Here is a 72,089-nt window from a genome sequence, read left to right on the forward strand (position 1 = left end):
AATTCGTCAGTAGGAAAAGGGAGAGAAGGAAACATAGTAGGTGAATATGGATTGGGGGGAAGGAATGAAAGAGGAAGCCGCCTTGTAGAATTTTGCACAGAGCATAACTTAATCATAGCTAACACTTGGTTCAAGAATCATGAAAGAAGGTTGTATACATGGAAGAATCCTGGAGATACTGACAGGTTTCAGATAGATTATATAATGGTAAGACAGAGATTTAGGAACCAGGTTTTAAATTGTAAGACATTTCCTGGGGTAAATGTGGATTCTGACCACAATCTATTGGTTATGAACTGCAGATTGAAACTAAAGAAACTGCAAAAAGGTGGGAATTTAAGGAGATGGGACCTGGATAAACTGAAAGAACCAGAGGTTGTACAGAGTTTCAGGGAGAGCATAAGGGAACAATTGACAGGAATGGGGGAAAGAAATACAGTAGAAGAAGAATAGGTAGCTCTGAGGGATGAAGTGGTGAAGGCAGCAGACGATCAAGTAGGTAAAAAGACGAGGGCTAATAGAAATCCTTGGGTAACAGAAGAAATATTGAATTTAATTGATGAAAGGAGAAAATATAAAAATGCAGTAAATGAAGCAGGCAAAAAGGAATACAAACGTCTCAAAAATGAGATCGACAGGAAGTGCAAAATGGCTAAGCAGGGATGGTTAGAGGACAAATGTAAGGATGTAGAGGCTTGTCTCACTAGGGGTAAAATAGATGCTGCCTACAGGAAAATTAAAGAGACCTTTGGAGAGAAGAGAACCACTTGTATGAATATCAAGAGCTCAGACGGCAACCCAGTTCTAAGCAAAGAAGGGAAGGCAGAAAGGTGGAAGGAGTATATAGAGGGTTTATACAAGGGCGATGTACTTGAGGACAATATTATGGAAATGGAACGGGATGTAAATGAAGACGAAATGGGAGATAAGATACTGCGTGAAGAGTTTGACACAGCACTGAAAGACCTGAGTCGAAACAAGGCCCCGGGAGTAGACAACATTCCATTAGAACTACTGATGGCCTCGGGAGAGCCAGTCATGACAAAACTCTACCATCTGGTGAGCAAGATGTATGAGACAGGCGAAATACCCTCAGACTTCAAGAAGAATATAATAATTCCAATCCCAAAGAAAGCAGGTGTTGACAGATGTGAAAATTACCGAACTATCAGTTTAATAAGTCACAGCTGCAAAATACTAACGCATCTTCTTTACAGACGAATGGAAAAACTGGTAGAAGCCGACCTCGGGGAAGATCAGTTTGGATTCCGTAGAAATGTTGGAACACGTGAGGCAATACTGACCTTACGACTTATCTTGGACCAAAGATTAAGAAAAGGCAAACCTACGTTTCTAGCATTTGTAGACTTAGAGAAAGCTTTTGACAATGTTGACTGGAATACTCTCTTTCAAATTCTGAAGGTGGCAGGAGTAAAATATAGGGAGCGAAAGGCTATTTACAATTTGTACAGAAACCAGGTGGCAGTTATAAGAGTCGAGGGGCATGAAAGGGAAGCAGTGGTTGGGAAAGGAGTGAGACAGGGTTGTAGCCTCTCCGCGATGTTATTCAATCTGTATATTGAGCAAACAGTGAAGGAAACAAAAGAAAAATTCGGAGTAGGTATTAAAATTCATGGAGAAGAAGTAAAAACTTTGCGGTTTGCCGATGACATTGTAATTCTGTCAGAGACAGCAAAGGACTTGGAAGAGCAGTTGAACGGAATGGACAGTGTCTTGAAAGGAGGATATAAGATGAACATCAACAAAAGCAAAACGAGGATAATGGAATGTAGTCAAATTAAGTCGGGTGATGCTGAGGGAATTAGATTAGGAAATGAGACACTTAAAGTAGTAAAGGAGTTTTGCTATTTAGGGAGTAAAATAACCGATGATGGTCGAAGTAGAGAGGATATAAAATGTAGACTGGCAATGGCAAGGAAAGCGTTTCTCAAGAAGAGAAATTTGTTAACATCGAGTATAGATTTAGGTGTCAGGAAGTCGTTTCTGAAAATATTTGTATGGAAGTGAGACATGGACGATAACTAGTTTGGACAAGAAGAGAATAGAAGCTTTCGAAATGTGGTGCTACAGAAGAATGCTGAAGATTAATGGGTAGATCACATAACTAATGAGGAGGTCTTGAATAGGATTGGGGAGAAGAGAAGTTTGTGGCACAACTTGACTAGAAGAAGGGATCGGTTGGTAGGACATGTTTTGAGGCATCAAGGGATCACAAATTTAGCATTGGAGGGCAGCGTGGAGGGTAAAAATCGTAGAGGGAGACCAAGAGATGAATACACTAAGCAGATTCAGAAGGATGTAGGTTGCAGTAGGTACTGGGAGATGAAGAAGCTTGCACATGATAGAGTAGCATGGAGAGCTGCATCAAACCAGTCTCAGGACTGAAGACCACAACAACAACATCACAAGCGATGCCTGGTGACAACATATTCGCTAATTCTACGTACACGACTAAGTTTTCTCCTTGGCTCTAGAGCAATTTTCCTGTCCATTATACGTCTTCAAAACCATGGAGTGTAAATGCGTTCCAGCTCTTACCGTTCCACGTATTCCGCACGACGCGTGTGATCCACGCGAGCGTAATAAAACAGCATTAGTTAGTTATTTGGCTTCGATAAAGACGTTTTGACGGTACTTCTTTACGATTTCCTTACATGTCTACCGGGAGATTTTTTCACTCAATCGCCTCCTTCTCGGGGGTGTAGCGTAACATCAGCTGGAGGCAGCTGTAACAGAAGGCCATCCATGAATGTGCCGAGTACGAAACAGCACAGTCTGGATGCGTTACAGTGGTACAACTGGCCAGCGACTAGGGCTGTGATTCACACGTGGGAACTGACACACCTACGCGTGTTCTTGCTGTGGGTAGACATGCGTCAAGTAGGGATTCACTCTCATTTCGATGATGAACACTTGCATCTGAATTTTTCTCCCGTTTTCGATTATTTCACACAACCGCCATTAATCGCGGGAGAGTTAAAACTGCAGACATTCCGCGGTGCTGGCAGCAACAATCTGTCTCTGACGCAGCGACAAAGCTCTGTCGGTAGCAGGAGACGGAAAATTAACAGAAAAATAAATCCAGCTTCTACATTACTACTATATGTATTTGTGACTAACGTCTAAATGTGCTGACAATCAGTACAGAGTAATTATGCAGATCTGATGCTGGTTTCGTGATTTTGTGTGTCGCGTGCTGGCTTTCCAGTGACGCGACGCAATACGGGCGGGCGACCGGGGTGGGAGTCATTCAGTGACGTATGTGTAGCGTGCGTAAAAAGTGAACAATTTAAGCAGTGCTGGTTGAGCAGGGTTTCGCCATCCAGCATCGTTATACAGGGTCCGGAGAAACGATTTGACCAAAGGTGTAGGGCGGAAAGACAGTGTGAAACTTAGTAGTTTGAGTACAACAACTCGGGGTCGAAAATTCGTATTTTGGGCGCTACAGGAACGTAATTAAAATGTGACATGTGGAGGTCTTTACTCAAAATGAAAGATAATTCACACAAAATGTAAGTGTAATCACAGCCTATGGACTAACCAGTCTCAGGACGATAACAAGAAAAACTCAAAGCATCACATACACCTGTGTAATACTTAGCCGACGTTCTAGACAACATTTCTTTAGAAATAAAGTCAATCACATGTCCATGTTTTATATTTCAACATGTCTTCAAGAGGACAAAGTAAAGGAAACGTGATCCACCACTTACTTAGCGTTAAGTATGTCGCAGCAAATGTTCAAACTGCCCACCGTTTTCATGCTGGCATAGCGCTGTAAATATTCAACAGCCATTTCTAGTTCCTATACTCGGATTGGTTTTTTAAATGCTGTCTTTCTGCCCTACACTTTGGGTCAGACTGTTTTCTCACACACTGTATATGTGAGACAAGACATGGCAGAATGATGGTCAACTTCTCAGGAGTCCATAGAAAGTGCTGGAAACGGCAAAATGACGGAATGCGTTGGTACCGATATATACCCTTAAAATTTAATAGAAAAAATGCGATATGTTTAACCATGTAGCTAGAATGTAAGATGTAAAATACGTTTCTTGATCACAAAAAGTCCTCAACTGAAGTGGTGAATGTATAAATGTCGTGACAATAGCCTCCGTGACGTTACTATGGAGCAGCATATGAGCCCCTGCAGCATCGGTATTCATGAAACGAGAGACAGTGCGCCGGTGGTCGGTTCCAAAAGCACTGAAAATAAAACACGATTTTTAACTGTGTTGGTCCCATTGCTCCTATCGTCGTAAGTAAAGTATTTTTACAGCTTCTGTGACGTGGAAGTGATGACAGAGACCGATGAATACCGTCATATCAACTCCCCCCACACGTTAACCTATGGAACCAAGTAGCCCTCATTTCTTCTTCTGATCAGAGGCAAACCACATTCAATTTATTTACGTTTTTGACTGTACTCAAACGTGGTGAATTTCGCCTCTAGTCCTCCGTCAAGGTATCTGACACCTGCTGCGATTTTCCATGTTTGTATTCGGCAGTCAAGATGAACGGTACGACAGAGACGACGACTACACGGGAAACAACATTCGGGTGAGGAAAATTTCGGAAACCATTTTTCTCTAATGATGAGGTTGCATGTTAAACATTAATCGGCTTTGATAGGATGAACAAACGTCGATGTCCAGAGCTTCATAATTTTTACACACATCTCTCTGCAATGGAGCTGCCCTTGACGAAGCGAACTTGTCATTTTGTGTAATATGAAGAGGAAACATTAACAAGTAGTGGAGAGTACGGAATCCTGGGAGACGCCAGTGGAGTCGTGATATGGGGGAAGGTGAGGAGCAGATTGCACGTAAAGGGATGTCCAAAAGCCTCGTGCACGGCCACTGAAGCGTACGTAGATGATTTATTAAGCGATCAGGATTACGCTCGTTGCGGAAAGAAGCGCGAGATGGGCACTGCTGCAAACACATTTCACCAAAAAGCGTTTGGCGTTTACGCACGGCGGCAAAACTACTCAAAGACTGGAGACCCATTCAGACCGCTGTGCACAGAGTCAGGGGGTGTCTTGTCTCCGGCCACTGTTTGCTGTGGCCCTCGCCACTGAGCGAGAGGCTGACTGTGGCTATTAGCACATTTCCAGGATCCATATCGCAGTGTTTGCGTGATAAGACAGAACTGCTGTTGGCAGATCGGTTTGCAAATACTGCCCTACGTACTATGTAGTAGCAGTCCTACTATTTGACGGTATATTGATAATTTTTACTTAACGACCGTCTGACAACAACTGAATAAAACACAATTTTAGTGCCATACGCGTTTCGCCCTTATTTTCTGCAAGACATCATCAGTGGCAGGTTGCGTGGACAATTTCTTACATATTACGCTTCTGTTGCATTTTCGGTGTTCTTCTTCTTATGAATGCGAATTTGCGGTTTTTTCCCCACATTCCACAGCACTATGAACTGAACGCTTGTTTCAATGCAATGTTTTGGTTTCTGTTGCCGACTGTCAGACGGTCCATAAGTAAAAATTATCAATATACCGTAATATTACACGCAACTGAGGAAGACAGGACTACAAAAGTTGAAGATGTCTACTATTTGACGTTCACAGAAACGGACTGGGTACCAGATACGCTTCCTAATGTAAGTATATTACGGAGAAATCGAAGATTCGAATACTAGAGAACGATTCTATCATCGCAAATGTCCCGCAGACGTGTTTGTCCCATATTGGGCAATGACTTCGAGAGAGTATCTAGGAATACAAATCGCACAGATGTGTGGTACAGCTTTGCGACGCCGTCTGTTGAAACACGACGAATGGCACGTTTAACAAGAGGGTATAAATAATGACAACTTTTATTTTCGTGGTTTTTCAAAAAACATTGCGGAATTGTTTTAATATATACCAAGAATGTGAAACAGACTACGTTAGAAATTTGAAACCATAAGGAGTATAAGGTTTGCGCTTGTAGCCCCGTGACTTAAACACGATCGGACAGATATCCACCATTTGCACGCTTTCAAACAGGGTCAACACATACACTAGAAAAAAAAGTGTCGTACTAAACGGAAACAATCACCTCTTCAGAAAATCATGCATCAAGGAAAACATGTCAAGCGGTCAGCCCTTACAACACAAGTAAGGCCTGAATAAATACATGTAAGCGACAGAGTTGCAAACGGTTACGTAGTACACACCACTGAGATGTTTCTAGAGTGTACTAAAGCCAGAGACAAACATAAAGTATGCTCTTCAAATTCCTTAACTTCCTAAAACGACGGAACTTTTCGAGTGCTGAATGTCTTTTCTTAGTGTGGCCAATAACAGACCAAGCTGTGTCGGTTCCAGAATACATAATTTCATAGGCAGCTTTCCAGGTAAGCAAATTCGTCTCTGGTTTTACGGTGGTGAGTTTCCTGCTCTGCTAATGGTGCAATTTGCACGACCAACAACACGTGTGAAAACAGAGGGGGTATTACGAAACCTGAATATGCTTTGGACGATAATGCGATAAAACAGTTAGCAATAAATGTAAATATTCGCTGTAGTATTTTAGGTAAAATTAGTTGCGTTATTTATATTGAGGTAAAATCAAGGTACACCAGTTCCGTGGAAAGGCAGGCCGCAGGAGATGGGAACGTAGAGCAGAAACTTGCACCGGCACCGCGACTACCGTCTTTCCTTGAGGGGCTGCAGAGGATTTCCCCGACTTGGTTGCGATTCGAGCATGGAGAGGGGGGGCGGGGGGGGGGGGAAGCAGCGTCGCAGACATCGACGCCTTCTTTGACAGCACGGCTGCAGCCGGCTGGAGCAGAGAGAGGCGATGGAGAGATTCGTCCGAATCTAACGCGCCAAACACGCCGAAAGCATTTGTATCCAGAATGCCGCTGCGAGACACTCCGTTCGCAAACGAAATTTTCGGCGCAGTACTGCTTTCGCGACATTTGAAAAATTCACCTCTTTGTAATTGTTCGTTTATGTACTGCTGAAGAAACGAAAACCTCTGAACTAATTACGATGATGAGTCTACGAAACATTTAGCTTTGGAAAGAGAACGATCATGGAAATTATTGTCGATTATATCAGTTAGTATCATTTCCTGGTGACGAATACGATAGGTTGTTACTTTCCACGTCTGCATACGAGTTTTAGCCGCTGTTTCAGAGCAATAAATCATTGTCTCTCCATGTGAACAAATCGCTGCTCGACACTCACATTATGTATGTGAATGCCAACAAGATAAGTAAGAAGTAAGAAGACGTTGAATCTTTATATCTCGTCCATTACTATCGAACAGAGTGCGTATAGCACACAATAGTTTGCTGTAGGGAGGTGGAAGTGTTATGCAAGCATGACGCCACAAGTGATTACTGGAAGTCAGTAGTATTTTTCATTGAAGAATACGATGCGTAATTTCGATTGGACAGAATGATAACTTTGGCGAGTTTGTGTCTGAAAGGCCTAACTCTAAACGTGGGTTTATATAGATTAAATACAGTCATGTGCGCTCCACCGACGTTATTTATCGCTTAAAGGTTTACTCGCTTCTAACTCCGATGAATGTAAAGTTTGACTGATGGCTGTGCATTTACTATCATTTTTCCGTTTTCATTTTCTGCATCAAACCGCCATTATTCGCGAGAAAGTTAAAACTGCCGACATTGTGGAGCGCCAGCACCAGCAATAGGTACCTGAGGCAACGGCAATGCCCTGTGGGCTGCAGGAGACGCAGAATTAACGGAAAAATAAAAACTTCTATATTTCTACGATCTGCAAGCGCGATTAAAAGTGCTCAACGTCAGTACCGTGTCATAATGCGAATCCGACGCTGCTTTTACGATTTTGTGTAATCCCTTTTGGTAGTCAGTCAGTGATGCGTGTGAGAAAACGCAAATGTAAGCAGCGGCGGTTGTGGGGGGGGGGGGGGGGGGTTCGCCATCCTGCACCGTTGCACATTATCAGAAATGACACGACAAGGGTGCTGACCGCAGTCTCAATTCTTCGATAAAATGAAAGTGCTTAAAAGCGTAAAATGATGGAATGCTGTGGTAGTGTTTTTTTCCTTCGAAATACAGCAAGAAATCCGGCATCGGTGACCATGTTTCGACAGTCGATATGATAGCGTTTACATGACGAACAAGAAGCGGTAGCGGCAGATCGGTTTATGAAAAGAACATTCGTTAGCTGTTTGTAGAACTGTTAAATAACGTTTTATATTTTGTTTGACACAATGAAAGCAATTATTAACACATCGTTACTTTTTCGAAGCGGAAACACAGAGAGTCAAATATTTTATTTTTACGCTAAACATTTCTCCTCCGTTCATTTATAATTTTCTGCAAAAAGATATAAGAATTTCTGTGTCCATTACTATATACAAGGCCCTTGGTCGTTGTGTGACAGAATGGCCCCCGTAGACATTTTTTTCGCGCTGTTTATTCCGATTCAACGTCTTTTACTCCTTATATCAAAGCTTAACACGGGAAGTCGCATGCTGCCATCTGCCGGCCAGCGACTACACTGCGTCCTCTGTAACTCCTTTCGCAGTTACCTTCTTCTGCAACACGGGGCGCCATCAGAACGTCTTTCGATAGCGCTCTTTGGGGTGCGAATCACGCACTTCCAACAAATAAAAACAGAACATTCGTACATAAAAATCTCTTGTAGTGGGCAACGAGGGAGGGCTGTATCCTATTTGTATGAAAGAAGGTAAATTGAGACAAGTGTGAGCCGACAAGACTGCCACATCAGAGAAACAGGCAGTTGCGATTTCAAATCCGCCTCCACACAGCACCAGAGAATATCGTATAACGCAGTCAGGAGCCGTAGAATAAATTTCAGACTGTTTTCGTTCTCGAGCGAAGCGTTGCTCAGCGCTTTCAAATAAATAGTAGCATATTAAAACATGAAATAAGTTTATATTTTGTATTTCTTTTGAAAAGAATGGAAATAAATAAAGTTTTTTTTTTCGTCACGTTCCAACACTACCAGGAACATCTTTTCTTTTTTCCTGAGAGGAAAAAAATTGATTTCAATGTCAGGTGCAAGTATATTCCCTGCGAAGCGTACTTTTCAACTATTTAATATACTACGTGGCTTTAATTTCTCTTTAGTTCTTCAGTGACAGGGCACAATTCCTGGCATGGAGAACAAGAGACATAAGCAGTTAGGTGCGGCGCTGGAAGATACATCATCTGAATGGAGAAAAAGCTAAAGTAACAACCGGCGGCAGTCTTCAGAGAAAGCGGTCGCGAATCAGGTGTTGAGTGCGACGGACTACCTGGCGGATCTTGAAACGGAAAATCTGAACATCAACAGTAGCGGGAGGCAAAGGCCGGGCAAGTTCTGTTACGCAGGAAGAGTATCTATCAATCTGTGGGCGGCGACATGGCACTGTGTGGACAGATTAAAATTGCGTAACTGATCAGTGAGTGGGACACCGTACTGGAATGCGTCCGACAACTGGCAGCATACGCAGCATTATGCTGTGCTCACAGTTTTGGACATTAGTTCGCTGGCTTGAGTAGGGAGAGACTCCAATGTTTCTCTTAACCAGGTACACGGATTGACATGTGTCTTTTTTGTGGAAGATCGGAATTTGCATATGAATTATAAAGATATGTTATGCGCCTAATACTACTAGAAATGTAGCTGGTAATAGTGGGGCAACTTTGAAATGTACAAGCAAAAATGCTTGACGTTTACTGAGTGTAGAATGAGGAAAGTCGGCAACAAACGAATAACCAGACAAAAATTGAATGTAAAATTGTTAATAATCATGCCGCTCGTAAAAAAGTGTTATTCAGAGCGTTTAAATTGATTATAGTGATACCGAGAAAATACACTGGTGTTCAAGGGTGAGAAACTATCGAAATGCTCGATAAAGATAAATAAATGATTGGATACAGCGAGACAGGTCGCGCGTGCTCTACGGAGACAGGAGTGCGATGTGGCGCCTCAGCCGCTGTGGCCGCCATTAAGACTTCAGGAACGACTCAGCTGACACTGCAGCCCTATGATGGCGGACATCTGTAGCCAAGTCTTAGTATTTTGTTCTTGTTTATCACGGTTGCTAAAAAAATTGAAACATTTATTCACACTATGCAGTGTGTAATTCGGCTCGCCCTGTTACTAAATGTTCAGTTTATAAAGAAAAATATAAATTACATGAAGGGCATTTCTGCTCTGCCTGGAGCAACTGTCTCCTCCACGATTGCATGATAGACGTAACACTTCTATCACGTGTGAGCATTTTGCTCATTCTTTACCTAAGAAAAATACGAGACTAGTAAAATTAATAGTCAACTTCGTCATGAATTACAGGCTCAGTTGTGCGTAGTTCGTAGGAACGTGGCAGGGACGATATCTTTAGTGAGTTTGTCTGTGGTGGACGCAACATAAAACCTGGGTTTCTGTAATTGCTGGTAACTCAATCGCATCACGAACATTATCGTTCAAAATTGTCATCGCATTAAATTAACAGAAACGTACTGTTTGACTGCCAGTTCCCGCTTTCGTTACTCCTTCCTGTTTTGATTTCTTTAATAGAATCCCAGTTACTCCGGAGAAAGCCTGAATCATTCCGTGGCGCCAACACCAACAATCGAGCGCTGATGAACCGACAGAGCTCTGTGGTCTGCTGGAGACGCAGAATTAACGGAAAGATAAACTCGGCTTCTGCATACTACGATCTGCGTTTGCGATTAATGTCTGAGTGTGCTTACAATCAGTACGGTGTCACCATGTGAATCTGGTGCTGGTTTCGTGATTTTGTGGATCGCGTGCTGGCTTTCCAGTGACGTGGCGGAATGTAGGCGGTCAACCTGGCTGGGTGTCATTCAGTGAGATATGTGTGGCGTCTGTAAAAAGTGAATAATTTAAGCGGTGCTGGCTGAGCGACGTTTGCCATCCAGGAATGTTATACAGGGTGCGGAAAAACAATTTGACCAAAAGTGCAGGGCGGAAAGACAGTACGAATCGTAGGAATTTGAGTACAAGTAAGAGCCGCAAATACGTAATTTCGGCGCTACAGGAGTGTAATTAAAATGTGACATGGGGACCTCTTTACCCAAAATGAAAGGTAATTTATAGAAAATGTACGGGTGAACACAGTGTTTGCACTAACCAGTCTTCAGGATGAGAACAAGAAAACTTTAAAACATCACATACACGTTCATCATACTTGGGCGACGTACCACACAATATTTCCTTAGAAATGAAGACATTCGCATGTCCATGTTTAATACTTGAAGATGTCTTAAAAAGGTCAAAGTAAATGAAAAATGAGTCACCACTTAATTAAGTAAGCATGTTGTAGCAAGTGACATAATGATAGTCGAACTCTCACGACTCCATAGAAAGTGCTGGAAACGACAAAATGACGGAATGCGTTGGTAGCGATATACAACTATAAAATTTAGTAGACGGCAAGTACGTGAAAGAAAATGCGAAACGTTTAAGCAAGTAGTAAATGTATAAATGTGGTGAGAAAAGCGTCTGGCACATTATTATGGGGCAACATATTATGAGCCCCTACAGCGTCGGTCTTAATGCAACGAGAGGTACAATGCACCATTTGTCAGTTCCCTATGGACTGAAAATGAAACGCAACTTTTAATGGCGTTGGTCGCATTGCTTCTATCATAGAGACGAACTAATTTTATAGTTTCTGTGATGTGGAAGTGATGTCTCAGAGACCGATGAATAGTGAGATATGAACTGCTCTCTGTATCTCGATATATCCCTGCGACACAGTAACCTATGAGACCAAATTTCCCTGATTTGTTCTCCTGGCAGAGGCGAACTATATTCTATTTACGGTTTTGACTGTACTCCATGTAGCTATCTGATACGTGCAGCAAGTTTCCATGTTTGTACTGAGCAGTCGGGATGAACGATACGACAGAGACGACGACTACAAGGGAAACAACATTCAGATAAGGAAACTTTCGGAAACCGTTTTAATCATGTGGTTACATGTTAAACAGTAATCGGTTTGGCTAGAGTGAGCAAACGTCCATGTCCCGAGCTTCATAATTTTTACACGCGTGGTCTCTGCAATGCAGCTGTCCTCGACGGGCCGGCCGCAGTGGCCGTGCGGTTCTAGGCGCTCAGTCCGGAACCGCGCGACTGCTACGGTCGCAGGTTCGAATCCGGCCTCGGGCATGGATGTGTGTGGTGTCCTTAGGTTAATTAGGTTTAAGTAGTTCTAAGTTCTAGGGGACTGATGACCACAGATGTTAAGTCCCATAGTGCTCAGAGCCATTTGAACCATTTTTGTCCTCGACGAAGCAAACTTATCAGTCTTTGCGTAATACGAGGTGGAGACATTAACGGATGGTGGAGGGTACGAAATCCTCGCAGACGCCAGTGGAGTCCTGATGTGGAGGGTGAGGAGGAGATTGGAAGTAGAGGAACGTTGAAAAGTCTCGTGCTCGGCCATTGAAGCGTTCACAGCTGATTTCTTGAGCGATCAGGATTACGCTCGTTGTGGAAAGAAGCGCGAGATGGGCACTGCTGCAAACACATTTCACCAAAAAGTATTAGGCGTTTAGGCAACGCGACAAAACTTCTCAAAGACCACAGACCCATCCACACGGCTGTGCACAGAGTTAGGGGCTGTCTTGTCTCCGGCCACTGTTTGCCGTAGCCCTTGCCTCTAAGCGAGAGGCCGGCTGTGGTTATAAGCACATTTCCAGGATCCATATCGCAGAGGTTGCGTGATAAGACGGAACTGCTATTGGCAGATCCGTTTGCAGAGACTGCTCTATGTAATAAATAGTAGCTGTCCTATTATTTGACGTTCACAGAAACGGACTGAGTACCAGGTACGCTTCCCTATTTAAGTATATTACTGAGAAATCGGAGATTCGAATAGTGGAGAACAATTGTATCATCGCAAATGTCCCGCAGTTGTGTTTGTCCCATATTCGGCAATGACTTGCAGAGAGTGTGTAGATATACAAATCGCGCCGATCTGTGGTACAGCTTTGCGATGTCGACTGTTGAACCACGACGAATGGTACGTTTAAGAAGAGGAAATAAAAATGACAACATTTGTTTTCGCGGTCATTCAAATAAATCGCGGGATTGTTTTAATATATACCAAGAATGTGGAACCGACTACGGTAGAATTTGGAGATAAAAGACGCTGCAGGAATAAAATCAGCATGTTGGCAACAGACGTCACGTAATCCGTTTGTCGAGGCGAACACAAAGCCATGAGGAGTACAAGTTTTGCGCTTGTAGCCCAGTGAGTAAACACGATCGGACAGATATCCGCCGATTACACGCTTTCCAAGTGTGTTAATACCTGTAGTAAAAGAAAAGTTGTATTAAATGGAAAAAATCGTCTGTTCAGAAATGCATGGCTCTTTTGAGAGTAGTTACCGTCTTATTCTAGTGTGAAGCAAAACGGCCGGGCTCACCCGATTTCAGGGCTAGCATATGTGGCAGTGCGCAGCCGTTCATAATTAATGAGACGCGAGTGTGGATGTTATGACGTCACTGTGGTGTATGAGCAAGTAACTCCGGCCGTGGTCTCTAGTTAATGAAGTACTGTCGCAAAGAGACTGCAGAGCTACGCATTAAGCTCTCGATAGTGCGAGATACAATAATAACAACAACTCATTCTCTATCCATTATCATCACAATTGTAACACTCTTTTAGTGTGTGGCCGAACATGTAAAGGACCACAGCACCACGTCGCAACGGAAGGTGCCAAATTAAGCAAAACATCTCAAGCAGTCAGCTCCTAAAACAAAAGTTTAGCCCAGATTAATTATATGTAAGCTACAGAGTTGCAGACGGTAACATAAACACCTCTGGGATGATTTTAGAGTGTATTGAAGCTAGAGACAAACAAAAAGTATGCCCTTGAAATTCCTTAACTTCCTAAAACGACGGTCTTTTTCGAGTGCTACATGTCTTCTCTTAGTGTGGCCAACAACAGGCCAAGCTGTGTCGGCTCTAGAATAGATGTAAACCTTCACAAGTTGCTTTCTCGGTAAGCAAATTTGTCTCCGATGCTGGATTGACGACGGAGTTTCCTGCACTCCTAATGGCGGATTTGATTGCCAGCGGCCACAAACACATGTGAACACAGTGAGGGTATTAGGAAACCTGAATATGCTTAGGACGATAATGCGAGAAAACAGTTAGTAATAAATGTAAATATTCGCCATAGTGTTTTGGCAACATTATTTACGTTATGTTTATTCAGGTAAAACCAAGGAACATCTGTTCCGTGAGAAGACAGGCCGCAGAGACGAGAGTGTACAGCAGTAACTTGTACCGTCACGGCGGCTGCTGGGAAGCTGTAGAGGCTCTCCTAGACTTGATAACTTTTAACCCGTGGTGGAAACAGCGTCGCAGACATCGACACCTTGTTTACCAGCACGGTTGCAGTCGGCTGGTCCACAAAGAGGCGACGGAGAGATTCGTCCGAACCTCGGTTTGTTATTCGCGGCTAATCCGGCGAAGAACGCCGAAAGCGCGTGTCAGGGCAATGTCGCTGCGATACACTCCGTTCCCATTTGTAACGAAAGTTTCGGCACGGTTCCAAGTCTCTGTAATTGTTCGTTTACGTATTGCTGAAGAAACGAAAGCCTCTGAACTAATTACGATGGTGAGTTTACAAAAGATTCAGCTTTGCGAAGACAACGGCTATGGAAATTACTCTCGCTTATATAAGTTAATATCATTTTCTAGCGACCAGTATCATAGGTAGTTTCCGTTGGAATGAACGACGACTTTTGCGATTCGGTTTCTACGTCTGCATACGACTTGCAGCAGCTGTTTCAGGGCGATAAAACATTATCAATCCCTGTTAACAGGGAGCTCACACAACGTTTGTGAATGCCGACATGATAATTAAGCAGCAACAAGACGAAAAATCTTTTTAGCTCGTCAATTACTATTGCGAAAATATTGAAATGCTTTTATATGCGGACAGTGTTTAATATAGCAGACAATCGTTTGCTACAGGGAGGTGGAACTGTCACGCAAGCACGACGCCACAAGTGATTAGTGGAAGTGAGTAGTATTTTTCATTGAAGAATGCGATGCGTAATTTCGATTGGACAGAATGATAACTTTAGCGAGTTTGTGTGTGGAAGGCCTAACTCTAAATGAGGGTTTAAATGGACTACATACAGTTATGTGTGCCCCACCGACGTTGTTTATCGTTTAAAGGTTTATCGTTTATATATGACGATAGTATGTTCCCGAAAGAACAGTGACCTTGCAGCTTTGCTAGAAATGATAAGTAAATGGACACCCTAGCTGCAACAGGCGTTGATATACTTCACTGGGGACATGTTGAAAAGGTGTGCCTCGGAGATCCCGGGTTCGAGTCCCGGTCGGGACACACATTTTCAACATGTCCCCAATGAAGTATATCAACGCCTGTTGCAGCTAGGGTGTCCATTTACTTATCATTTCATTTAGTTTATCGTTTACATGTAAAGTTTGATTGGTGGGTGTGCATTTACTATAATTTCTCCGTTTCCATTTTCTCCATAAAACCGCCATTGTCAGCGAGCAAGTGATACACTGCCGACATTGTGGAGCGCCAGCAGCAACAATCAGTCGCTGAGGCAGCGACAAAGCTCTGTGGGCTGCAGCAGACGCAGAATTAACGGAAAAATAAACTCAGCTTATGTCTTTCTACGATCTGCAACCGCGATTAAAAGTGCCCAACGTCAGTACCGTGTCAGTATGCGAATGCGACGCTGGTTTTACGATTTTGTGCAACCCGTGCTGGCGTTCGAGTGGCGTCTCTTTTGGTAGTCAGTCACTGACGTGTGTGAAAAAACGCAAACGTAAGCAGTGGCGGTTGGGCGGGGTTTTGTCATCCTGCACTGTTACACATTATCAGACATGACCTGGGTGCTGACCGCAGTCTCAATTCTTCGATAAAATGAAAGTGCTTAAAAGCGTAAAATGATGGAATGCTGTGGTAGTGTTTTTTTCCTTCGAAATACAGCAAGAAATCCGGCATCGGTGACCAGGTTTCGGGAGTCGATATGATAGCGTTTACATGACGAACCAGAAGCGGTAGCGGCAGATCGGTTTATGGAAAGCACATTCATTAGCCGTGTGTGGAACTGTTAAATAACGTATATATTTTGTTTCACAGAATGGAAGCGATTATTAACATACCGTTACTTTCTCGAAACGGAAACACAAGAGATTCAAAAATTTTATTTTTACACTAAACATCTCCACAGTTCGACATTTATAATTTACTATAAAAAGGTATCAGAATTTCAGTGTCCATATTATACATAATGGAGCCCGTATACATATTTTTCGCGCTGTGTATTCCGTTCCACCGGCATATTCCCATATCAAAGCTTAACACGGGAAGTCGCATGCTGCCATCTGTCGGCCATCGACGATCCTGCGTCCTCTGTAACTCCTTTCGCAGTTACCTTCTTCTGCAACACGGGGCGCCATCACAGCGTATACCGCTGATTCGGGTGCGAATCACGCACTTCCCAGAAATAAAAACAGAACATCCGTACATCGAAATCTCTTGTAGTGGGCAACGAGGGAGGGCTGTAGCCTATATGTATGACAGAAGATAAAATATAACTGTGAGCGGACAAGACCGCCACACCAGAGAAACAGGCGGCTGCGGTTCCAAATTCGCCTCCACACAGCACCAGAGAATATCGTATAACGCAGTCAGGAGTCTTAGAATAAATTTCAGACTGTTTTCGTTCTCGAGCGAAGCGTTGCTCAGCGCTTTCAAATAAGTAGTAGCATATTAAAACATAAAATAAGTTTATATTTCGTATTTCTTTTGCAAAGAATGGAAATAAATACTGTTTTTTTTTCGTCACATTCCAACACTCCCCGGAACATCTTTTCTATTTTCCTGAGAGGAAAAAAAATTGATTTCAATGTGAGGTGCAAGTATATTGCCTACGAAGTGTACTTTTCAACTACTCAAAATAATACGTGGCATTAATTTTTCTTTAGTTCTTCAGTAAAAGGGCACAATTCGTAGCATGGAGTAACAGGAGGCATAAGCAGTTAGGTGCGACGCTGGAAAATACATCATCTGAATGGAGAAATAGGCAAATTAACAACCGGCGGCAGTCTATAGAGAAAGCGGTCGCGGATCGCGTGTTACGAGCGATCGACTGTCTGGCGGATCTTGAAACGGCAAATCTGAACTACATCGACAGCAGCGGGAGGCAAAGAGCGGAAAAGTTCTGTTACGTAGGAGGACTATCCAGAAATCTGTGGGCGGCGATATGGCACCGGGTGGACTGATTAAAATCGGTGTAACTGGTCAGTGAGTGGGACACGTTACTGGAATGCATCTTACAACTGGCAGCAGACGCGAAATGACGTCTGCGTTTTGCGTAGAAGATCAAAATCGCAGCATTCATTCACACTATGCAGTACTTAACTCGGTTCGCCCTTTTATTAAATATTCAGTTTATACAGTAAAGTATGAATTACATGCAGAGGTAATTGTAAAATCATTCCTGTGTCGGAAAAAGAAATGCTCTGGCTGGAGGAATTGTTTCCAGGATGATTGCGTGACAGACGCAAGACTGCTTTCTCGTGTAAGCATTTTGCTAATTCCTTACCTAAAAAAAATACGAGAGTGGTAGTAGAAATAGTCAACTTCGTCATGAATTACAGGCTAGGTTATGTGTAGGTCATAAGAAATAGTGTAATTTAGTTGTGTGTAAAATGAAACTTGGCACGGACGATAACTATAGTGAGTTTGTCTCTGGAGGGCGCAACTTAAAACCTGGGTTTCTCTAATTGCTGGTAACTAAATCGCATCACGAAAGTTCTCGTTCAAAATTGTCATCGCATTATGTCACCGCTAGACACCACACTTGCTAGGTGGTAGCTTAAATCGGCCGCGGTCCATTAGTACATGTCGGACCCGCGTGTCGCCACTGTGTGATCGCAGACCGAGCGCCACCACATGGCAGGTCTCGAGAGACGTACTAGCACTCGCCCCAGTTGTACGACGACGTTGCTAGCGACTACACTGACGAAGCCTTTCTCTCATTTGCCGAGAGACAGTTAGAATAGCCTTCAGCTAAGTTAATGGCTACGACCTAGCAAGGCGCCATTTGTACCATTGCTTGTATCTCAAGAGAGTCTCACTTGTATCATCAAGAATGCTGTATACCAAAGGACGATATAAAAGTTAAGTGTTCTAGTAGCTACGTTCTTTTCTTTATCACATTCATTACGAATCCTGTTCCAGACTTAGCGCCAGACGGCGTGAGTTGACGCGTGCCCTTTCGGCTACTTCACTGTGGACTGGCTGCCTTAACAGTCCACAACATTGGCGACGCGGATTAATCAGGATCTTGTTCTTTCTAATTGCTTCCATTTACTTGTGTCATGGCTTCGCCACATTCTCCAGATGTACTGTCCGAATTTTATCGCTTGCAGAATCAGCAGACGCAGGCGTTATTGGATGCCCTGGGACAGCTCGTCCAGGGTCAACGTGCGCTGCAAAACGATGCGGCCGCCGCCGCTTCATCGCTACCGCAGCCACAACACGCCGTTGCACCGTCCTTCCGTAGTTTTGATGCAGCCAACGAATCTTGGACAGAATGGTCTCGACAATTTGGATATCATCTCGCCGCCTACAGAATTCAAGGTAATGAGCGGCAGCCGTTTTTGCTTTCGTATGTAGGTGTGTCCACCTACCGTGTGATAGTGAAATTGTTTCCCCGGCGCGACGTAGCAACTCTGTCGTACGAAGAAATTTTGGCTGCTTTGGATGCCTATTTCAAGGAAACTGTAAATGTCGTTGCAAAAAGGTATACTTTCTTTCGTACAAACCGTACGGCCGGTCAGACTAATAGGGAGTGGGTTGCAACTTTGCAAGGACTTACTAGGGAGTGTGCATTTGAATGTGACTGTGGACTCCCTTATTCAGATACTATGGTGCGTGATGCAATAGCACAGAACGTTTCTGATATTCGCATAAGGGAACAGATTTTGAAACTAGTTAATCCCTCCCTTCAACAAGTGATAGACATATTGGATAGGCAAGACACACTTGACTTTGCTCAGGAATCATTTGCAACTTCGCCAGCCATGTGTCACATTAACCGGCCCGCCGGGCCCGCTGCACGGAACGCTAAACGGCCCTCGCGCCCGTCCGCGCAGCTGCGGTCTAGCTCGCACACACGTGTGCCGCGTAAGCATGCCAATGCAGTTCTGAAATCATGCCAGCGGTGTGCAACTAGACATTCGCGTGACAATTGCCTGTCACGCCAAGCTATTTGCTTTTTCTGTAATAAGAAAGGGCATGTTCAAAGTGTTTGCCAGAAAAAGCTCAGATCAGACACTCACAACCATTCCAGGCACTTTGCTTCGCGCCAGAATCGAACCAAGGACACTCGGGCTCGGGAACCTTCGCCCATGGACATTCATGTTGTTCATGCCACTCCGCCCAGTGTTCCTCTCGCTAACACTGACTGTGTTCGTCCCACAAAAAGTGTGCGTCGACGTCGACGGAAGTCCCGTCACGTCGCGCGTGATTCTGTTCCAGTGTCTGTTCACGCTGCACAAAACAGTCGCTCTTGTCGTCAACAGGACAATAAACTTTTTGTAGATTTGGACTTTGCCAGACAAGTGATACCGTTCCAGCTCGATACCGGAGCTGCAGTTTCATTGCTCAATCACGCCACGTACAAACAACTGGGCGCACCTCCGTTGCGTGCCGCAAATGTTCAGCTCAAGAGTTATTCGGGGTCAGAACATCCCTGTGTTAGGACAGTGCAGCCTTCTTGCAACATACAAGGGACAAACAAAACTTGTGTCTTTTTACGTTCTTTGTTCTTCTACTGCAGTGAACTTGTTTGGTTTAGATTTATTTCAGTTGTTTAACATGTCTATAGTCAATCACGTCCTATCAGTGAACGAGACTGTGCCGTCAGCCAGTGTTTCTAGTCTATGTGAAGAATTTGCAGACATTTTTGCACCGGGCCTTGGTTGCGCTAAGAACTATGAAGCACATTTGGAACTGAAAGTCAACGCGCAACCGAAATTTTTCAGAGCGCGCAATGTTCCCCATGCATTGCATGATGAGGTCGCCAGAACATTAAACGATTTAGAATCGCAAGGTGTACTTGAACGCGTGCAGGCTTCTCTCTGGGCATCACCCTTAGTTATTTTGCAAAAACCTTCCGGAAAATTGAGACTTTGCGTGGACTTCAAGGCAACTGTGAATCCGCAACTTGTGACTGCGACTTTTCCATTACCCCGCCCGGAAGAACTTTTTGACAAACTGTGCCCGGGAAAATATTTTTCCAAGTTGGACCTAGCAGATGCGTACTTGCAACTACCAGTGGACGAAGAATCCCAGCGAGTATTGGTGGTTAACACGCATCTTGGATTGTATCGATTCAAAAGACTGCCATTCGGGTGTGCATCCGCTCCTGCATTGTTTCAGCAATATTTACAAACTGTTTGTGCGTCGGTCCCTACTGCTGCGAACTATCTGGACGATATTGTGATCTCCGGAAAGACAGAAGCCGAACATTTAGCAAACCTCCGAACGTTATTTCAGGTCTTGCGACAAAATGGTCTTCGCTTGTGGAAGGACAAATGTGTGTTTTTTGCTCGTGACTTACCATACTTGGGACATGTCATCAATGCCCAAGGCATACATTCGAGTCCGGAGCACCTCCGTGCCATACAGGAGTTGCCTTCGCCACAGAATGTGAAGCAGCTACAGAATGTGTTGGGAAAAATTAATTACTACCATAAATATGTTCCCCATGCCTGTTCCATTTCAGCTCCGCTTCATCGCTTACGCCGTAAAGGTGTTCCGTTTGTCTGGACGACAGAATGCGAACGCGCCTTTCGCCAGTTGAAATCGGCGTTGCTTTCTAATACTTGCCTTACGCCATTCGATCCCCAGAAAACACTTTTGTTGATGGTTGATGCATCGGATTTCGGGATCGGTGCTGTGCTTGCGCACAAAGATGGTTCCCATGTTCGCCCTATTGCCTTTGCGTCCAAATTGCTGTCGTCGGCGCAAAGAAATTATTCACAGATAGCGAAAGAAGCTTTGGCTCTCGTGTTTGGTGTTACTAAGTTCCATGATTTCTTGTATGGTCGTCACTTTACCATAATCACAGACCACAAACCTTTGACATCGCTTTTTCATCCGAACAAGCCTGTACCTCCACGTACAGCGCAGAAATTCATTCGCTGGTCTATTTTTCTCTCGCAGTACCGCTACGATATCTTGTATCGGTCCACTGCTAAGCACGGAAACGCCGATGCATTGTCCCGTTTGCCTGTTGCTGCGGATAAAGCATTCGATTCTTCCGAACTTGTTTGCATGTTCATTGACTCGGCAACCGATGATGTGGTCGAATCGTTTCCGATTGATTTTCGTCGTGTAGCTACAGCCACAGCTGCTGACCCTGTCCTTGCTACTGTTTTGCGTTTTGTTGCTACGCAATGGCCCTTGTCAAAGTCACAGATCGAGGATCCGTTGGTTCGCCGATTTTTTGCTCACAAGGAGAGACTTTTTGTACGACGTGGTGTTTTGTTGTTGCGTTCGGATAATGATCAATCCCGAGTCGTGGTCCCACGTTCGTTACAGTCCTCTGTCTTACGGCTTCTTCACCAAGGACATTGGGGTATAGTGTGCACGAAACAACTTGCTCGTCAGCACTGTACTTGGTTCGGAATCGATGCTGCGATTACGAATATGTGCTCTTCTTGCATGGCGTGTGCCGAACAGCAGTCCGCACCGCCGCGGAATTTCTTTGCATGGCCGAAAGCCACTTCCCCTTGGCAACGCTTGCACATAGATTTTGCCGGTCCATTCTGGAATGCTCGATGGTTGGTTGTGGTCGATTCTTTCAGTAATTTTCCTTTTGTTGTCCGGATGTCTTCCACGACGTCTTCTGCCACCATCCAAGCGTTATCCGCTATTTTTTGCGTTGAAGGTCTTCCGCAGACTATTGTTTCCGACAATGGCCCACAATTCATGTCTGCAGAATTTCAGTCATTCTGCAAGGCCAATGGTATTCAACATCTGACATCCGCGCCGTTTTCGCCTCAGTCGAACGGTGCCGCTGAACGATTGGTCCGGACTTTCAAGTCACAGATGTTGAAATTGAAAGAGTCGCATTCTCGGGAGGACGCGTTATTGCTCTTTTTGTCCTCGTATCGCTCTCAGCCCCGCGATGGTCGCTCGCCGGCTGAGTTGCTCCATGGTCATCCTCATCGAACCTTGATGTCTTTGCTGCATCCGCCGCATCAGGTTCCTGTGCAGCGGCAGACTCCTGTTTTTGCTCCTGGCGACGTTGTCTTTTATCGCACCTATCGAGGTTCACGGCGTTGGCTCGCAGGGCGCATTCTTCGCTGCCTCGGCCGCGCGATGTATTTGGTTTTGGGGGCCTCTGGTGAGGTGCGTCGGCATCTCAATCAGCTGTGCCTCTGTCGTCGTCTGGGTTCTGCCGCTCCCCGTCTGCTTTCAGCGACGGTGCCGTCCGGCCAGCGCCCTGGGGACCCATCTACTGGCTCGCCTCATCCCCAGGTGTTACCGACGATGCCTTCCATTTTGCCTCATGGCGTCGCGCCGCCGCCGCCGCCGGCGCCGCCCGCAGTGGACGCTTCGCTGCAGCCGCCCAGCGCCTCCCTGGGTCACGCGCCGCCGCTCGCTTCCCGTGACCAGCTGTCCTCCGACATGGAACTCTTGCCCGCTCCGGACCAGATGTCGTCATCGCGCGTCGGATCCCCCGACGCAATGGAGGTCGACCCTTCGGCCCCTCCTGTCTCCTTACGGGCGCATACACCGCATGTTGACGTGCGCCCTGGACTAGGTTTTCAGGCGTTTCCTAGCTCCCCTCGGACCGAATGGTAGGGTGCGGGTGGCACAGCCTCGCCTGTTGTTAGGCTCCCCACCTCATCGCATACGTCAACATGGGGTCCTCCTCACGGCGGGCGTAAGCCTTATCACACGACCGTTCGCCGATTTGCGGGGGAGGAATGTGGTGTCACCGCTAGACACTACACTTGCTAGGTGGTAGCTTAAATCGGCCGCGGTCCATTAGTACATGTCGGACCCGCGTGTCGCCACTGTGTGATCGCAGACCGAGCGCCACCACATGGCAGGTCTCGAGAGACGGACTAGCACTCGCCCCAGTTGTACGACGACGTTGCTAGCGACTACACTGACGAAGCCTTTCTCTCATTTGCCGAGAGACAGTTAGAATAGCCTTCAGCTAAGTTAATGGCTACGACCTAGCAAGGGGCCATTTGTACCATTGCTTGTATCTCAAGATAGTCTCACTTGTATCATCAAGAATGCTGTATACCAAAGGACGATATAAAAGTTAAGTGTTCTAGTAGCTACGTTCTTTTCTTTATCACATTCATTACGAATCCTGTTCCAGACTTAACACCAGACGGCGTGAGTTGACGCGTGCCCTTTCGGCTACTTCACTGTGGACTGGCTGCCTTAACAGTCCACAACACATTAAACTACCAGAAACGTACTGTTTGATTCCGAGTTGGCTCATTCGTTACTTCTTTCTGTTTTCATTCATTTAACAGAATCCCAGTTACTCCGGAGAAACTCTGTATCTAACTGCCATCATCCCGTGGCGCCAGCAGCAACAATCGACCGCTGATGCAGCGACAGAGCTCTGTGGTCTGCGGGAGACGGGGAATTAACGGAAAGATGAACTCGGCTTCTACATTGCAACGATCTGCAATTGCGATTAATGTCCGAATGTGGTTACGACCGGTACAGTGTCACTATGCGAATCTGGTGCTGGTTTCGTGATTTTGTGGATCGCGTGGTGGCTTTCCAGTGACGTGGCGGAATATAGGCGGACGACCTGGCTGGGTGTCATTCAGTGACGTTGAAGCGGGAACGTGTTGTATCTCCGCTTACAGTTACTCATGTGCAGTGAACCGGCATTTATCGCCGCGCCCACGCACTATGCTCATGGTTAGGCTTTGTGGCAATAAACGACTAGAGCGGTTTCGAGACTGGACACATTTATTTTTCCTACAGCTACAATAAATGTCACATAACAATCTTCGCTGATGTTCGTCTATACGGGTGCGTTGCACTGGCGGCACGGCTCGGTCACCGATCCCGGAGGGTGTACACTCCAGTGACGAGACGAGGCGCGACCGCGTGGACCGAGCGAGACAAAAGGCCGCGTCACAGAATGTTCTGCTCCTGGCGCGACAGGAGGCGCCGTAACGTCCGCGAAGAAACGAAGGGCAATTGAACGGCGACTGCGTTTGCGACCGCGCGTACGCGTTTACGGCGGAGTCACGTTGACTCGACGCACGTGGTCCGCGGCGGAAGAACTGGGGAGACGTGTGTCGCGTCCCGTCGACTAGCTCGCACTGGGGGCAGCTTTGTTCCCGTGCGGTCCGGTGTGCGACGCATCGTTGCCGAAATTCCGCGTAACGGTACAGCTGCCCCTGCTTGTGTCGGCAGTGCCGTAGTTCAGCCCCTCGTGCGTTGGACGGTGCTGCCGCCACAACGTATGTGTAACGAACGTATGAAGCGACTAATTTAAATAGTGCTGTTTGAGCGAGGTTTGCCATCCAGCACCGTTATACAGGGCGTGGAGAAACAGTTTGACCAAAAATGCAAGGCGGAAGGACAGCATGAAACATAGGAATACGTATATGGCAACTACGAGTCGTAAATGCATATTTTCAGCGCTACGGGAACGTAATTGAAATCTGCCATACTGAGGCCCTTGTTCAAAATGATAGGTATTTTACAGAAAACGTATACATAAACAGAATGTTTGAACTAACCAGTCGTCACGATAGGAACAAGATAAATTTCAAGCGTCACAAACACGTGTATCGCATTTAGCTGACGAACGAGACAGTACTTCTTCAGAAATGAGGACAATCACATGCCCATGTTTCTTGTTTGAGTATATTTAAAAAAAGTGAAAATGAGTGAAAAATGAGCGGCCACTTAATTAACAGGAGTATGTATACAAAATGTTCAAACTGACCACCGTAGCGCCTTAAATATTTAACTGGGACCTGTATTTTCTATACTCAGATTCCTTCGTTTGACACTCTCTTTGTGCGCTACGCTTTTGGTCAAATAGTTTTTCCGCCCTGTATACGCCAGACGATGCGTTACAGAATGTTGTTCGAATTCTCAGGAGTCCAGTACACTTAATCGTTCGCAGAATGTTCTAACAATGGCAAAATGTCAGAATGCGTTGGTAGCGATTTGTAACTTTAAAGTTCAGTAGACAGTAACTATGTAAAAGGAAATGTGACACATATAACGAGGCACTACGGAATTAGACGTGTAATATGTTTTCTGATTACAAAAAGTTCTCTAGTAGAGCGGTAACCGCATAAATGTCGTGACAAGCGTGTCTGTCACGCTATTATGGAGCAACGTATGAGACCCCACAGAATCGGTATTAGTGAAAGCACACACTGTTGCTCAGTTGCCAAAGCGTTCAAAATTAAACAAAACACTTAACTGGGTGTATGACATTGGAACTATCATCGTGAATGAAGACGAAATAAATTTATAGTGTCTATGATGTGGAAGTGTGGATTCAGAGACTGATGAATACGGTGAATTTAACTTCTCTCTCTCTCTCTCTCTCTCTCTCTATATATATATATATATATATATATATATATACTCCTGGAAATTGAAATAAGAACACCGTGAATTCATTGTCCCAGGAAGGGGAAACTTTATTGACACATTCCTGGGGTCAGATACATCACATGATCACACTGACAGAACCACAGGCACATAGACACAGGCAACAGAGCATGCACAATGTCGGCACTAGTACAGTGTATATCCACCTTTCGCAGCAATGCAGGCTGCTATTCTCCCATGGAGACGATCGTAGAGATGCTGGATGTAGTCCTGTGGAACGGCTTGCCATGCCATTTCCACCTGGTGCCTCAGTTGGACCAGCGTTCGTGCTGGACGTGCAGACCGCGTGAGACGACGCTTCATCCAGTCCCAAACATGCTCAATGGGGGACAGATCCGGAGATCTTGCTGGCCAGGGTAGTTGACTTACACCTTCTAGAGCACGTTGGGTGGCACGGGATACATGCGGACGTGCATTGTCCTGTTGGAACAGCAAGTTCCCTTGCCGGTCTAGGAATGGTAGAACGATGGGTTCGATGACGGTTTGGATGTACCGTGCACTATTCAGTGTCCCCTCGACGATCACCAGTGGTGTACGGCCAGTGTAGGAGATCGCTCCCCACACCATGATGCCGGGTGTTGGCCCTGTGTGCCTCGGTCGTATGCAGTCCTGATTGTGGCGCTCACCTGCACGGCGCCAAACACGCATACGACCATCATTGGCACCAAGGCAGAAGCGACTCTCATCGCTGAAGACGACACGTCTCCATTCGTCCCTCCATTCACGCCTGTCGCGACACCACTGGAGGCGGGCTGCACGATGTTGGGGCGTGAGCGGAAGACGGCCTAACGGTGTGCGGGACCGTAGCCCAGGTTCATGGAGACGGTTGCGAATGGTCCTCGCCGATACCCCAGGAGCAACAGTGTCCCTAATTTGCTGGGAAGTGGCGGTGCGGTCCCCTACGGCACTGCGTAGGATCCTACGGTCTTGGCGTGCATCCGTGCGTCGCTGCGGTCCGGTCCCAGGTCGACGGGCACGTGCACCTTCCGCCGACCACTGGCGACAACATCGATGTACTGTGGAGACCTCACGCCCCACGTGTTGAGCAATTCGGCGGTACGTCCACCCGGCCTCCCGCATGCCCACTATACGCCCTCGCTCAAAGTCCGTCAACTGCACATACGGTTCACGTCCACGCTGTCGCGGCATGCTACCAGTGTTAAAGACTGCGATGGAGCTCCGTATGCCACGGCAAACTGGCTGACACTGACGGCGGCGGTGCACAAATGCTGCGCAACTAGCGCCGTGCGTGTGATCATTGCTTGCACAGCCCTCTCGCAGTGTCCGGAGTAAGTATGGTGGGTCTGACACACCGGTGTCAATGTGTTCTTTTTTCCATTTCCTGGAGTATATATATATATATATATATATATATATATATATATATATATATATATATATATATATGTATATATTTTTTTTTGTTCGATAAATATCTAAGACACTATGGAACCAAGTAGCCCCTATTCCTTCTCCTGACCAGAGGCAAACACTATTCTACTTATTAACTGTTTTGACAATACTGAAATGTGGTGAATATCGCTTCTAGCCGTCCATCAAGGTGGGCTAACAGAATCGGATACCTGCCGCGAGTTTCCATGTTTGTACTGAGCAGTCAAGATGAAAGGCGCGACACAGACATCGACTACGCGGGACACAACATTTAGATGACCAAAATTTCGGAAACCAATTTTCTGTTGTGACGGTTACATGTGAGACCTTAGTCGATTCTACTGGCCGGAACGAACGCCTGCGGCACGTTCCAAGCTTCATACGTTTCACACCTATGGTCTCCGCTGAGCAACTGTCGACGATGAAACAAACTTGGCGGTGTTTCCGTATTGTGAAAGGAAGACGTCAACATGTAATGTAGAGTACGAATTCCTAACGGAGGTCAGCGAAAATATAAGGTGGAGAAGTGTGAGGAGCAGATCACACGTAAAGGGATGTTCAAAAGTCTTATCCAGGCCCATTACAGCGTTCGTGGCTCCTTTATTAATAGACCGGAATTACGCTCGTTGTCGAAAGAAATACGAGGCGGGCACTGGTGGAAGCGTTTTGCACCTGAAAAGATTAGGCGTTTAGATGTGGGCAGAAGACTTGGAGTAAATTCACATTACCACCGCTGTGCGCAGGGTTAGGGGATGTTTTTGTCCCCAACCACTGTTGTGAGCTCGAGCATTTGCCACTAAGCGAGAGGCGGCTGTGGTTGTAGGGACACATCCAGCATCGACATCGCAGACGTGGAATGTAGTAGCAGTCCTACTACTTTACTGTCACAAAACGATTTGAGGGTCGCATACACCTCCCCAAATATGTATATAACCGACAAATCAGAGATTCGAATACTAGATAATAATTGTATCATAACGAATTTCCCGCAGATGTGCTTGTCCCACACTGGGCAATCATTTAGAAAGAGTACGTAGACATACAAATCGCACTGGCTCGTGGGACAACTTTGCGATGTCGACTATTGAAACACGAGTGATAGCACGTTTAATAAGAGACAATCAATATATAATAACTTTTGTTTTACGTGATAATCAAAAAAAAATTGCAAGATTGTTTCAATATATGGCAAGAATATGAAGGACACTACGGCAGAGTTTCGAGATTGGCGGAAGGTACGGAACACGGTTTGTGTCCAAAATTTTGCACAGGTCGACGTGCAGCGTATAACGCATTCAGGCCCCGTGAACAAAGCTCTTGTGGCGTTGGTTCTCGCGACCTGCTCTGTCCAGCAACAGGACAAAAGAATATGGATGAGACAAGTTTTTTTGTTTTAATTTTCTACCGCCTTGTCAGTGAATTACTGTTTCACTTGAACGTGTTCTTGGTACTCACAGGTGCAGTGTGTAAAGGTTCTGGATAGATATATTTTAATCTGTTTCCAGTTACGAATGGAACTGTCGATACACACTGCGTTTAAATTCCGCATCGGCACAAAGCAGGTGACATTGTCGACAATTTTTTATACTTCTTCACAATCGATGTCTGTTGACAATATAGACGCTGATAATGCGTATATGATTAAGAATTGGGTGCGACTCAAGACGAATCTTTGTAGCCGTTACAAGTCTTGATAACCTTGAAGCGTAAATACGTAACAACTCTTACCACACAAAGCGTGTGATCCGGGTGAGCATAATGAAACAGAATCTCATGCATTAACTGACCCGGATAAAAATGTTTGGACGGTGGTTTTTGACGATTTCTGTGCGTGTTTTCTGGAAGATTTTCTCACACAACCTCCTCCTCCTCCTCAGAAATTTAGGATACCATCAGCTGGAGGCAGCTGTGACAGAAGGCCGGCCATGAATGTGCGGACTGCGAAACAGCACTGTCGGCATGCATTAAAAAAGGTGCAATGGCCATCGACTAGACGTGTGATTCACATGTTGGAACGGACACGCATCTCGTGAATGGCGGGCGACGCGACATCCTGCTGTGGGTAGATTTTAAGAAAGGTCAGATAACAGCCGTCACTCGCGAGAGAGTCGAACTGCTAGGACAGCAGCCGGATCAGTGGCAAAGCTCTGTAGGCCGCAGGGGACGGAGAACTGACGGAGAAATATGTTCGGCTTAAGTATAATATTTCGCACTTGGGTTTTAAGCAAAAATATTGACAGCACTGTTAACAACGCAAAACCGAGACAAACAGACTATTTTATTTCATACAAGGGTTTTACGTATTCTGTCATTAGAGAGGCCGCACAGATCAGATTTCTCAACTGTAGTTTCAACCTGGACAGCGGCTGTACGCCAGCGTAATTCGTCGAATCATTGACGCCCCAACGTGGGAAACAGCGTCGCAGACATCGACATCTTCCCTGGCAGCACGATGACAATGATACGGTCACCAAAAGAAGAGCCATGGAACTTTATAAGATAATCCTGAATCGCTACTCAAGTTTAACTCGGCGAGAACACGGACAGCGTCGGACGCAAAAATGCCGTCCCGAGCAATTCCATTCCCAGTTGTAACGGAATTTTCGGCCCACAGCAGGTTTCGTGGCAATTTATAAACAACGCGTCATTTTAGTTGACCGTTTATCTCATAGCGAAGAGCTATAGAGCGGTGAACGAGAAAGAAATGCGATTACGATGATGAAGTTTAATCGGAAGACCGTAATATTTCTTATCATGTTTTCTATGGGTTAAGGGAGACAACACTATGGTCTTTCAGTGAATTCCCCTAGGCAATCAAAGTAAAAAAACAGATTTACCCAGAGTTGGGAAATCGCTTCATCGCCTCACTAGTAAAGGCGACCTCATTTCATGGCAGATGTGGTTTGGAAACTGAGTTTCAGCTGTGGGCAAAAGTTTGCTACCGAAACTAACTAGAGACGCTCCTTACTTTCTAAATAAAGCATCGCATACGGCGAGAACTGAATAACAGGCACAGAAGTGAAAGAGAGGAACTCATATATCATGATTTCATCATTTTTTCCTTTCTGGTCTCAATATACACCTGCGGCACAACCTGAGCAAAACGCGTGTGACGTTGTGGTCCACGTGTAGGAACGGTCAAGCATAGTCTGTCGGAACAAAGAGATGCTATCAGTTTCTTAAGACCAGAAGACAAAACAGCTTCATTTGTCACCAATCCTGATTGGACTGAAAGCTGCTACATGTAGCCTATGGAACCGTACGTGGATAAACTCCAAAGCAGTTTCGATATTTACTTCGAAGCGTCGGTCAGAACGAAAGAAAAGTAGTAAGCGTCATTCACAGAAATATTCAGAGTACGTTATAGTGCTACAACCATGAAAAATAATATTACGACAATGTCAAGCCTTATTTTCATAAAATAAAGAATAACTGACGATATTAAAATTGTAATTATAATTTTATTATTTTAATTTTTGTGCTCAGTGAATCAAAGACTTTCTATTGCACGAAATAAACTAGCATTGTTTGTACTACGAAACTATATACGATTCTTAAGTGAGAACTAATTCTATGTAAGACATTTTGTCTGGGCGGGTTTTGTTCTCTCACTGGTCGGTAGAGAAAGAAAAGTTTCTTAATCGAAGTATGTAATGTGAATGTATAAAAGCTATAAAAAGGAGAGAGGGAGATAATCCTTGCGGACAATGACCATATTGTATAAGAAAAGGTAAATACAAGTTATTCACAAGAAATATCTCTAAAGCGTATCGTACTGTGATTTAAAAAGACTGAAAATTGCGGTGTTTAATCTAAACCTGTCCTGAATAACAGCGAAGAACATTTATGTCATCATATATTTTCTTCATTTGACCACGGTTGTGATTCGCATGTTAGTTTTTGTTACGCGACGTGTTAGGAATATTTTCATTATACGCGCAAAAGTGCACACAGCTTTGATCGAACCTGCATCTTTCGGAAACGATAACTCTTAATCAGTACAATGACGCGAATACCGTCTGAATCGCAACCGTGATCACAAAAGTGTTTCCTGGACCTGATTTTTATAAATGTGTAGACTTGAAAGCGAACAATATTGCACCATCGCTGGCTCGCAACAATTGAAAGAAAACAAAACAGGGACTGAACAACTTTAAATTTTAAGGCCGTCAGCGTTACGAAATCTGAACGACGTAAGTTAATTAATTAAATATTAACAGGAAGAGAATTATTAAATTTTAAAGATTAAATGATAGCAAGAAGTTAAAGCATTTTAGCATCAGTACGTTTCTTTGCATTAGTAGTTCAGAATCAGATACCATCATATCTATTTAAAAGATAGTGCGTAAATTACATTGCCACATTTTATAAATATTGTTCTAGCAATTCAACGTGAGACGCTTTCCTATGTAAAGTCAGTGTATTGGAGACATATTAAACATTTTATTAGTACACACTAGTTTTAGCTTAGCAACTGTGCTTGCCGTAATTGGGACACAGTTTTTAAAGATTATCAACATACACAATGCGTGCCATTTTGTAGTGCGATTTCCTGGTATGGACTTTTGCGACACGTCGGAGAGCGGACACCACACTTCGTACGAGCACCTAGTAATGTTAAATTTCTTCTCTATTCACATTAGGGCAACTTTCATGCTGATTTGATACGTGGATGGAATGTGTAAGAAATCACAGCACTACTTCGCAGAGGAGGAAGCAAACCACAACGAAAACTCTTTGGCAACAAAGGCTGTGCAATTCGAATGTCGATGCAGAAAATAAAGCGATGGAAATTTGTGCGTTTGGAACATGTAATCCCCGTTTTCCTAACGATCGATTAGATGTACGCCATTTATATGTTTAGATAACATATTAAAGCAGTAGCAGAACAAACAGTACACCATTTAAACGCTAAAACTTAATAATAGGACAAATCTTTCGCAATACTAAACGCATCGTCTTAGAAGACTGTAAGGCCGAGCTCTGTCGATGGCAGGGGCTGCACGTGTGGCGCTGCAGAGTCGGCCGAGATAAACAGGGCGAGTGTGTCCGTATTGTGACGTCACGGTTGTGCACCACGGAACGAGGCCTGCCGCGATGGGTACAGAATGTGCGTACACTTTCCAAATTAGGTGTCTACATCTGCATATTGTGCGTTTCCCGGGCTGGGTGGACGGCAGCGCATTACCAGCACTGTTTACTATGCAAGTGCTTGCAGACAGGCACAAGCGCACGTGAAACAAAAGTCGTTACAGTCTGCCCAGTGACGGAGCACTGAGTAATGGTTGGACACACTTCTTTCAAAAGGGAGAATTTTAACCCAACTGGCCCCACAAGCTACGCACCAAACCTGCTTCTGAATCCTTCCATGGGTTGAAAGCAGGGATGCGTGTCGGTCGGCAGGTCTAAAACGCTACGAATGGCGAAGATTTTGAGGCGACGGGATGTTAATCTCTAACTCAGTGTACGGGCGTCCTCCATCAGTAACGTATTCGGTTCTTCACGCTTCATCTCTCGATACTGTGTCGGTATCTCTACTGGAGTATGCAGAGATCGTAGCCTCTTATTCTGAGTAAATTCGGACACCACGGATGTTAGTTCATAAAGCATAACAACACACATCACACGTACTTCTGAGGAAACGGCCAGAAAACTGTTTGCTTCCCGCCAGGCCGATATTTGCTCTTCTGTAGAAGCGGCCAGCTAAATGAGCCACAGTATAACAAGAACAGGAATTCTGTCGTTCGTGAAAACAAAGACTTGTCAGGACAGTGTGTGAAACGTTTGCTGTCGTCCCACCTGACCAAACGCAACAAGGATAGATACCGGATTAGCACTGCGAGTCTTGGGGAAATTAGCATAACTGAATTGCTACACGTGTGACGCTAATACGACACGGAGATCCGTCGTTGAAATGAGTGCTTAATACTGCAACTGTCGTATCCACCTGGTTTCGAACCTCGACACGGCAAGGATAGATGCGTTTGCCGTCTACATGTGTGTGTCTATGGTCTAAGGTATGAAACGCTGTGTGTGTCCAAAGTTTCACGTGCACCAACGAGCGCCGTACAACGCAAACAGGCGATGTAAAATAAAGCTTTGGTGGTGTTCGTTCTCGCGTTCGGCGCTGCCCAGACGCGACAGAATAATATCGCTGACGCAAGATTTTTTTTTTTTTTTTCATTTTTATCACCTTTCCAATAAATTACTTGTTAGTTTCCATACGGTGCTCCTCTTCACATGCGCAGTGTGTTAGGGCCGATAATAGATCTTTTTCCTTTTCCGTTACCAGATACGAATGCAGTCTGTAGAAACACAGAAGGACAACAGCTGGACACATTGCCACGAAGTTAAGACAGGTTCTCACACTGCGATTATATTCCGCCTCGATGCGAAACAGACGACGCTGTCAACTTGTTTATTAAACCTTCACAATCGATGGGTGGTGACAACATATCTGCTAATCCTGTGTACTTGTTTAAGGTTTCGCCTCGACTCGACAGGAATTTTTCTAGCCATCATACGTCTTCAAAGCCGTGGAGTGTAAATAAGTTCCATCCCTTACCGCTACGCATATTCTGCACCACGTGTGTCATTAAAGTCAGCATAATATAAGTAGCACAAGCGTTAACTGGCTTGGATATAAAGGTTCTGAAGGTATTTTTTGGCGATTTCTATACGTGTTTTCCAGAAGATTTTCTCACAGCATCGTCTACTTCTTAGGAGTGTAGGATACAATCAGCTGGAGGCAGCTGAGACACAAGTCCATCCATGTAGGTGCGGTGTGCGAAAGAGCACACTTCGAATGCATTACAATGTTACAACTGCCAGCGACTAGGGGTGCGATTCACGTGTCGGAATGGACACTCATCTCGCAACTGGACGGCTACGCCAGGCTCTGCTGCTCGTAAATATTAAAAATTAAGTCGCTGTGCCAATTAGGGATTCACTCTCGATCAGATGATGCATATACATTTTTCTCCCGTTTTTGTTTGCTTCAGAAAACCGCCATTACTCGCGGCAGACTTTAAAATTGACATCGTTCCGCGTGGTATCAGCAACAATCAGTCGCCGAGGCAGCGACAAAGCTCTGTCGGTTGCAGGACGCGGAAGACTAACGGAAAAAGAAATTCATCTTACACATTACTGCTATCTACATTTGTGATTAACGTTTAAATATGCACATAATCGGTACAGTGTAATTACGCGGATCTGATACTGGTTTCGTGATTATATGTGTCGCGTGCTAGCGTTCCAGTGACGTGGCAGAATATGGGTGGCAGTCACCCAGCGTTCGTAAAAAAAGAAAAATTTAAGCTGTTCTGATTCAGCGAAGTTTGCCATCCGGCGTCGTTATACAGGGTGCATAGAAACAATCTGACCAAAAGTGTATCGTGGAAACGCAGCATGAAACACAAAAATTTGAGTATAGCAACTAGGCTTCGCGACTGAATATTTTCGGCGGCACCGGAACGTAATTAAAATCCCACACACGAGCGTCTTGGCTCTAAATGATTGGTAGTTTACAGAAAATGTATACGTAAACACAGGCTGTGTGAACTAACCAACCGCCACCATGAGAACAAGATAAATTTAAAGCGCCACTTAAACGTGTATCGCACTTAGCTGACTTAGGACACAGCACGTTTTTAGAGATGAAGAGAATCAGATGTGCATGTCTCATGTTTGAATATGTCTTAAAAAGGTGAAAATGAGTAAAAAACGATCCGCCACTTATTGCTATAAGTATGTCATAGCAAATGTTTAGACTGACCACAGTTGCCATGTTGGCATAGCACCCGAAATATTCAACTGACACTTGCAATACCGAAATTCCTTCATTTGATGCTGCCTTCCTGCTCTGCACTTTCGGTCAAATTGTTTTTCCCCGCCCTGTTTGTTCTAGACGTGACGCGACAGTAATGGTCGAATTCTCAAGTCATACAATACACTTCGTCTATGGTAGAAAGGGCTACTAAATACGGCAAAATGACGGAATGCCTTACGAGCGACTTGTAACTTTGAAGTTCAGTAGACAGTAACTAAGTAAAAGCACATGCGATACATTAAACCAAATCGTTAGGAAGCAAGGTGTAAAATACGTTGTATGTATGTATGTAGATACACAAATCGTACCAATTTGTGCTACAACTGTGCTATATCGGTTATTTAAACACGACGGATAGCACACTTCAGAAGAAGAAATAAAAATGATAATTTTGTTTTTAGTCGTCAACAAAAAAAATAGCGGTATTTTTTAACGTATAGCAGAAATGTGAAACAGAATGCTGTAGAGTTTCGAGGTGGAAGACGTGACGGGAACAATGTCAGCATGTTGTCAACAGAGGACAGGAGATTCGTTTGTCGAGGCGAAGACAATGCCTTAAAAAAGTATTTTTGCGCTTATCGCCCAGAGAGTAAGACAGTCGAACAGATATCCGCCATTTCCACGTTTTCAAACTGTTTTACACTTACAGTAGAACAAAATTGAGACGCTTTGAAATAGCGAAGAATTTACTTTTTTCAAAAAACCATAATGTGTCAGAGCACTCACTGTATTATTTTAGTGAGGAGAATGTGAGGCCAGCCCCACTCCATTACAGAGTTAGCATATGTGGCAGTGCAGATTCATTCGTAATGAATGAGTCGCGAGTGTGGATGTTATGACGTCACCAAAGTGTATCAGCAAGAGAGGCCTGCCCTGATCTTTAGACATTAAAGTACTGTCGCAAAGAAACTGCATAGATACTCACTAAGCTCTTGATAGTACGAGACACAATAAGAACAACTTTCTCTTTTCCATCATCATTGTCATCAGGACAATCATAACAGTCTCTTAATATGTGGCCGGAATATGTATAGGGCCACAGCCCCACTTCGCAATGGAAAATGCTGTAATAAGGAAAACATGTCACCAGTCAGCTAGTAGAAACACGGGTAAGAAATGGCTCTGAGCACTATGGGACTCAACTGCTGAGGTCATTAGTCCCCTAGAACTTAGAACTAGTTAAACCTAACTAACCTAAGGACATCACAAACATCCATGCCCGAGGCAGGATTCGAACCTGCGACCGTAGCGGTCTTGCGGTTCCAGACTGCAGCGCCTTTAACCGCACGGCCACTTCGGCCGGCAAACACGGGTAAGACGAGAAAAATAATATGTAAGGTGCAGAGTTGCAAACGGTTACATATACACGACTATATGTTTTTATGGCGTTTTAAAGCGAGAGCCAAACAAAAAGTGCGCCCTTGACATTCCCTAAGTTCCTAAACAGACGGAATTTTTCGAGTGCTAATTTTATTTTCTTAGTGTGGCCAATAACAGAGTAAGCTGTGTTGGTTCCAGAATACATGTAAACTCTCGTAAGTAGCTACCTTTCCAGGTACGCAAATTCGTCTCCGATGCCGGTTTGACGACGATGAGTTTTCTGCGCTGGTAATGATGCATTTGCTTGCCGACGACCACAAGCACATACGAAAACATTTAAGGTATTACGAAACCTGAATACATTTAGGATGAATAATGAGAAAAAGCAGTTACTAGTAACTGTAAATATTGGCTGTGGTGTTGTTCGCAAAAATAGATACGTTACTTATATTCACGTAAAACCGAGCCCCATTACTTGTGTGAAAAGACAGGCCGCAGAGAGGAGAATGTACAGCAGCAACTTGTAGCCGCACGGCGGCTGTCGCCGTAGCATCGACAGATGACAGAGGAGTCTCAAGACTCGTTTACGTTTTAAGCATGGGGGAAGCAGCGTCGCAGACGTCGACGCCTCGTTCGGCAGCACGGCTGGTGTCGGCTGGTCCGGGAAGAGGCGGTGGAGACATTCATCCGAACCTCGATTGGTTACTCACGCTTAAGCCGGCCAAGAACGCCGGAAGTGTGTGTCAGAAGAATGTCGCTGCGACACACTCCGTTCCCAGTCGTAACGGAATTTTCGGCACAGTGCTGTTTTAGCGCCATTTTATAAATATCTCGTCTTTGAAACTGTAGCTTTATGTATTGCTGAAGAACTGAAAACCCTTGAACTAAGAAGAATGCAATTAACAGTTGACGAAACATTTAGCTATGGAAAGAGAACGGTTACGGAAATTACTGTCGCATTTATCAATAAGTACAGTTTTCTAGAGACGAATACGATAGTTAACTCATGTTCGGATGAACGACGATTTTGGTGATTCGGTTTCCACATGTGCTGTTTGATGACAATAAATCATTATCTCTCCGTGTGAACAAACCGGTGGTCGACGCTCACGTAACATATGTGAATACTGGCGTGATAATTAAGAGGACCAAAGGTGACAGCTTTGAGTATCTCCTAAATTACTATTGCGGAAATATTGAAGTGCTTCTACATCGGACAGAATGTGTAATTGAGCTCACAACCGTTTACTGTAGTGAGGTGGAAGAGTTATGAAAACATTACGCCACATGTGATTAGTGGAAGTCAGTGGCATTTTTCATCGAAGAATACGATGCGTAATTTCGTTTGGACATAACGGTAACTTTTGCGACATTGTGCGTGGAAGGCCCAACTCTGAATGTGGATTTATGCAATAACGGTTATGTGTGCCCCATTGTCGTAATTTATGGCTTAAGGCTTTGCTCGCCTATAACTTCGCTAAACGTTACGTTTGACTGGTGGTTTTGCAATTATTATCATTTTCCTCCGTTTTCATTTACTTAATAAAATCGACATTACTAGCTAGAAAGTTCAACTGCCGACGTTGCGGAAGGCTAGCACCAACAATCAATGGCTGGGGCACTGACAAAGCTCTGTGGGCTGCAGAAGAGGGAGAATCAACAGAAAAACACATTCGGCTTCTACGTTACTAAGATCTGCAAGCAAAATTAAATGCGTTTAAAGTCAATACAATGTCATTATTTGGCGATTTCGTGTAACCAGTGCTGGTATTCGAGTGACGTGGCGGAACATGGGGGGACGACCCGTTTGGAAGTCATCCAGAGACGTATGTGCCACGTATGTGAAAAAAGGCATAACTTAAGCAGTGCTGTTTAAGCGAGATTTTGTCATTGTGCACCGTCGTTCACGCCAGAGATGAGCCGACTAGAGCGCTGACCGCATTCCCAGGAGTTCAATACTTACTTAGTCTCTGATAAAATGATTGTGCTACAAACGGTAAAACGATGGAATGTTGTGGTAGTGTGTTTTACTTTTAAAATACAGTAAAAAATCCGTAACCGGTAACCGCATTTCGAAAAGCGATATGATAGTGTTTACATGACGAACCACAAGCGGTGGTGGAAGATCGGTTTGTGAAAAACACACTCGGTAGACATACGTAGAACTGCTAAAGAATGTTTTACTTTTTGTTTCACGCAATGAAAGTAAATATTAACATACCTTTCCTGTTACAAAACGGAAACACAGAGAAGCAAAGATTTTATTTTTACGCATAACATTTCTCCCGCTTTCGATATTTACAATTCTCAACAAAAGGCTATCAGAATTTTCGTGTGCACTATTATATACAATGTCCTAGATCGCAACGTGTCACAAGATGCTCAGTAGACATGTTACTCTTTTCCGCGCTGTTTATTTCTTTTTAGGTCTTATTGTTTATATCACTGCCGGACACTGCAAGTCGCCTACTGCCATCTCTCGACCAACGGCTGCACTGCGTCCTCCGAAACTCCTTTCGCAGTCAACGTCTTCTGCCACGCGAGGCGCCAATAGAACGTGTCTTTCCATATCGCTGGTTCGGCGCGTATCACGCATTTTCGTGAAATGAAAAAAAAAAAAAAGAAAAGGAAATCTGTTTTTGTGTGCGTGGAGAAAAGGCTGCGGTCTTTTAGCATGAAAGGAGGTAACACGAAATATGAAATAACTGTGAGCGAACAAGACTGCCACGTCACAGAGACAGGCGGCTGCGATTTCAAATCCGTCAGCACACAGCGCCAGAGAGTATCGCATAACGCACTCTGGCGGTGTGGAATAAACTTTGGATCGCCTTCGTACGACCTTAGCGATGGCCAGCGCTTTCAAATAAATTTGTATTATAGATATGGGATAAGTTGATTTTTTTTGTACTGCCTTTCTAGAGAATGGAAATAAATAGATTCCGTTTTTCGTCACAGCTTTCAACACTACACAGAACGTTTTTTCTCGTCCGAGGTAAACTCTGAATTGAATATCGGGTTCGAGGCTACTCGCTAAGAACTGTTACTTCCATCAGTTTAAAATAATAGTCTACGTTGCATTAATTTTCATTTAGCTCTTCGGAATGCAGATAACCATTCATGGCATGGAGTAACAAGAGGCATCAGTCATTAGAATCAACGTTGGAAGAAACGTTATGTGACTGGAAAAGGAGCTAAGTTCACAATCGGCGGCAGACTGCAAAGAAAGCGGTCGTGAAACACGGACTGGGAGCGACTGCCATTTGGCAAACCTTGAAACGGAAAGTCTAAAATACATAAACTGGATATAAAGGCCGTGCACGTTCTGTAATAATCTGTGGACGGCGAAACAGCTCACTCTGGACAGATTACAATGGCGTAACTGATCAGTGACTACTGGGCACGCACGTTGTAATCGGCAGTATATGCGAGGATGAGCTATGGGCGGAGTTTCGGACATACGCTCGCCGCTTCAAGTAGGGAGAGATTCCGACGGGTATCTTAAACAGAGATAAGGATTGACGTCTGTCTTTTTCGTAGAAAATTAAGTTCTGCGTGTAAATTACAAAGACATGTTATGCACCTAATACTTCTAGGGATGTACCTGGTAAAAAGGTCCAAGTTTCGAAGGTACACGTGATTTGGTTGACGCTGAGCGTAGAAAGAGGAAATGGGGTAACTAGCAAATAAGCTATTGATAAAAATTGAATGTAAAATTGTTAATAGTAATGCCCCTCTTAGGGGAGTATCATACACGTTTCATTTGTTTATACCGATCACAAAAAAAAAAACTTACTGTTTCAGGTATGAGCAAATAGTGAATTGATCAAATGTAGCGAAACACGTTGTGGGTGGTCAACCGGGACAGGGGTGCCGTGTGACGTCACACCTCAGTGTGGGCTGCTGTGCGGTTGCTACGGCGGTAGACGCGCCTCAGCCGCTGTGGTCACGGCCAAGGTTTCATGAACCACTCGGCTGCAACGGTAGCTCTGCGTTGCCACTATTCTACAGCCAAATCTCGGCATTCACTGGTTGTTTGTTGTTGTTGCCACCGAAATTGCAGCAATTATTCACACTGTGCAGTATGTAATTCGGTTGGCCCTCTTACTAAATATTGAGTACATAAAGTTACAGATGAATTCCATGTAGATGTAATCACAAAATCATTCCTATGCCGCAACAGAAAATGCTCTGACTAGAAATTGTATCCTGGATGATTGCACACTAAACGCAAAACTGCTATTTTGCTCGTTCTTTACCTAAGAAAGATACGATAGTAGTAATAGAAACAGACAACTTGGACATGAGTTATGGCCTCAGTTAAGTGCAGTTCATAAGAAGTACTCAGAATCAGTTGTCTGTAAAATGAGAAGTGGCAAGGACGAAAACTTTAATCAGTTTGTCCACCGAGGGTATATTGCAGATTTCTGTGATAGCTCTTAGTTCCACTGCGTAGTTTATTGTTTAAAATTGTCATAGCATTAAACCACCAGGATCGTTGAGTTTGACTGCTAGTTGTCGCTTTCGTTACTTCTTTCCATTTTCATTTATATCGTAGAATCCCTTATACTTGGAGGAAATTTGAATTTAACTGCCATCATTCCGTGGCGGCAACAGCAACAATCGACCGCTGATGCAGCGATAGAGCTCTGTGGGTCGCACAGTACGGGAAACGGCCGGAGAAACGAGACGAGACATATTCATTGCTGCTTTCTGCAATTGCGATTAATATCGAAAGTAGCACACGATTAATACAATAGCTTTACAAGAACGTGATGCATGTATCGTAATCAAAGTCTTAACTGTATTGTTCGCCGAAACTTTCAAAAATGACCATTCTACGTGAATCTATTGTGAAACGAATCAAAATTATATACACCTCTTAACCGAGCCAGTCAATTTACTTCCTCGCATCGTCAGTCAGGATGACCGTGTGTAAATAGTGTCTTTGCATTAAGCTTTTAGAAGATGTTCACTACAACAACAACTTGCAATGTCATTTTACTTACGAAATTTATACTATCTCAGCAAACAAGAAGTGAATGATGTCGATGTGTGTAGGTTACCTAGCCCCATAAACTGAGTAGCTGTGACGTAAAGTCTTTATGTTATCTCGTTATATGCATACGACAGAGTAACGAATCTGCCCCTTGGATGGGACAGTGTACCGATACGAATTGTTAAGCTCTGTCTGTGGAAACAAATAATCGCTTTTAGTTTCTCCTGACCAGAGACTACTTTTATTCTACTTACTAACAATGACAACAATATCGGAAGGTGGTAAATGTTTCCCATATTCCTTAATGTAGGTGAACGACAAGAATAAAATACTTGCTGTAAGTTACACGATGGCGATATCGAGACATCAGTATGAACCATGCAACAGAATTCTTTGCGGAGGTTTCAAACACATGGTGGCATTACACTAGGCCCGGAATCACAGCTATCGAACTGATTCGGTCAATTTAAGAGTTTCACATGTGTGTCTGTGCACGATTTTCGCTGCATGCTTACTAAGATTGCAAGGGGGGGGGAATGGTTACCTCATCCAAACCAAGCGACAGAGGTGGATACGTATGTGACACTTATCCATAGCTTTCATACTGACTGCATGCGATAAAAGAGTTGAATTTATGAAATGTGATACATTATGAATCCATAAACAGCATAGGGAGCTCCCTAAAAGCAAGTAGCTTGAAAGACTTTATGTATGGGGCAAACATTGATATTATTCTAGTTACAGAAGTAAAGGATACTGCACTACACGATGTATTGGGATATAGCGCTGTAATTAATGCTGGAACTGGAGATGAATTAGAGACCGTGATACTCGCGAAAGAGGGCATAATAGTGGATCACGTTGAAAACTCACATGTAATACAGTTGTAGCTTGTACTGTTTACAACACCTGGCTATTTAATATATATGTTCCACCTGGTAGCAGTAAACGACGTAAACGAGCAGAGTTTCTTTAATTACGAAATTGTCCCTCTATTCAGATTTCATTAAGGTAATATCATTTTGGCAGAAGATATCAAAGGCGTTCTACGTCCAAGAGGTCAATCTCCTAATCGGAACCCTTCTATTGAATTATAAAACGTAAGACAAGAGTACCATTAAATTAACACATAGAGCACAAAACAGCGACATGGCTGGGTTTACATTAATTATTAACTGCTTGGAAGGTCGCTCGTACAGGCTACACCTGTGGAACAGAGACCAACGTGCTGCACACAGAAGTGTGGCGCAGCAGCTGCACTGAGCACGCTGCACTCGCGTGCACAGCTGATGTGGAGCGACAGGGCGCCCACCACACCAGAAGTCATGACGGAACCTCAACCCTGCACACCTACTGCCAGATGCCGAATGCTGCGACCGTTCCCGCAAAAATATGCAGGAATGGGAAGGTAACTTCACATCCTATATTTCTTTCCTCAGTTTGTGGACAATATGCACGAAAGTAAACTGTCTCCAGAAGGTGTGCTGCCTTTGGGATATGTGCTGTCTTTTGGAGGAGAGCTGTATTTAGGAAATGTGCTGTCTTTGCAAGGTGTCCTGCATTTGCAATGTGTGCAGCCTCCACAAGGTGTGCTGCCTTTGCAAGGCAGTTGTTCTTTGCAAGGTGTTCTCCTTTGCAAGATTTTCTGCCATTGCATTCTGTCCTGTCTTCGCAAGGTGTGCTACTTTCGTGAGGTGTGCTGCCTTTGCAAGCTGTTCTGCCTTGACAGTGTGTAGCCTTCGCAAGGTGTGCGGCCTATGCTAGGTTTTCTGTCTCTACTTTCAGAAGATATGCTACCTTCACAAGATGTGCTGGCTTCTCAAGGAGTGCTGCTTCACAAGAAATGCTGCATTAGCTAGGTGTGTTGCCTCCACAATATGTGCTGCCTTTGCAAGGTTACCTTGCGGAAGCTGCATATCCGGTGAAGGCAGTCAACCTTTTGAAAGTAGCAAACCTTGCGAAGGTAGCACACCATGCAAAGGAAGAAGACCATGTGAAGAAATAAGACACTGCAAAGGCAGTACATATTGTGAAGGAGGACCAACTTGTGAAGGCAGCACACCTTGTGAAGCCAGTACACTGTATAAATGCAGCACACAGTGAGAAGGCAGCACACATTGTGAAGAAGCCAGCCGCGGTGGCCGACAGGTTCTAGGCGCTTCAGTCAGGACCTGCGCAACTGCTACGGTCGCTGGTTCGAATCCTGCCTCGGGCATGGATGTGTGTGATGTCCTTAGGTTAGTTAGGTTTCAGTAGTTCGAAGTTCTAGGTGACTGATGACCTCAGATGTTAAGTCCCATAGTGCTCAGAGCCATTTGAACCACATTGCGAAGACAGGATCACTTGTGAAGGCTGCAAACATCGCAAAGGCAGCACACATTGTGAACATAGCACACTTTGCTAAGGCAGCATACCTTGTGAAAGCTGCACAGATAGCGAATGCTGCACACCTTGAAATCACTGCAAGCATTGCAAATACTACAAATTTTATGAAGGATGCACACCTTGTAAAGGCTGCATACCCTGCAAAAGCAGCACATGCTGCGAAGGCGGCACACAATGAAAATGCAACACATGCTCAAATGCAGCACAGACTGCAAAAGAGGCACCTGCAGCAAAGGAAGCACATGCTGCAAAGGCAGCACATGCTGCAATGGCAGCACACATTGAGAAGCCTGAAACACACTGGAAAGGCAGCACAAACTGGAAAGGCAGCATATACTGGAAAGGAAGAACACACTGGAAAGGCGCAGACATTGGTAAGGCATCACAAACTGGATAGGCAACACTCACTGGAAACGCAGAACACACTGCGGAGCCACATCACTTGAAAACCACACACAATGAGAGGCAGCACATGCTGCGACTGCAGCCTTACCAGTGTGTGATGCCTTTCCAGTATGTGGTGCCTTTCTAGTGTGTGGTGCCTTTCCAGCGTGGTTCAAAATGGTTCGAATGGCTCTGAGCACTATGGGACTTAACATCTATGGTCATCAGTCCCCTAGAACTTAGAACTGCTTAAACCTAACTAACCTAAGGACAGCACACAACACCCAGTCATCATGAGGCAGAGAAAATCCCTGACCCCACCAGGAATCGAACCCGAGCGCGGGAAATGAGAACGCTACCACACGACCACGAGCTGCGGTCTCCAGCGTGGTGCTTTCCACTACGTGTGCTTCTCCAGTGTTGCTGCATATTAAATGTGTGCTTCCTTTCCGATGTTTGCTGCCTTCCCAATATGTGCTGCCTTCCCAATGTGTGCTGCCTTTAAAATATGAGGTGACTTTCCAATGTGTGTTGCCTTTCTAATATGTGCTACCTTTGCAACATGTGCTACCATTGCAGTATGTTGTGCCATTGCAGCGTGCTGCTGCCGCAGCAGTGTGTGCTGCTATTGCAGCGTGTTCTGCCATTGCAGCATGTGCTCCTTTCCAATTTATGCTGCCTACCATTGTGTGTGGATTTCTAGTGTGCACCGCTTTTCTAGTGAGTGCTGCCTATCCAGTTTGTGATGCATTTCCATTGAGTGCTGCCTTTCCAGTGTGTACTGCATCTCCAGTGAGTGCTGCCTGTCCAGTTTGTGATGTGTTCCAGTGTCTGCTGCCTTTATAGTGTGTGTTGCATATCCAAAGTGTGCTGCCTTTATAGTGTGTGCTGCATATCCAGGTTGTGATGCATATCCAGGGTGTGCTGCCTTTCCAGGGTGTGTTGCCCTTCCAGGGAGTGTTGCCTTTCCAGGTTGTGCTGCCTTTCCAGGGTGTGCTGCCTTTCTGGGGTATGCTGGCTTTCCAGAGTATGCTGCCTTTCCATGGTGAGCTGCCTTCCCAGTGTATGTGATTTTTCTGTGTGTGCTGCCTTTCAAGTGTGTATGGCTTTCCAATGTGTGTGCAAGCATATGCTGCCTTTGCAGTGTGTATTACCTTTCCAGCATGTGCTACCTTTCCTGTATATCCTGCCAATGTAGCACATGCTGACATTACAGCATGTGCTGCCATAGGACCAAATGCTGCCATAGCAGCGAGTGTGGCCATAGAGGCATGTGCTGTTATAGAGGGAGGTGCATGCTGCCTTTGCAGCATTTGCTGAATTCCCAATGTGTGCTGCCTTTTCAGTGAGTGCTGGCTATGCAGTGTGTACTGCCATTGCACCAGGTGCTGCCTTCTCATCATGTGCTTCACAGCATGTGCTGTGTTTGCAGTGCCTGCGGCCTTTGCAGTGTGTGCTGCCTTTGCAGTGCATGCTTTCTTTGCAGTGCCTACTACCTTTGCAGCGTGTGCTGTATTTAAAGTGCAGGCTGCCTTTGCCATGCATGGTGCCTTTCCTTTGTCTTCTGCTTTTCTAGTGTTTCCGGCCTTTCAGTGTGTGCTGCCTATCCACATTGTGACACTTTACAGTGTGTTGTTATTTCATTGTATGCTTGCTTCCCAGTGCATGCTGGGTTTCAGTGTGCAGTACCTTGTCATTGTGTGACGCCTTTCCAATATGTGCTGACTTTTCAGTTTGTGCTGCCTTTCTCAGCATGGGCTGCCTTTGCAGTGTGTACTGCCTAGTATTGTGTGCCGCCTTTGTAGCATGTGCTGCCTTTGTAGTGTGTGCTGCCATTGCAGCATGTGCTGCTGTTGCAGCGTTTGCACCCTTTGTATGGTGTGCAGCCTTTGTAGCATATGCAGCCTTTGTAGCATATGCAGCCATTGCAGCATGTGCTGCCTTTGCAGTTTGTGCTGCCATTCCCTTGTGTGCTTGTTTTATAGTGCATATTGCCTTTACAGTGCGTGCCGCCTTTCCAAGACAGCAAAGACAGTACGATTTCCAAAGGCAGTACACCGTGTGAAGATAGCACACCTTGTGTAGATAGCATGACTTGCAAAGATGGCACACCTTGCGAAGACAGCATGTCTTGCCAAGACAGCATGTCATGGCAACACAGCACGACTTGCATAGGCAGCACACCTTGTAAAGGCAGCATGACTTACAAAATCAGCTCACCTTGTGAATGCTGAACTCGTTCTGAACAAAGCTCGCCTTGCGAAGACAAATAGCCTTACAAAGACAGCGCGGCTTTCAAAGACAGCACGCCTTGTGATGGAGGAATGCTTAGCAAAAGCAGTACTCCATGTCAAGGCAGCCAACCTGAAGAAGGCAGCATACCTTGCCAAGGCAGCACACCTTGCGAAGCCAACACGTCTTGCAAAGGCAGCACGCCATGTGAAGGCAGCACACCTTGCGAAGGTAGCACACCTTGTGAAGGCAGGACGCCTTTCAAAGACAACACGCCTTGCGAAGGCATCATGCCTTGTAGGGCAGCATGCCATGCGAAGGCAGCACTGCTTGCAAAGGCAGCACATCTTGCAAAAACAGCACACCTTTCAAAGACAGCAAACCTTGCAAATACTGCATGCATTGTATAGACAGCTCACCTGGCAAAGACAGTACACCTTGCAAACACAGCAAACCTTGCAAAGACAGCATGCCTTGCAAAGAATTCATGGCTTGTAAAGAATTCACGCCTTGCAAAGATGGCACACATTTCAAAGATGGCACACCTTTCCAAGATGGTACACAATTCCAAGACAAAACACCTTGCATAGCCAGAACAGCATGCCTTGACAAGGCAGGACACCTCGACAAGACAGCATGCCTTGCTAAGACAGCACGCCTTGCGAAGACAGCACACCTTGCCAAGACAGCACACCTTGCCAAGACAGCACACCTTGCCAAGACAGCACACCTTGCGAAGACAGCATGCCTTGCAATGATGGCACACCTTGTGAAGACAGCTCACCTTGCGAAGACAGCACACCTTATGAAGAGAGCACGCCTTGCCAAGACAGCACGCCTTGCTAAGACAGCACGCCTTGCCAGGACAGCACACCTTGCTAAGAAAGCATGCCTTGGTAAGACATCATGGCTTGCTAAAACAGCACAGCTTGCTAAGACAGCACACCTTGTGAAAACAGTACGCCTTGGCAAAACAGCATGCCTTGCCAAGACAGCACAACTTGCTAAAGCAGCATGCCTTGCGAAAACAGGATGGCTAGCGAAGACAGCACACCTTCAAAAGATGCCATGGCATGTGAAGGCAGCATGCCTTGTGAAGACAGCGCACCTTGTGTAGACAGCATGCCTTTTGCAGACAGCCATCCTTGTGTAGACAGCTCGCCTTGTGTAGACAGCATGCCTTGTGTAGGCAGCATGCCTTATGTAGACAGCACACCTTGTGTAGACAGAACACATTGTGTAGACAGCACGTCTTCCAAAGACATGTGTAGACAGTACGCCATGTGTGGACAGCATGTCATTTGTTGACTGAACGAAATCTGCAGACAGCACGCCATGTGTAGATAGCACGCCATATGTAGAAAGTACACAATGTGTAGACAGCACGCCTTGATAAGACAGTATGCGTAGCGAAGATAGTATGCGTAGCCAAGACAGCACACCTTGCTAAGAGAGCGCACATAGCCAAGACAGCATGCCTTGCCAAGACAGCACACCTTGCCAAGGCAGCACGCCTTGCCAAGGCAGCATGCCTTGAGAAGGCAGCACGTGTTGTGAAGACGCATGCCTTGCGAAGACAGCACGACCTTTGAAGACAGCATGCCGTGCGAAACAGCACAGCTTCCCAAGACAGCACGCCCAGATAAGACAGAATGCCTTGCTAACACAGTACATCTTGCTAAGACATCACGCCTTGCTATGACTGCATGCCTTGCTAGGACAGCATGCCTTGATAAGACAGCATGCCTTGCTAAGACAGCATGCCTTGCAAAGACAGCACACCTTGCTGAGAAAGCATGCCTTGCTGAGACAGCAGGCCTTAATAAAACAGCACGCCTTGCAAAGACAGCAAATCTTGCCAAGACAGCAAACCTTGCCAAGACAGCAAACCATGCCAAGACAACACACCTTGCCAAGACAGCACACCTTGCCAAGACAGCAGACCTTTCCAAGATGGCACACCTTGCCAAGACAGCTTACCTTGCCAAGACAGCACAACCTTGCCAAGACAGCACCTTGCCAAGACAGCACACCTTGCCAAGACAGCACACCTTTGTCTATGTTAAGGGTCAGTTGCCACTCCATGCACCAAGTGCTTATCTGCTGCAGATCTTCCTGCATTACACTGCAATTTTCTAATGCTGCAACTTCTCTGTAGACTACAGCATCATCTGCATAAAGTCGCATGGAACTTCCGACAATATCTACTAGGTCATTTACATATATTGTGAAAAGCAATGGTCCCATAACACTCCCCTGTGGCACGCCAGAAGTTACTTTAACGTCTGTAGATGTCTCTCCATTGATAACATGCTGTGTTCTGTTTGCTAAAAACTCTTCAATCCAGCCACACAGCTGGTCTGATATTCCATAGGCTATTACTTTGTTTATCAGGCAACAGTGTGGAACTGTATTGAACACCATCTGGAAGTCAAGGAAAATAGCACCTACCTGGGAGCCTGTATCTAATATTTTCTGGGTCTCATGAACAAATAAGGTGAGTTTGGTCTCACACGAACGCTGTTTCTGAAATCCATGTTGATTCCTACAGAGTAGACCCTGGGTTTCCAGAAATGACATGATATGCGAGCAAAAAACATGTTCTAAAATTCTACAACAGATCGATGTCAGAGATATAGGCCTATAGTTTTGCGCATCTGCTTGATGACCCTTCTTGAAGACTGGAACTATCTGTGCTATTTTCCAATCGTTTGGAACCTTCTGTTCCTCTAGAGACTTGCGGTACATGGCTGTTAGAAGGGGGGCAAGTTCTTTCACGTACTCTGTGTAGAATCGAATTGGTATCCTGTCAGGTCCAGTGGACTTCCCTCTGTTGAGTGATTTCAATTGCTTTTCTATTCCTTGGACACTTATTTCAATGTCAGCCATTTTTTCGTTTGTGCGAGGATTTAGAGAAGGAACTGCAGTGCCATCTTCCTCTGTGAGACAGCTTTGGAAAAGGGTGTTTAGTATATCAGCTTTACGCCTGTCATCCTCTGTTTCAATGCCATCATCATCCCAGAGTGTCTGGATATGCTGTTTCGATCCACTTACTAATTTAACATAAGACCAGAACTTCCTAGGATTTTCTGTCAAGTCGGTACATAGAACTTTACTTTCGAATTCACTAAACGCTTCACGCATAGCCCTCCTTACACTAACTTTGACATCGTTTAGCTTCTGTTTGTCTGAGAGGTTTTGGCTGCATTTAAACTTGCAGTGAAGCTCTCTTTACTTTCGTAGTAGTTTCCTAACTTTGTTGTTGAACCACGGTGGGTTTTTCCCATCCTTCGCAGTTTTACTCGGCACGTACCTGTCCAAAATGCATTTTACGATTGCCTTGAACTCTTTCCATAAACACTCAACATTGTCTGTGTCAGAACACAAATTTTCATTTCGATGTGTTAGGTAGTCTGAAATCTGCCTCCTTTTACTCTTGCTAAACAGATAAACCTTCCTCCCTAATTTATATTCCTATTTACTTTCATATTCAGGGATGCTGCAATGCCCTTATGATCACTGATTCCTTGTTCTGCACTTACAGAGTCGAAAAGTTTGGGTCTGTTTGTTATCAGTAGGTCCAAGATGTTACCTCCACGAGTTGGTTCTCTGTTTAATTGCTCGAGGTAATTTTCGGATAGTGCACTCAGTATAATGTCACTCGATGCTCTGTCCCTACCACCCGTCCTAAACATCTGAGTGCCCCAGTCTATATCTGATAAATTGAAATCTCCATCTAAGACTATAACATGCTGAGGAATTTTATGTGAAATGTATCCCAGATTTTCTCTCAGTTGTTCTGCCACTAATACTGCTGAGTCGTGAGGTCGGTAAAAGGAGCCAATTATTAGCCTAGCTCGGTTGTTGAGTATAACCTCCACCCATAATAATTCACAGGAACTATCCACTTCTATTTCATTACAAGATAAACTACTACTAACAGTGACAAACACCACCGGTTGCATGCAGTCTGTCCTTTCTAAACACCGTCTGTGCCTTTGCAAAAATTTCGGCAGAATTTATCTCTGGCTTCAGCCAGCTTTCCGTACCTATAACGATTTCAGCTTCGGTGCTTTCTATCAGTGCTTGAAGTTCCGGTACTATACCAATGCAGCTTCAACAGTTTACAATTACAATACCGATTGCTGCTTGGTCTCCGCATGTCCTGACTTTGCCCCACACCCTTTGAGGCTGTTGTCCTTTCTGTACTTGCCTGAGGACATCTAACCTAAAAAACTGCCCAGTCCATGCCACACAACCCCTGCTCCCCGTGTAGCCACCTGCTGTGTGTAGTGGACTCCTGACCTATCCAGCGGAACCAGAAACCCCACCACCCTCTGGCGCAAGTTCAGGAATCTGCAGCCCACAAGGTTGCAGAACCGCCTCAGTCTCTGATTCAGACCCTCCACTCGGCTCTGTACCAAATGTCCGCAGTCAGTCCTGTCACCGATGCTGCAGATGGTGAGCTCTGCTTTCATCCCACTAGCAAGACTGGCAGTCTTCACCAAATCAGATAGCCGCCGGAAGCCAGAGAGGATTTCCTCTGATCCATAGCAACACACATCACTGGTGCTGACATGAGTGACCACCTGCAGATGGGTGCAACCTATACCCTTCATGGCATCTGGAAGGACCCTTTACACATCTGGAATGACTCCCCCTGGTATGCACACGGAGTGCACATTGGTTTTCTTCCCCTCCCTTGCAGCCATATCCCTAAGGGGCCCCATTACACGCCTGATGTTGGAGCTCCAAACTACCAGTAAGCCCACCCTCTGTGACTGCCCAGATCTTTCAGACTGCCACCTCTGGAACAGGACAAGGTGCCATGTCCGGCCGAAGATCAGTATCAGCCAGAGACAGAGCCTGAAACCGGTTCATCAGACAAACTGGATAGGCCTTCCATTCAGCCCTCCGGAATGTCTTTCGCCTCCTGCCACTCCTTGAGACGACCTCCCACTCTACTAAGGGTGAGGGGTCAGCCTCAGTGTGAGCAGTATCCCAGGCAGCCACAGCCGTAGTTTGATCGGGGGATGCGTGGGATGAGCTGGCCGTCCCCGGCAAACCCCCCGTCTGGACCCCCACAGTGATGCCCATTGGCAACAGCCTCAAGCTATGTGACCAAAGCCAACACTGCCTGAAGCTGGGAGCGAAGGGATGCTAACTCAGCCCGTATCCGAACACAGCAGTCGCAGTCCCTGTCCATGTTAAATATTGTTGTGCAAAGAATGTCTGAACTAATCTACAGAGAGCACAAACAATTTGACACAAAATTTAAACGGTTATTAAAATACAAGATTGCCTAGTAAATGCAGTAAAGCTGCTACTTGCGCACTGCTGACACACTTCCCAGCGGCAGAAGGAGACTACGCGATTTTACACTATTCAGGTACTAAAATGCGATGCTACAACTCTCAAATACTATAATACGCCCGAAATTTGTGAATTAAACAATGCAAGTACCCAAAAACACGCAAAGAAATTAAGAATTAAACTATGTAATAAATAAGTGAGCTAAGGGTATACAACTTGCGACTGGCAGCTGCTTATCCAGCGGCGACGGGGAGCACACTGGCTGTGACCAACTGACACGTGATCTATTACGTGATCGATTACGTGATCTATTAATGTTCCTGTATTTTTATGGCATCTTGTGGGACTGTCTACTGCTACATTAATTCCATAAGTTTTCATCACATCTCAAGAACTCCTTGTATAACAGCTGTGTTTTAGTGTGTCAATATTTAGGTCACCAGCTACAATTATATAAGGGAATTCACCTGCTAGCCTTATCTCACAGGGCTTCTAACTCTTTTAAAATATCCATTTATCTGACTGTTTGGTGATCAGTACAGCCCTATTATCACACACTTTTGCCCATTATCGTTCTAGTTGTTTTAGTCAAATCAACCTTGTTTCAATTCTGCAGTGTTTCTGCCCAATATGTCCATACTATTGATGTGTCAGACCAACAGCAATTACCTCAGAAACTTATGAGCATAATCATAGATTAAAGTTTTACTCCAATGAACAACACAAACCCACCATGACATTTCTCTTAATTACACACAGCATACCATCATGAACAAGAATAATATAAATTACATAACAAAGCATTAGTATGAAACTTCCTCTCAGATTAAAACTGTATGCCAGACCGAGACTCATACTCAGGACCTTTGCCTTTCACAGGCAAGTGCTCTACTGACTGAGCTACCCAAGCATGACTCATGATCCATCCTCACAGCTTTAATTCTGCCAGTACCTTGTCTCCTACATTCCTCAGTAGAGCACTTGCCCGAGAAAGGCAAAGGTCCCAAGTTCGAGTCTCGGTCTGGCACACAGTTTTAATTTGCCAGGAATTTTCATATCTGTGCACACGCCACTGCAGAGTGAAAACGTCACTCTGGAAACATCCCACAGACTATGGCTAAGCCATGTCTCCACAACATCCTTTCTTCCAGAAGCTCACATTCTGCAAGTTTTGCATGAGAGTTTCTGTGAAGTCTGGAAAGTAGGAGATCAGGTACTGGCAGAACTAAAGCTGTGAGGACGGATAATGAATTGAGCTCGGATAGTTCAGTCAGTAGAGCACTTGCCCATGAAAGGCAAAAGTCCCAAATTCAGGTCTCAGTCTGACACACAGTTTTAATCTGCCGGGAAGTTTCATATCAGCGCACTCTGTGCTGCTAAGTGAAAATTTCATTCAGAAAGCAGTAGTATGTTCCTAACTCATCCTCAACATAACATTATCACAAACCCTAATATTATTGCAGCATATATCATAAACATGATCTCAATATTCTTGGTAAATATCATCATCATAGTATCACATAAACTTCACCTTACATTGTCACAGCACCTAATACAGTATAATCACACTTTTATGTTACCAGAAGTAACGTTTTCCTGCTGTTTATGACATTTTGTATCACTTCCATCAAATTTCCTATGTACACAATGTTAATCCGACCCCATTTTGTGTCAATATATTTATAATTTTCCCGTAATTTATGCTTTATAAAAAAGTGTTCATGGAGAAAAAACTGATGTAAAATACTGCTGGCATGATGTTGGCCATCAAGTAGTGTCTACAAACATTATGTGGTTAAGTTCCTAGACACTAGGGTGCTCTATTCAACGGATTTGAACTGGTAAATGTGTAAGAGTTGGAACTATTCATCCTGTATCTCTTGCCACCACTAAGCTCTACTCAGCATTCTATTGCACATGCACAGTTTCATGAATGTTCAAATGTGTGTGAAAACTTATGGGACTTAACTGCTAAGGTCATCAGTCCCTAAGCTTACACACTACTTAACCTAAATTATCCTAAGGACAAACACACACACCCATGCCCAAGGGAGGACTCGAACCTCTGCCGGGACCAGCTGCACAGTCCATGACCGCAGCACCTTAGACTGCTCGGCTAATCCCACGCAGCTGAATGGAAAACATATTACCTGTAATAAATACATTGATATTTTGAATAATGTCCATATTACATAATGTATTCTAGATATATTGATATTTTGAATAATGTACCTATTACATATATTCTAGGACTAAAAACTTCATTTTGATCTACACTCTAGTATAAAACCATATTTGAATAAATTATGAGAGAAACAATATTTGTCATTACAAATCACATATATTTCTTATTGTCACTGTTATATGAAGTCTCATTTATTAGAATTTCTGGGACTGTAAATGTAAAACAAAAAGTTTGAGGAATGTCTGAGAAGAACATATCCCTGTGAGGTATACGTACTTTGTATTTCCAAACCTCATTTATTAGTAGACTTGGGGACAGACTTGTAAATATACTGTCAAGGGATCACATAATATTTGTGTGACATGGGATTAGCAAACCCAGTGCCCTATTGCATTCACAGTATGATTTCAGTGGCTTCAGTTTCTATCCTGCATGTTTTTCTCTGATTCATCTGTTTATCTTTCACAAAATATCTTCTACTGTCACCCCATCTTCTTATATGATGTACAAAGAATTATGTATTATGTACTAGCTTTATTGATGTCTTACATTCAGATGATGATCTTGCAGTAATAATGTAAACTATTTTGAAATGTAAATGCTAAAAACTGATAACAACCAGAAATGATGGAGAAGAAAATATTTACTTACTTTTCTTGTTGAAAAATCTTTGAAAAGTGAAATCACATTTACTATAATACAAAAATTTCTTCCTATGTATAAATCTATGCTTTCTTCACACATAATTTATTCATGATCAAGTTAATTTATCACAAAGTTTTATTACGGTGCGTAATTTTTATCTAAAAATTAATAGAAGAAAAATAGCTTTGGGTTAATGATATATTGGGTGTGTGAGTCAGATTGAAAATAAACTTAACTGTCAATGCGGACTAGAGTAATCTTTTTGTTAAGCAAATTAAAAACATTAGTTAGTAAACAACAACTACAATCTTCTTCCTATGCTTTCTTTCAATCTCATCTCCAATATGCAATAAAACTATGGGGTAACTCTCCTGTTGCTCGAACAGTGCTTGTGTGACAGAAGAAAACTGTAAGGCAAAATCAACAATGGAAAATCCAGGATGGAATGTAACAATATTTTGAAACGTTTAGTTCCTACTCACCGTATAGCGGAAATGCTGATTTGCAGATAGGCACAACAAAAAGATTGTCACAAAATAAGCTTTCAGCCAACAAGGCCTTTGTCAAAAATAGATGACAAACACACACACACACACACACACACACACACACACACACACACACACACACACACACATAAATGCAACTCACACGCACATGACCACAGCCTCCGGCAGCTGAAGACGCACTTCAAGCAGTAGTAGCAGTACATGATGGGAGAGGAGGCTGGGGTGGGGAGGGGGACAGATAGCTGGGTAGGGGTGCTGGGGAGCATGAAGGGGTGAGGTGGAGTGAGGGTATGGCAGCAAGTTGCAGTCAGGAGGTTAGACATTGGGCAGAGGAGAAGTAGGGGGAGGGGTAATGGAAAAGGAGAGAAGGGAAAAGGGCTCTGTAGTACTGGAATGGGAACAGTGAAGGGGCTAGATGGGCGAGGACAATGACTAATGAAGGTTGAGGCCAGGAGGGTTATGGGAAAATAGGATATATTGCAATGCAGAAAATCTGGTGTTGGTGGGAAGGATCCATATTGCATTGGCTGTGAAGCAGTCATTGAAATGAAGAATGTTGTGTTTGGCTGCGTGTTCAGCAACGTGATGGTCCAGTTGTTTCTTGGCCATGGTTTGTTTTGTGGCCATTTATGCTGGCAGACAGCTTGTTGGTTGTCCTGCCTAAATGGAATGCAGCACAGTGGTTGCAGCTTAGCTTGTGGATCACATGTCTGGTTCCACAGGTAGCCCTGCCTTTTGATGGGATAGGTAATGTTTGTGACCAGACTGGAGTATGTGATGGTGGGACGATGTATTGGACAGATCTTGTATCTAGGTCTCAAAATAATACAATCAAGTATAAAATGAAATTCCTTCAAATGATACACTAATTGAAATCAGCAGTGTATATATTCTCTTACTCTTGAGTAAGCACAAAACAACTTTTTACATTTTTTCATACATCAACCATATGTTTCACAAGGGTGCAATGGAGACAAGTTACGGTTTTGCCTCACCACGGCTGACCATCAACACAGTCACATTACAGCTTCTCATCTCCACATCTCATTAATAACTATCTCCAGCAAGAGTGACATAAACCAAAGCTACAAAAGTTGTACATCAATGAAAGACATCTGTCTTACATTGACATCATAGAGTATCATTCACATAAATATTTGTTCACAGATGACATATGTATAGAATGGTTTACATTGAATAATAACTGCATTTTTGTTAAGTTTGAAAATCAGTTAGTTTTTGAAACAATAAACTATGTTGATAAGATCAAAATTCTCTGCTGATAACTAGTAAGTGGATTATCAATGCTTCACCTAAGTAACTCAAAAACACAAAGACATAGGCTTCCAGAAATAAAAGAAGATAAATAAAACATGACATAAAGAATATGGGTTGGCAAACATTGAAGTAAATCATTAAACTCAGACAAGAAAATATGCTTAGCCAGTATTACAAAATATTATAACAATAATGTTTTTTATTAGCTACAGCCATATTGCCATTCACTATACTCCAGAGCTGTATGCTCATTATAGAGTCACATTCGTGAGGTCGTGTTTGGGTTTTCAAAGCTAGCTGTCATGGATGGCACCCATGGGAAGGGCTTGTTACCCTGGCCTTGAAGTGTGGCAGAGGAGCTCCTGAACAGAAGTTCCATTTCAGACAAACCATCTAAAATAGTTGGCCATGCTGAGAGTTTCCTGACCATTTTTAAGGACTATAAGACACACATTTTTCTTTGAAAAATTGCATCCTAAATTCAGGTGAGTCTTATACTCAAAATTAATATCAAAATTTCCAGCATTTGGTTTAAAACTCCCATCAGCCTTACAAATGGCCATATATTAGATGCTGCAGGAAATCTATCTACTGGATTCAACCGGCAGCAGCAGTGCATCGATGTGATAAACATGAGTTGTAGGGAATCAAGCCTGCTAAGACTGTCTCCCTCCTGCCCCACCATCACAAACCCACAACACTGCCCAGCCTGCAATGCATCATTGCAGTCAACGGTGCCAGTGAACTTGATTTGAAAGTCATTTGTGTTATCAGTAACAGCACAATATTTTTGTTAGTAGCTAGTTATGGAATGGAAAAAAATAAAAGGTATTAATATGATGCACACTATATAAAGTGAAAGTAACAGCATATGCAGAAGAACACAGAAACAGAGCAGCTGAGCAGCACTTTGGCCCTCCACTAACAGAAAAAACATTCACGATTGAGGGGCTAGTAAAGAAGAACATAAAAAATGAACACTAAATATGCAAATGAGGACTGAATGCAAACTGGCCAAAACTGGAAAATGACATTTATAATGGATTCAGGGATACCGTCAAAATGGCATTGGAATTAATATAAAAATGATTCAAATACTTGCTCATAAGCTAGTGCTGCAGTGGAACTTAACAGACTTTAAGGGTGGAGTAGGTTGGTGCTACAGGTTTATGAAGCATCATGGATTTAACTTACAAACCAAAACTAAAATGTCTCAGAAAATTTCACAAGAGTATGAAGAGAAAATATTATCTTTCCAACTTTTTATTATTCAACATCAAAAGAAAACCAGTGTGGAACTAAGCCAGATAGTGAATATGAAATAAACTCGTCTGACATTTGATGTGCTGAGTTACAGAACTGTTGCAATGAAAGGTGCTAAAACTGCAACTGCAAAAACAATTGGCCATGAAAAAATGCAATACACTGTTATCCTTTCATGTTGCACTGATGGTACTAAACTTAATCCAATGATCATTTTCAAGCACAGAACAATGCCAAAACCTTCTACACTGAAGCACCAAAGAAACTGGTATAGGCATGCTGAAGTGCTGCTAGAGGAGGCCGAAATGCACGCGTTTAATAACACGCAGACTGGCGTGTGGTCTGGAACAGGTCAGAGAAATAAGACTAGCAAAACAGGAGGTAACTGGTATAATACTTAACTTTAATCCAAAATTGGTGAACATTGGTCTGATGGTACAGGCATCACAATATATATAGCAAAGGATTATGGCACCTTGCTAGGTCGTAGCAAATGACGTAGCTGAAGGCTAAGCTAACTATCGTCTCGGCTAATGAGAGCGTATTTGTCAGTGATCCCTTGCTGGCAAAATCGGCTTGTACTGGGGCGAGTGCCAGGATGTCTCTCTAGACCTGTCGTGTGGTGGTGCTCGGTCTGCTATCACTGACAGTGGTGACACGCGGATCCGACGTATACTACCGGACCGCGGCCGATTTAAAGGCTACCACCTAGCAAGTGTGGTGTCTGGTGGTGACACCACACATGCATATCGAAATACAGAGATACGTAAACAGGTAGAATATGGCACTGTGGTCGACAACACTTATATAACACAACACGTGTCTGACGCAGTTGTTAGATCAGTTACTGCTGCTACAATGGCAGGTTATTAACATTTAAGTGAGTTTTAATGTGGCATTATAGTCAGCAGACAAGCGATGGGACACAGCATCTCCGAGGTAGTGATGAAGTAGGGATTTTCCCATACGACTACTTCACGAGTGTGTCATGAATATCAGGAATCTGGTAAAACATCAAATATTCAACATTGCTGTGGCCAGAAAAAAGATCCTACAAGAATGGGATCAATGACAGCTGAAGAGGATCATTCAATGTGACAGAAACACAGCTGTTCTGGAAGTTGCTGCAGATTTCAGTGCTGGGCCATCAACAAGTGACAGTGAGTGAACTGCTCAATGAAACATCATAGATATAGGTTTTTGGAACTGAAGGCACACTCTTGTACCCTTGATGACTCCATGACACAAAATTCGCCTTGCCCCATCAACATCAACATTGGACTGTTGGTGACTGGAAACATGTTGCCTGTTCAGACAAATCTCATTTCAAATTGTATCGAGCAGATGGACATGTACAGGTATGGAGACAACCTCATGAATAACTGGACACTGCATGTCAACAGGGGACTGTTCAAGCTGGTGAAGGCTCTGTAATGGTGTGGGGTGTGTGCAGTTGGAGTGATATGGGACCCCTGATATGTCTAGATATGACTCTGACCGGTGAGATGCACGTAAGCATCCTGTCTGATCACCTGATCCATTCATGTTCATTGTACATTCTGATGGACTTGGGAAATTCTTCTGAGTTTAAGCACTTCTGCTGGCCACCAAACTCCCCAGACATGAACATTATTGAGCATATTTGTGACGTCTTGCAACATGTTGTTCAGAAGAGATCTCCACCCCTCTCGTACTTGTACGGATTTATGGATGGCTCTGGCAGGATTCCATGGTGTCAGTTCCCACCAGCACTACTTCAGACATTATTCAAGCCCATGCCACATCATGCTGTGGCATGTTTGCATTCATACAAGGGTCCTACACAATATTGGGTGGGTGTACCAGTTTCTTTGGCTCTTCACTGTAAAATATCACCAGGTATTGTTGTTCATGTACATGACGAAGGTTTGTTGGATGAGGCTGGTATGAAATTATGAATTAACAGAATGTGGGAGAGAAGGTGTTTTATTGAAGAAGAGTTATCCTCTTGTGCTAGATTTGTTTAGCAGTCATTTAAAAAATTCTGCGAAAGAAAAATTCTGACAGGGAAATACAGAGCTTGTTGTTATTCTGGGAGGACTTACTTCACAATTGCAACCTCTTGATGTCATGGTAAATAAACTTATGAGAGAGGAATGGAACAAATGGATAATGGATGAAACCCAACATGAATTCACACTGAAGGGAGCTTTAAAATGACCTACAATAAAACAAGTGTGTCTGTAGATAAAAGTGTTGAGGTCAAGAGAGAGAGAGAGAAGATATTATTGTTAAATCTTTCAAGAAGTGTGGCATAAGTCATGCTCTTGATGGCAGTGAAGATTGTCTTACACATGAAGAGGACAACAATGATGACAAAGAGGAAAAAGAAGAAGAAGAATGGAAGAAGAAGAAAAAATTTGAGATAATGGATTTAAAGGATTTTAAACGTCAATTCTGTTTCATAAACTAAGACATTTTTTAGTCTGTCTTTGCAATCTAATAATAAAAACTGTAAAAATAAAACAATGGAAATACCAGTTGGGATTGTCAATGGTGCAGAAAAGGCAAATTGCTACTTACTGTAAAGAAGACAAGTCAAGTTGCAGACATACACAATAAAAAGACACTCGCATATAGCTTTTGGCCATATCCCTCATCAGTAAAACACATACTCACACAAAACACACACAAGTCACATACTAATACAAGCAAGCACACCTCATGTACATTAACTGCCAACTCCAGCAACTTGGGCCATTTGGAACATCACATCGGTTGCAAGCAGCAATCTGGGGGAAGGGGCAGGGGAGGGGGTGGAAGGGGGGAAGGGGAAAGGATAGTAGCCTATGTATGGGGGGAGAGATGAATGCTGGCTGGTGGAGTGTGCAGGGACTAGGCTACCAACAGGCGCAGCATCAGAAGGCTGTGAGGCAGGGAGATGGGGAAAAAGGAGCAAAAAAGAAGAGGAGCAGGGAATGACTGGTGTATGCGTTGGCAGAAGGCTGCAAATAAACAGGGTAGGAGATGTGAATGAGGAGGAGATGATAAGACAGAGGAGGCAGTAAGTGTTTGGTGGAAGTTGTGGGGACAGCATGTTACCATAGGTTGAGGCCGGGACAATTAGGGGAGCGGAGAATGTGTGCATTTCAGAAAATGTGGTGGTCAACGGAAGGGTCCAGATAGCTTGGGTAGTGAAGCAGCCATTGAAATCAAGTGTGTTATGTTCAGCTACATCTTGTGCTACAGGATGGTCTACTGTACTTTTGCCTACAGTTTGACAGTGGCCATTCATCCTAGTGGACAGTCAGTTGGTAGTCATACCAATAACAAAAGCAGTGTAATGGTTGCTGCAGAGCTGGTAAATGACATTGCTGCTTTCACAGGTGCTCCAGCCCCTGACAGGGTAGGATAAACTTGTAACAGGACTGGAACAGGAAGTGCTGGGTGAGTGGATTGGTCAGGTTTTGCACCTGGGTCTCCCACAGGTATATGATCCTTGTGGCAAAGTTTTGGGATTGAAAGGGGCATATGTATGGTCTAGGATGTTGTGGAGTTTGGGTGGACATGGAACATCACTGTAGGATGGGTGGGAAGTATCTCAGGTAAGATGTTTCTCATTTCAGGGCATGATGAAAGGTAATCAAAGCCCTGGCAAAGGATGTGGTTCAGTTGTTACAGTCGGGGATGGTACTGGGTGATGAAGAGGACACTCCTTTGTGGCTGGCTATTGGGGCTGGACGGAGGATTGGGGGTGTGAGGGGAAATGGCACAGGATATTTGTTTGCAGACTAGGTCTGAGCGATAGTGCCTGTCTGTGAAGGTGTTGGTGAGACCGTCAACATACTAAGGAAGTGGGTTTTTGTCACTGCAGATACACCATCTACAGGTAGTTGGGCTACATGGGAGGGATTTTTTGTGTGAAAGGGATTAAAGTTGCCAAAATGCAGGCACTGTTGGTGGTTGGTGGTTTTAATGTGTACAGAGGTGCAGATGGAGCCATCAGAGATGAGGAAGTAAAATGCAGCATTTAGGAGAAAGCAGATGAGAGAGAATGCGTTCAGGCTGTGAAGGAACGAAGGCCCTGAGTCCAGATCATGAAGATATCATCAATGAACCTGAACCAAACTAGGGGTTTGGTGTTTTGGGAGACTAGAAAGGTCTCCACTAGATGGCCCATAAAAAGGTTGACATAGAAGGGTACGATGCAGCTGCCCATGCCTATGCCACATATTTGTTTATTTGTTTTCACCCCGCACACCCACCTTGTACATGCTCCCCAAAATCCACAAACACAAAAATCCTGGTCACCCCATTGTGGCTGATTATTGTGCCCCCACTGAAAGAATCTTAGCCCTCATTGACCAACACTTCCAACCAATTACCCATAACCTAGTCTCCCACTTAAGAGTCACCAACTACTTCCTTCACTGACTCTCCACCACCCCCACCCCTTTACCTCCTGGATCGCTACTTGTCACTGTTGATGCCACCTCCCTGTACACCAACATCCCTCATGTCCATGGTCTTACCGCTATTGAACACTACCTTTGCCAACATTCCTCAGACTCCAGACCTACTACCCAATTCACCATACATCTTACTAACATTATCCTAACCACAATTACTTCTCATCTGAAGGTGGGTATATAAACAAATCCATGGTACAGCTATGGGAACCCTCATGGCACCCTCCTATGTCAACCTTTTCATAGGCCATCTAGTAGGGACCTTCCTAGCCTCCCAAAACACCAAATCCCTTGTCTCATTCTGTTTCATTGTGATATCTTCATGATCTGGACCCAGGGCCCAGACACCATAATTTTGTTCCTTCACAGCCTGAACACCTCTCCCATGCACTTCACATGGTCCTCCGCAACCCAGCATGTCACCTTAACAGATGTTGGCCTCCTCCTCTCTGACGGCTCCATCCACACCTCTGTCCTCATAAAACCCACCATCACCAACAGTATCTGCATTTTGACAGCTGTCATCAGTTTCACACCAAAAAATCCGTCCCATACAGCCTGGCTATCTGGGGACAGCATATCTGCAGTGTCAAAAACTCCCTTGCTCAGTATACTGGGGGTCTCAGCAATGCCTTCATAGACTGGCACTATCCCTCAGAGCTAACTGCAAACAGATCTCCAGTGCCATTTCACCTCACACCCCCAATCCTCTCACCATCCCCAACAATCAGTCATGAAAGAGTGCCCCCCTCAACAGCCAATATCAACCTGGACCGGAACAACTGAACCACATCCTCTGCTAGGGCTCTGATTACCTATCATGATGCCCTGAAATGAGGGACATACTACCTGAGAAACTTCCCACCCAATCTCCAAAACATCCTAGTCCATCCCTATGCCACTTTCAATCCAAACCTCTTGCCACAAAGATCATATCCCTGTGGAAGACCCAGGTGCAAAACCTGCCCAATCCACACACTCAGCACTTCCTATTCTAGTAATGTCACAGGTTTATCCTACACCATCAGGGGCCAACCACCTGTGAAAGCAGCTATGTCATTTACCAGATTTGCTGCAATCATTGCAGAGGTTTTTATATTGGCATGACTAACAACCAGCTGTCTACCAGAATGAACAGCCATTGCAAAACTGTGGCCAAGAGCGAAGTAGATCACCCTGTGGCACAACATTCATCTAAACATAACACACTTCACTATCTGAGCCATTTTAATCCTTCCCTCTACCACCAGCTTTTCTGAACTGTGCAGAGGGGAGTTTTCTTTACAACACATTCTCTGCTCCTGTAATTATCCTGGACCCAACCTGTAGTAACATACTGTCCCCACACCACCACCCAACACTTTCCACCCAAGTGTCGTATCATCTCCTCCTCATCTTCATCTCCCATCTTGTTTATTTGCAATCCTCTGCCAATGCATCCACCAATCTTTCCCTGCTCCTCTCCTTTTTTGTTCCTTTTTTCCACATCTCCCTGCCTCACAACCTCCTGAAGCTGCACCTGTTGGCAATATAGACCCTGCACACTCCACCAAACAGCATTTGTCTCTCTCCCCACACATACACTACCATCCCCTCTCCCTTCACCACCCCTCCACATTGCTGCTTGCATCCCATGCGATGTTGCATTCTGACCCAAGATATGTGTGTGAGGCTTGTTTACTTGTGTGTGTGTGTGTGTGTGCGTGTGTGTGTGTGTGTGTGAGAGAGAGAGAGAGAGAGAGAGAGAGAGAGAGAGAGAGAGAGAGAGAGCGAGAGCCTTTTAATTTTGCCTGTCTGTAACATGCCTTCTTTATGGCAAGCAGTAATCTGTCTTTCTCTACATTGTTAACAAAAATGGGAAAAATGTTACTTTTTTTAAAAAATTGCTTAAAAATTAAGGTGTATCTTAGAGGCTGTAGCATCTTTAAGTCTATAAAATATGGTCTATATTGTGATGCATGAAAAATTGACCACTTAGAGCTTTTGGGGCAGAGGTCAAGAGCCAGGAGCAGAAATTGTGTGTTCTAGACAATCTATTTTGGCTACCCCAAAAACGCATTTCTCCAGATTAAGACTGATTGCCACTTTTCCAAGGTGGGCAAAAATTTCCCTAAGATGTTTGTGGTGTGCTTTTATATCCCAGGAGTAACTGAGAATGTCATCTAAGTACTAAACAGCACCGTGGGCTATGAAGTACATTGCCTGGAAAACACTGCCAAGTTTGCACAGAGGCCACAGGTTGTAAATGCATTCCCAAAAAGTCTGAAAGGTATTATTATGACTGTTTTGTCAATGTCCTCTAGTGCGACCAGGATTTTGTGAAGTCTTTGGGACAGTCCATCTTGCTGAAGATAGTGAGCTGGAAATGTTGTCACTATGGCTACACAAGAGTGGTACCAAGTAGTGATCGGGAATGGTTCTCACACTGAGTAGGTGGTAACTGCCACAAGGGCACCATGACCTATCCTTCTTGGGTGCTACGTGCAGTGCAGAGGACCAAGGGCTTTTAGGTGGATGGAAGTTTTGATTTCCACCCACATAAACTTTCAATTGTCTGGTGGAAGAGGATGAGCATGACAGTGAACTGGCAGGCCCGGTGTGGTTTTAATATAGTGCACCACACTATGGTACAACTCACAGGAAGCACTGGGAGGATGGGTGAGGAGTTGAAATTTGGAAAGGAGATCAATGAAGGCATCAGAGTAGGAGAGCTTTCTGATGGTAAAGTGTGTCACAAGGTTTGAAATGCATGGGATGGTATGGCCCAATGCACCATTGACTAGGTGACACTTGTAACGAAGCAAACTGGGATATTTTAACTACCACTCATTTTGCCATCTGCCTCCTTAAATATGTTTTTCCACTTTTAACTAATTACCATTAACATATGTGAGTATAATCTGCATTTTCATAAAAGAGGAAGGCTGGCCCTCAGTTTTAAAGAATATAACACCAGATCTAATTTTGTGCTTAGTTTTATGTATGTAATTGATTTTCTAATTTATTTTGACTATTCCTAGTTAATATCTTTTGTTATATCATAAAATTAGTAATTGTTTCGTAACTTAAATTATATTGTTGACTTATAAACAAATATAAATTCTGTGCTAATTATAAAGATTTGGAGGAACAACTAATAGAAGTTTTAAAGTATCTATTTGGCTCTATTCAAAAACATGTTAGCAAAGCCAGCCCTTAATTAATTCCAAAGTAATTAACAGTTTTGTCAAAAGTATTGTTTGTGTAACTATATATGTTAATTTCATGATTTAAACAAATAATTCAGCTTAACCCCTGTATTAAAAGAAACTGCTAAAAAGAACCAATTTTTTGATGTATGCAGTTAAATGAATGGAGTAAGTTTTAATTGTAATATCTGTAAATTAAACATTGAATGATTTGTACTTTCAGCACCTATTATTCTTAGGATGTATAAGGGCCCAATTTTTGGTCCTGAGACAGTCAGTCCATGGCTGAGTTTCAGACAAGGAACCGGTATTGGTTAGATCAATAGCAATGCATCCATGAAATAAGTGTAACATAATTAGGCCATGTGTTAAAACAATGGCAGTGTCTGTTTCATATGTACCTTTTTATTCTTCAAGAACTGTGAACTATGTGGATAGGCTTTTACTGTTCGTAGATGTTCAAAAGTAAAATATTGTAGCAGTATGTGGATGTTTGCCTGCAAACTATTAATGAGCCTTATCAAAAGTTAAACAATAGTGCTCTGGTCATATCAAATGTGTATATGGGGGGTTGTAAACAGTGAAAGTAAACAGCTGTGAAATGCAAATGTGTTGGCTACATCATTTAAAGTAGTCCGTGTTTGACTTCCACCCCCCATTTTTCAGCCAGTATAGCAACACAGTACATCAGCACCAAGAACAACAAATGAAGAAATCAAGCAGGTGAACATCACACACTGTCTGAGTTTTAGGAGTCAGAAGTTTGAAATGCAAAATGAAATCTGGGCCGATGGTTGGGTTGGTGACTTTGGTGGTGGTGAAGGTCTGAGGGTACTCTCTATCAAAACCCAGATTAATGTAATAGGTGTGGTAACTGTAAGTAGTGGTTATAGAGCCATTAGGGTTGGTGAGGAGGAAGGAAAAAGGAGGGCCAGATGAGGGCAGAAGTTTGCATCAAAAGATATATACGTCCAACCCAGTATCAAGCAGGCAGGAGATAGTTAGTTGAGATGGGATTTTGACAGTCACACAGGAACAAGCACTGAGACATCACCAAGCAACTGTTCATGCTTACTGCGGGCCTCCATTTGCATTTTGGGACTATAAACATAATAGCCTGCAACTGGCAGCATTGTTGCAGTTACACTTGTGATACCAGCACATGGAATTGTTCTCGTATGTGTCTTCCTGATCATCAGATGGACACAGGGAAACGCACCTACGAGGACATGCATATTGGGGATCATCATCCAGGGGAGTATCACAATCGTGCAACCCATGTGAATAGTCCTTTTGTGCTGTGGAATGGACACAGCACAGGGGCAGGATATGTGACTGAGTGAGGGCAGCAGTTAGCATAGTCACCTCACGACTCATGCATAACATCATTTTTTGTTAAATCTTACTGTGCATCTTATGACATGGACTGTGGAGGTTGTGGTGTGGGCTGTCCTTTGATATGGCTAGGTGACTTATTTCCACAGTGGTGGAAAGGACCAACGAGAGTAGCTTGGCATACGAGAACTGAGAACCAGCTGCAGCCAGCTGGGATTAAGTAGCCTAGTGGACTCGTATTCAGGACGACAACGCTTCAAACACATGTCCAGCCATCAGTGTAGTTTCAGTTGCCTGAAACTGCAGTTGTGTGCGTGAGTTGTGTTTGCATGACTGTGTGTATGTGTGTGTGTGTGTGTGTGTGTGTGTGTGTGTGTGTGTGTGTGTGTGTGTGTGTGTGTGAGATCTATTTTTGATTAAGGCCTTACTGGCTGAAAGTTTTATTTATTTGTGACAGTCTTTTTGTTGTGCCTGTCTGCAACTCAGCATCTCCACTATATAGTGAGTGGCAACTTTCATTTTCATAATATTGTTACATCCCATTCTGGATTTTCCATCCTGGTTTAGGTTTACCAAGATTTCCCTAAATCGCTTCAGGCAAATACCAAGATGGTTCCTTCGAAAGGGCAAGGCTGACTTCCTTCCCCATTCTTCCCTAATCCAATGGGACTGATGACCTTGCTGTTTGGTCCCCTCCCCCAAATCAATCCACCAACCTGGGATCAAGATTCAAACACCTGGTCTGCTAATGTGGCAGTGGTGGCGATGTTAGTATGGTCCTGCACAGGGAGCATCATATTGATATCGCAGGCAAATGTGAATGCCAGTTCTGAAATAAGAGCTTGTCTGGCAAGACACTGGGCTCAGCTGGACCACACAGGTGCTACACAAGCTGTATGGGCCTCATGTCAGAGGGCATGGGGATACCATAGGAGTTTGGAGGGCTCCCTGTTGGAATATTCGTCTGAAGAAAAAATGACTGGAAGTAATGCATCTCAAAAGATGCTAGCTCTCTTTTAAATTAATGTAGCTATTGGACTGCAGAGGATTTGTAATGATTTCGTGAGCCTCTGAAACTATGGCGGGTGCAAGTTTGATGGTGAACTTTGTTGCATCATTCATAATTTTGAAGCCAGCAAAATTCACCTCAATCAAACAAAACCACAGGCATGGAGCATGGACATCAAATGCCAGGAGGTGAGTGGAGATTCTGATGTCTGATGAGATGATGAGTCGGTTGCAGTGGTCGAGCAGTTCCAGGAGCTTCCGTCTGGAACCGCGCAACTGCTACAGCTGCAGGTTTTAATCCTGCCTTGGGAATGGATGTGTGTGATGTCCATTGGTTAGTTAGGTTTAAGTAGTTCTTAGTTCTAGGGCACTGATGACTTCAGATGTTGAGTCCCATAGTGCTCAGAGCCATTTGAACCTTTTTTGTGATGATGAAGGGACCTGTGCCTGACGTGTAGCAGCACTTGCAAGTTGTGCTAGATGGGTAAAATCGAATTTATGCTGGCCATCAGTGCTAGTGTGTTGGGAGGGTTGGGTATAGCATTCTGGTCATGTAACCTGAGTACTGGTGCTTTCAGTCATTCTGGCCATATAAACCAGCCAATTGTGCTAGTGGATCAGGCATTGTGGGTGTAGGGTCATGATTGGTTGAAATGTTTTCTGACACAGACGGCATTTCAGAAGTGGATTCCAGCTGAATCTTACTGTGAAAGGAAAATACTTAATACTTTCAGGAGTGCAGGTGTGGTGCAAAAGTAGTAACTGTAAAAGTCGTGCAGATCCAGTGGATGAACACACCAAAAATTGCGTATTGGGGAAGGCACGCAGCATGGAACATGCAGGAAACAGACACAGTAAAGGGGAGATGAATGAACTAGAGTTGGGGACTGTTCATCAAAGTCACCAGTGTGGAAACAGAGTTTGATGCCACCTAACTTAGAAGCAGCAGTGAATATTTCCCTGCTAAGTTTAGATTTGAGTCAAATATTATTGATTGTGAGTTAATTTTTGACAAAAATTACCTGACTCCTGATCCGACATACAAATAAATTTGACTCAAGTAGTGCTTAAATCTGATGGCAGAGGTACTAACTGGTAGAGATGGGTCAAGATATCCCCAGTCAAATGAAAAGGCTTACCTGTTACTTGAACACTGCTACACAGCTCCACTCCCAATGCATATGCTTAACTCAGTTTAGATGGAATATGCTGAATGATTCCATCCTCACTAGAGGGGCCATGTGTAGTCATAGTTAGTAAAACACTAAATTAAATGAAAATATAAATAGATTAGTGGCTGAGGGATGGCTCACACAAATACAAAAATATGAAATTTATACGAGGTGATGATAGGAAGGGAGAGAGGGGTGCATGTTACAACATGATATTACAAGGATTACAGAATAAACATGGTTAAATCATAAATTGAAAATGCAACATTTAATAGTTAAACTCTCTGTATTCCTAAAAGGTTGGGAAATGTTAAACAAACAAACTTCAAATATCTGGGCCATGCTTCTTTAACAATGAAAAGCAAGTCTTGTACAATACAAAAATTCAGGAGCACTTTAAATTAAATCAGAAATACAATTATCCAATCCTTGTGGGGGCTCACAGAAATTAACATGAATACAAGAATTTTGCACATACCATTTCTGAAAAGCAGTTTAAACACAGCATTTGGTCTCAACCCATTAGTTTATGTGGACACTTGTAATGTAAATGTGCATATGAAATGAGGCTAGTGCTAAGCATAGAAAACACATTAAATTCAACATGAATGTAAAAATGCAGCTTTTGCCATGTATGAACAGTTTGAACAAAGCATTTAAACTCATCTGGTTGCTCAACATGAACCCATGATTACTAACATAAATATCAATTGTGGATCATACTGTGCATATAAAACATATCAAATTTAATATGGTCAATTTTCGGCCTGTACCATGCATAAAATCCAGTCTGAACAAAGAGTTTAAACTCAACTGGTTAGTCCATATTGATGTTTGTAATGCTAACATAAATTTCAAAAGCCACTGATGCCTTGCATAGAAAACATACCAAATCTAACATGAATACAGACTGTAGCCCATGCCATGCATGGAAAACAGTTTGAACACATATTGTCAGATAGAAGACAACATTAACTGTTAATGCCTACAGAAATGCATAGCACAAAGTTATTCTGACCTCGCTGGGAAACAACTGTTATTTTGGCATGGTAAGATGCATTAATTACTGTGCAGCTCTGTAGTTCTGCAAATTGATTAACTAAGGGTCCATCAGAGCTGAAAAGTGGACTTCTAAAGCCACTTGGAAGGGCTAAAAAGAGATTGCAACGCATGGGTCATAAAATACAAGGAAAAACTATCTAGTTCTGTGTCATAAAGCCAGGTGCCTGCCAAGCTAGACACCACAAAGCAACACAAGACCAGTGTATCAAAAAGTTTGCATACCCCCTACCTCCTATGTTTTTCATGTAGGGTAAGGTGTGGTAAATCCTACCTAGTAATTTCTTGTGGCTATAAAACACTTACCCAAGGTCAGATCTGAATGTTATATACGTTAAATTATAGGTAATATAAAGGAGAAACTGTTTGCAAAATATTTTTGTTATACCATCAATAGTTTATGAGATATTCGTATATTAAGAAACGTCCATTTTTTGCCATTTGCAAAAATGGTGGGGTAAATCTGACCCCCTATTTGTTTTTTTTTTTTTTTATTTTGCACTGAAATAGTTCCAAATGAACGTTTTATTTATTTATTTATTTATTTATTTTGGGAAATAATTATAAGCAATCATGTTTTTCACATAAATGAACAAAAATGGAATTGTGATAAGCTGGTAGCTGAAAACTTTTATGAGAATTCAGTAGTGACTCATAGGTCTTTGACACCCTTTTCTTTAATTTGCAGACCAAAGCAGCCAACAACACTAAAGGTTGCAAGTATTCATGTACGTACTTTTAATTGATTTGTTTCCTATTTGGTCTCAATTCACTACCTTATGTTCAGAATGTGTAGTAGTTTAATCCCAGTCAGGCTACTGTAACAACCTAATATTTAGCCAACATATTTCAATCAAACTGTAGAAAATCCAGGATGGAATAATGACATATTACATTATAAGGCAAACATGATAATTAGAATATTATATGTATTTATCAAACAACAGAAACTCCAGTTTGGAATGTAAACAATGTAGGCAAAGGTAGATCACTACTTACCATACAGAAGACAATTTGCAGACAGGCACAATTAAAAGACATTTACACATAAGCCTCAAGTCACAGCCTTAATCAGGAGAAGAAAAAGGAAAACACAAACCATTCATTCATGCAGGCAAGCACACCTACACACACTTGACTGCCAACTCCAGCAGCTTGGGCCAGAATGTAACTGTCACATGGAATGGAAGCAATAATCTGGAGGGGTGGGGAAGAGGAAGGGATAGCAGTGTATGGGTGGGGAGAGGGGAGGGTTGGTGGGGGGAGATAGTGCTGTATGTCAGAGTGTGCAGTACAGGGACGTCAAGGTGGGTACCTGTGCAAAGGCATGTTCTTTCTCCTTGACGACATTCCAACTCATTCTGCACAGGACACAGTATTTTGCAGGGGTGCAATCTGCCCTCGATTGATCTCTCAGATTGGCATCTTATAGCACCGCTCCACTGAGGGTGGAGGGCTGGCTGGAGCAAGTTGTGGGTAGAAGTGAGGCTGTTGTGAGCTGTACCTGGAGTTCTTCATATTGTTAATGTATTTGAGACTTTTTTATGTTGCTGACAATGTTTGGCACCTCATTATCATTCACTCACTTTTAGGATTGGTACTGAATGATCCCACAAAATTCACATTATGTTTACGTAATATAAACAGTCATTGTGATCATAAATTTAATTTATCAGTCTTAAGGAGGTCATTCCATGCTTAAATTTTAACTGGTTTTCTACTTCATGATGTGAACTGTCTGCATTAACTATCACCAGAGCACAACAGCAGAGAGCTAAACAAAGCAGTGTCATGTTTGCTCCATGATGCCATGCTTGCCTTGTGATCTAAGGTAAAGGTAGTTGCTGGTTCAGATCTCATTTGGCTACCAATGTGTAATGCTTCAGTTTTTTCCTTTTTCTCAGCAAATAGCCAGAACAGAATTCAGTAGCTGAATGATCCAACCATTTTTATTTATTTTTAATTCTAATCATCAACCTTCTTCTCTAATGCAATAAACTAAACTCATTGTTAGTTTTGTTATAACCCAATGGGGGTTGCAACATACTTACATGAATCCCTCAGTCGAATAGGAAGTGATGTGGGATGTTTTAGGTCTACCAAACTTTGGCACATGAGTGGCTTCATGCAATGGAACAACTCAGTGACAGGATCTAGCTGGGGTTTATCAGATCTCTTTGGTTGGAGACAGTACAGAAAGACTCAGGTATCAGGTGAGGGAGATAGAAATGAAGAAACAAGTTTCTGGGTTGCTACTTTCATCTGGCTTTTATTGCTTCTTCCCAAGTTTATATGAACATGTTGAAGAGCACAGAGACTGGGTCATAATTGCGATAAGCATAGAACATAAATGAGGTTTACTAGATACCCAAATTGCTAAAACAAGTAGCCTTCTTGGCCTATCACTTCGTCCCAAATTGTGTAGAGGGGCCAGTTTCTTATTGCT

Source organism: Schistocerca nitens, chromosome 2 (genome assembly GCF_023898315.1).
Source record: "Schistocerca nitens isolate TAMUIC-IGC-003100 chromosome 2, iqSchNite1.1, whole genome shotgun sequence".
NCBI lineage: Eukaryota > Metazoa > Arthropoda > Insecta > Orthoptera > Acrididae > Schistocerca > Schistocerca nitens.